We start from the raw sequence: 72,089 nt of genomic DNA on the forward strand, positions 1-72,089 counted from the left end.
AGAAAATATGACTTGAATATGACAATAAATATCTATAGGTACAGAATATATTTTTTATATAGAATTTAATATGTAAAATAATTTTCTCTCTTCCACATGAGAAGCTATACAAAGTACTGGGAGGGGAGGAATAAAGTAATTTCTAGAGATTAGGGCACCTAAAATGAGGGGAAACCATTATCTCATTCCCCAATTTGGCATGTGTTTTGGTTGGCAACAGAAAAGAGAGAGAGAGATGTTAACTTATATGGAAACAGGATCTTTGCAAATGTGATTGAGCCAAGGATCTTGACAGTATCCTTGGGCTAAAATCAAGATATCAGTGGGGCCAGGCTCCCCTTTGAGGCTCTAGGGATGTTCTATTCCTTGCTTCTTCCAGCTGCTGGTGGCTGTTGGCTTTCTTGGTTTGTGGTCATATCACTTCAGTCTCTGCCTCTGTGGTAACATTGCTGTCTCCTCTTTCATCTGTCAAATAAATTTTCCTTTACCTTCCTCTTATAAGGACACATATTATTTCTTTGAGTGCCCACCTGAGAATCCTGGATATAATCTCTCTGTCTCAATATCCTTAACCATATCTGCAAAAATCTTGTTTTTATATAAGATAATATTTAAGGTTCCATAGATTATGACCTGATGTATTGGGGGGACAGCTTTAGCCTACTGCACCCCATATTTCATTCTACCCTTAATCCTTCCACGGTTCAACCCTACACCCTATTTATCCACACACACAGACACACATGTGCACACTTACACACACACACACACACACACACACACACACCTCTCTGTCTTTTCTTTCCTCTTTTTCTTTCTCAATAGATCTTCATGACCCAAATCTTTAGCTCGGAAAGCTCAGCTCTATGTTTGCATTTCACCTGTAGTGGCAATGCTGGTGGTGAAGTAGCTTTTTATAGATCTTTTCTATGCAGCAAAGAAAAGGAAGAAAATCAAAAGACAAAGTTAACTTTCCATATTGAATGGGTTGAATACTTTTTTTGTGTGTTTTTTTTTTGTTTTTTGCTTTGTGAAGAAATAATATGATATAGTCAAGATGTTGTTACTAAAAATGGTTATAGAAATATTATGTCAGGAAGAAGGCTGATGATAGCTGGTCTCCAAAGGTAAAACTTGATTGAAACTTTTTGGCTAGAATTTTGTAAGCCAAAGATATAAATGCTTCCCAGGGGTCTAAGAGATGCTGACTCTTCTTTCCCTCACACCCATCTGTCCGGGAGACATACTCGTTTTCAGTCAATAAAGAAATAAGGATCTCTTTCTGAAACTTTTACCTAGAAGTTCAGAAATTAAATGTATACTGTTTATCTGAGGCTCAATCTCTATACATTTCATGTGGCTCTTTAGCTATGATTAAAAAACTTTCCATTGCCCAGTGAATGTCCTTCAGTACAGAATTGACATATCCATTCACAGGAGCATCACTTCCCCAAATCATTGTGCTTTAGAAGTACAAAAAAAGATAAAGAAAAATATTCAGCTACAAAGAAATAAATAAACATTTATTTTAGAAAAAAATAAAGCTAAAAGAGATCTGAGATTTTATACTAAATTTGTTCAGTTTACAGATAAGGAAACGGAGATCCAAAAAAGCCAACAAGATATATCAGTCAGCTATTGCTGCTGCATAACAAACAACTACAGAATCATAGCAGCTTATAATAAGCATCTATTTAGTAAATGCATCTCTGGACATTTACTGATTTGGGTTTAGCTGATCTAGGTTTTTGTGGCTAGAGAAGTCTATTTCACATTTTAGTTTCTTGGATTTGCTCTAAATGACTCTCATTTTCCTTCAGCCAGAGGGCCAACTAGAGTGTATTGTACTTATGGTAATGGTGGAGGAAAAAAGAAGCAAATAGATGTATAGAAGTCATTTTAAGGCCTACAGTTGAAAGTAAAACAGTATTATTTCCACTTACATGTCACTGGCCAAAGTAAGTCACACAACTAAAGTCAAGGAGCAGGGAAATACTCTTTGCCCACAACGAGGCCCTTCCAAAGGTATAGATTGAGGATGAGATAAAGAATAAGGCCAATGAATTAATCATTCATACACCATTTGCCTAAGGTCAAAAAGCTACATAATGGCTCAATTAGAACACTAGATCCTAATCTCTCCACACCGACTCCCCCCTCCAATCCAAGACTTTCCTCATTAATCCAGCAAAACAGTCACTGAAGTATACAATAGATATATTTAAAATATCTCTCTGGAAGATTTCATTGGTTTTGTGAAATCCCTTTTTGGTGGCTCAAGAGAAGCCTCTTCATCTTTTCCCCTTGAACACCTTAAGAATATCCTCTACTTGGTGTTGTTCATTACAACAACCAGCACTTTGGGGAGAGTCCCAGGTTCCCCAGAACTGTGAACCCTCCAGTTTCCAAAGTGACATTGTATTCCCTGAAGCCTGCCTTCATAGTCCTCAGCTATAGTATACTGCTCACAAAAATTAGGGGATATTTTAAAATGAATATGAAGTAATAAAATATCCTTTAATTTTTGTGAGCAGTATACAATGCCACATAAATCTGTAGATTCACAATTTCTCATGAAAATTGGTTCCTAAGTTTTTCTTGTTATCCCATCTTTCCAGATAGTTCAGACATAACTATATAGATCCAGGCCAAGGACCTATATTCTAAAGGCCATTTTTTACTCTTTCTTAGGTGATAAAGCAAATTTCTCTTCCTTTAACCAAGGCTGTTTATATAAACCAGTTTACAGATATAAATTTATCAGACATATTTAAATCACAGTTAAGACCTAAACTAAAATTGTCTCCATATATTTTTTTTTGAAGAATGAACTTTCAGATTAGCATAAAAAATATTGTTTCCCAAAATGGAATGCAGCAAAAGTGTGAGTCAGTCATTTTCATTAGGAAAAGGAAATTAATGATGCCAATTTTAGTGACTTGATTTGTATTTCTCTTATTTTTTTCTCCTTAGAAATTATTACTTGACATTTTAAAATACTTTCCAAAATGCAGTTTATAGGAAATCTCTCAGTTTCATGGGGCATAGCTAAGTTGAATTGGAGCATGGCAAACCCATTTAATTTTGCTGAGGATGCATTTAGAACCTGAATCTTTCTACTAAATGCATGTGCATGTTCCCAAAGGTCATTTTTTCCCTGCTGAGATAAACTCTCAACATGACCCTGAAGATGTAGATGTCATTTCAGCTTTCTTTTTCTGTTGAGAGATCTGTACCTTGCTTCCCTTTGGCTAGAAAAACAAATGCTTTTCTTCTTAGGTACTATTTTGCCATAAAGGATCTGGCTTAGCCCTCCTTAAATATCTTAAAACACAAGGCACTTCTGAGACTCATCTGTCCCAGTGCTGTACTTTTATGCTGAACTCTCCTGAAAAATCACTATCTTCTCTATGTATTCACTACCCAAAGAGATAAAAAGAAAAACTATTGTTACTTTTAAAATATAAAATTATATTAATTATGATTTTATAAACTATACATGCCTCCCAGATATTCTGATTCACCCTTATAGAAAAAAGCTGCCCTCTCCCAATCATTTTTATAAGCATTGCCTTAGATCCTATCAGTGAAGCAGTTACCGTGTACGCTTCACCTATATCTAATTGGGCCTTACCATTTTAGTAGAATGATCTGATTTCCATATGCCAAAATCTCATTTCTTTTCTTGGAGATATTCTCTGGCCACTGAAGCCTGTCTTTTCCATGGAAAAGACAGGCCAAGAAATGAATTCCCTTTCTCTCCCCCAGTAGTCCTCAACCAATGTAAGATGGGAATTGGTGTGCAAAAACCCAAGTCCCTTGCCCTTCTAGTAGCACAGTTCTGATCCATGTACTCTATACTGGCTCCCCAACTTCCCAGTGTGATTGAGCTATAGTCTCTCACTGTGGAAAGTAGTTTAGCACTGTACTTTTTATTCATTCCGTTTCTTCCCAGACATGCTTCACCACTCACCTGCCAGAACTTCTTGAATTTTCTCACAAATAATTTTCACTAAAATTTGTGTCTCAGGGTTTGCTTCTGGTGAAATTAAACCAATCAGATACAATCAAGACAGACATCACATCCTGATAACAGCATCAAGTAGCATACTTTAGACACTGGGAATACAAACTTGTAGGATATGGTTCTTATTCTTATGTTCTTTTTTTTTTTTTTAGAAAATTAAATTTAACAGGGTGACATTGATCAATAAGAGTACATAGATTTCAGGTAAACATTTCCATAGCATTTAAACTGTTGATGATGTTGTATACCCATCACCCAAAGTCAAATCATTTTCCGTCAGGTTATACTTGTCCCTCTTTACACCCTTCCTCCCACCCACCCCCTGGCAACCACTTCACTTTTATCTATGTCCATGAGTTTCAGTTTTATATCCCACCTATGTATGAAATCATACAATTATTAGCTTTCTCTAATTTACTTATTTCACTCAGTATAGTGTGTTCAAGGTCCATCCATGTTGTCGTAAATGGCACTATGTCATCATTTCTTATGGCTGAGTAGTATTCCATTATATATATGTACCACATCTTCTTTATCCATTCATCCATCGAAGGACATTTAGGTTTTTTCTGTAGCTTGATTATTATGAATAAAGCTACAATGAACATGGGAGTGCAGATATCTCTTTGAGATACTGATTTCCTTTTTTTTAGATATATACCCAGAGTAGGATCAGCAGGATATTTTTAATTTTTGAAGGAAACATGGGCTATGCAACATCTTCTGGACACTATGCAAACTACTAGCTTGATGTAGTTCACAGTTTCAATATTAGATCTACAGACATAACATGATGTCTTCGTGAAAGCTGTGTATTCAGCAGTTGTTATAATAAAAAGCAAATTCCAAGTGAAAAATCAATGTAGAGCAGGAAATGAGGATCGTGGTTTAAGGAATTGATTTTGAGGTTTGAGAAATTGTACAATGTCCAGCAGGTACACACATCCCATTGGGAAGTAATTAAGTAATTGTGGTTATTGAAGAATGAAATTTCATAATATATGTTTTTATTTATATGTATTTTTTCAAATGGCTGCTAAGTTGTTAGGATACAAATATTTAATAAATTATTTGGATCTAACCTCTTAGTAAATGGAATTGTTAGGTGTTTTGGCAAAGGATACCAAGAAAAAATTAGAGACATGAAGTGCTGTGAACTTAGGAAATTTTGGAACCTGTGGTTTATTATATTTTAGCTATTAAATAGCTAATTGAAAGTAGAAATTAATTAAAAATATTTGGCATATGCAACTTTGACTGTATCAGTCTACTGCTTAAAAATATCTCAGTGTCACCTGACCTGTGGTGGTGCAGTAGATAGAGCATTGACCTGGAATACTGAGGTCACTGGTTTGAAACCCCAGGCTTGCCAAGTCAAGGCACATGCTTCCCACTTCTCTCCTGATTTCTCTCTTTTTCTCTCTTCTCTAAAATTTGATAAATAAAATCTTAAAAAAAATTGTGTCTTCGCATGCTTGCCAAATAACCACCAAATTTTTCAGACTAAAATTGCGGACCTTCCAAGATCCATCCACTCCTAACATACCTTTTAGGTTTAATCTTGTACCATCATCATCAGGCTAAACCAAAATATTCACTATTCCTGGAGCTACCACTTGCCCTCTCTACAACTGCTTTGCCCAAAATGCGTTCTCTTTTGTTCATAGTGTCCTACCAATTCTTCATGAATCTTCAAAATCCAAAGTAATTCTGTCTCTTCCATTGAAGAACTTTGTCTTTCCCTTCTGTCAGATGTGATTTCACATGCTTTGGAAATCTGTAGACTTATATAACTCTCAGGAGCATTTATCTCATATTTTCTCTTGTTTTCTTTTCTCCCCTAATACATACAAAGTTTCCACATGGTAAAGACCATTTCTTATATGTGTTTCCATTCATTTCAATGTTACTACCTTGAGTAGACCTGTGGAATGGATGGATGAAATGAAGAATGGATGCATGGGTCGATGAATGGTTAAATAATAAAATGATGATGGATGGGTAGAAAAATGAGTGCATGACTAGAGGATGGATGAATAACAGATAGAGAGATGAAAAGTACATGAATGTGTGAATAAATGTTACAGCAGTTAAAAAGATTTTTTCCTAATGGTTTAGTCCTTTATACTCATAAATTACCCAGGGGTTCCATTCAATTAATAATCCTTTTACCATTCCATTCCTTTTTAGAACTCTAATGTCTCTTCTCATCATATTATAAATTATAACAAAATTTCTAATTTCTAAATCACTAATAAGATTTATTTTCCCAGTAAAATTTATATATCAGCTTCCTTATCAAATCATTTTGTCTGTCCAAAAGTTAAGCATACTGATTATGACATATAATTTTATTATATATAATATTTTTATATTATATATCACTTAAAGGCAGTGTGCTTATAGAGAATAAGTATTCCTCCCATAAAAGATGGAAGTCAGCTAATTTTATACAAATATGGTTCAAGACACTGTAATGGAGCTGACTGTGACTATCAAGCACAAAATTTGACAATGATCTTTGGAATGGGAACCACTATTTATTGAGTGTCACTATGTGTCATTTAATTTTCACAACTACTTTGTGAGTCAGAGATTATTATTCCTATTTTATAAATGATAAGATAGAAATACATAGACTTTGTGAATCTTGCCCCAGGTTGCATGTATCATATATGAGGAAAACAGTATTGACAGTTGCACTGTTTTTACCAATTTAACATGGCTCAGACCCATGCTTTTTGTTCCTTGCCATATTGGGATGCATACATGGATACCCAGCAATGGTATCTATACCATTGGTCAAAAACAACCAGCTACTAATGTTCCCACCATGCTAGGTGTTTGATTGGGGACCACTGAGGTGGCCTGAGCTCAAAAGTTAAGGTGGATCTTGAGGGCACTTAACAACTGGAGGTTCTCAGCTAAATGTACTTGTGGCTGAACAATATTTTGTCTGGAAGGAAGATCTGAAAGTGCATCTCAACATTGCCATGATTCCTCTGATGGAATGTCTCCTAAAAGAATAGCATGGATGAAAGATGGAAAAAGGGAAATAGGTGAGTTTACAGGAGACCTGGTTTCTGACCTTCACTCAACATTTGTTTTCTATGACAGTCTCAACTTCTTCGGGTCTCAGTTTTCTCAGCTAAGAAGGTGTGTGTGTGGGGGGGGGGGGTTCTATTGAAATCGGAGAATATTTTACTCTAGATAGCAATAATTCTTGTTTAGAAATTCCATGGAACTACAGTGGTATTAAGAGCATGGATTCTGGGCCAGATTATCTGAGTTTGAAATCTGAGTTTGCTTTAGCACTGACTAATTATGTAATCTTGGGTGAATTGTAAAATCTCTCTAGATTTTGGTTTCTTTATCTTTAAAATGAGATGACTACTAGTACCTACCCAATATTGTTGAAAATTGAAAGAGAAGAACGCATTTAGAATAGTGCCTGCTACATAGTGAATACTCAGCAAATGCTAGTTAAAACTTCCAACGCCTACCTACAAATGTTCCCACATACTGATACTCCTGAGAGGACTTGGAGCTGAGAGTGAGAATTTAAGGGGCCAGTGGGTCCAGGTTGGGCCCAGCAGCAGTTATGTCTAAGGAAAAAGATTAGTTATGCTTTTTGTATATCCTCATTTCTGAGAAAAGAGTGAAAAGCATTTTTCTTCAGAATACAGTTTGTGAGGCTTCTGGGTTGCCTAGTAACAGGAGCCTCACCTCATTCTTTTTTCCGATCTGATTGTTTTCACCTGAACAATTTTTTAATTGAAGTTTTTTTTTAATTGGTAATTGAGTTCTGTTCCTCTGACCATTTGAAGTCACTGAATCTCAAACAAAATGCTTCAAAAGTCCATTAACATTATCATCTGCTACAGCTTGCTCAGAGTTATTAACTTCCCATTCTTTTATTTTTAGGGTATTTGACAACCAGGCTTTCTTTCCTATAGTCATAATGAGATGTTATCCTTAAGTCAACCTCACAGCTGAGGAGGGGGTAGGGGGTATCTGGCTAATCTCTTCTCAAAGGCAGAGTTTCCACATTTTCAGCCATTTGATTAAGCAAAGAGAATGTGCTTTAGAAATTGATTCCAATGCTACAAAACCCAAAGAGCAAGATTATTGTCAATCATAATCATCAAGAGGAACATTTACAAATGAAGTAAGAGGGTGAAATGTTTTTGAATGACTGGAGTGCGGTCTTTCTAATTACAACAGAAGAGTTTGGCTGTTCATTTTGAAAGGTGGCATCCTCACTGTTGGCGAAGGGATGCAGAAGTGGAATTAGGACAGGGAATAGGGAGTGCAAATGGGAAATGGAATGGAATGCGTCAAGCTTTGCTCTGAGTCTATGTGTTGGCTCTTTGCTATGAGATTAGAAACAGGGACATGTTAATTGTTGTTAAGAGTCACCCTGAAGCCTGCAGTGTTTTCAGCAAAATGGTGCATAATTTGCTTCATGTTTCTATGAGGATGTTTTATCTTGTTTATTGAAAGAGGAGGCACACTGGGAACCAGTGTGTCATCTCTACACTACATCATAAATTACTTTGATATTGAAGAAATGTGACTATAGACATGAGACAGGAACTGAGTATCCTGTTTATTTCCTTAGAGGCAGAACACAAAACAAACAAACAAAACCCCCCAAACCAAAATACACAGGACACCATTCCCAAGGAAGAAATAGAAACCACAGCTGTTGGACTCTCCATGTTTCTTTTTTCTACTAGCTTTTCAGCTTTCTAATTACTTATCCCTACTTTCTATTTATTTGTGTTTCAACACTTTTTTCCTCTTTCCTACTGGTCTATTTCACCTCCCAGGACAACTCCAAGGCATGATTGTCTCTCTAGTTCTATCACTTGTCCCCTGAGAAGTGTGTGGTCTAGTAGTTAAACATCCAGTTACAGGAACACACTATTAGCTGTGTAAATTCAGGCCAGTTACTTCTCTTCCCTATACCTAATTTCCTCATCTGTAAAAGGGATGTAAAAAGTCCTATATCATACGGTGGTTGTAAGTACTCCATGAGGAAAAATGTATAGAATCAACACTGGCTCTTTCTATTATTATATCCTCTATCCCCACCCCTTCACATGGATCTTGTATTACTTATTATCTAGCAATTTAAAGAAAAAAAAGAGAAAACTGACTAAGAGAAACAGAAAGGTAAATGCAGTAATACCTTTCTGGCAGAGAGAAAAGGGAACACTTAGCAATTGTTGAGATATAAGAAGGCCCTCTCTAGAATTTTTGTGTAAGAGTCTAGAACAATCATCTGAGTATATATAATTCACATAGAAAATAAGGATATAGGCATAGTCATTTTTAATTTTTCTGACACCCATAATAAAGGACCCCATTTAGCACACCTAGTCTTAGGAAGGAATTTGAACTTAAAAATTGATCTCATATTTTTTACTTCTGTAACACACAAGCAGAATTTAAAGTATACTAGTATGGCCATGGGGAAAAATAAGAAAAGACGAGAGAGAAAGCAGTAAGAAAAAGCAAATCAGTTCATTTCCCTGATGCATCTAAGAGACACTTTCCTAGGCTGACAATCTGTTGGCCAGTATGAAATCAGTTCCATCCAAATCATGTGGGCTCCATGGCACTTCAATCTCAGGCTTCTGATTGACATGGAGCAGAGGAAATGCATAACTGAATAGCTAGAATGATGGTGCCATGCTCTGGGAAGCTTGACATTATGCCAGCCAGCCAAGGCCACAAAGGTACATGCATGGGTAATTACTTGGTTGGCATTATTAATCCTGTTAGTAATAAATTACATGTTGACAACTTTTAATAGTGGAAGATTTAAAACATACAAAATAGACAGATGAATATCATGAATCCTTACGTACCCTTCACTTATCTTCAACAATAATCAACTCAGGACCGAGCCTATTTCATTTTGCCCCTACTTATTTTTCTATTTTCCATATGATTTTGAAGCAAATCCTGGCTGTCATATCGTTTCATCCATAAGCAATTTAGTAAGTTTCTCTGAAACAGAGGTTTGCAAACTCTGGCCCATGGAGCAACCTCCTGTTTTATAAATAAAGTTTATGGCAGTGCAGTCATGCCCATTTTAAACCTACTTTCTATTCTCCACTTTCCACAGAGACCCTATGGTCTGCAAAGCCTAAAACATTTACTATTTGGCCTTTTAAGAAAAAGTTTGCTGACCCCTGCTCTAAAGAATAAGGACTTTCCAAAATGTAACTACAGATAGCATTATCACATCTCCAAAATTAGCAATAATTTTCTACACAGTAACTTAAAATTGTTTAAGACTTTAGGACTTCATACCTCTTAAAATGCCTTCTTATTTTTTTTTATCTCACTTGGATCTTAATGTCATTAAGGAAAACCTTAATGTCATTTAAATCCTTTTTGCAGTAGAAAGAAAAAATAAGTATAGAAAGTTTACAAGTGATTTCATCAAAGGTATACAACTAATAAGCAATTTAAATAAAAATCTTCTACTGTACTGTGGCAGGGTAAGGGAAAGCTTGAATTCTATAGTATGTGAATGATAAATTCCCTGTGTATTTCTCAGTTGTTCCATTTTAGGAGTAGTTGACTTGAAGAACCTGCTATAGGATATATATTTCAGACATGACTTGGAGTTAATTTAAGGTGAGCCTCGCTCCAGTAGTAAAAATAAGAGTTTTTATATTGAGTGAGAATTCCCAAGGAACCACTCTGAGTTTGAAGTGCTATAGTGGCTGGAGAAAAATCTACTTACTGGTAATCCGGTTTCCTGGCATCTTCCTTAGAAAAGAACATGGTGTATTATTTTACAGACTGAAGAAAAAGGGTGAAATGTGAAGTGTGGAGATTCACTTCAGTTACACGAGTATCTAGAATCTATGGGTCATCCCAGCTTTTTTTTGCCCCATAAAGCTGTCTGTAAACAAAATAAAAGCCAGAGTTTCTTATGAAAAACCTGATAGCATTTTTATTAGTCTGCCCATGAGATAATACTCCACCTTTGGGGAGAAAATCCATGAGAGCACATCTAAGTGGGAAATAGTCACAGAAAATCTAATCGTACTTCAAAAACTATGAGAAAATTTATTTCTATGTATGCATGACCTGACAATTTATACAATCAAAGGAAAGCTTGCTTATGTTTATAAACTGACTTTCTTCAAAAAAAATTTTTTAATGTTATTTTTAGTTAGACAATTATCTCCTGGAGAGTGGGCCCATTGCTGGTTAATTTCTTTTATTTCTAAGACCTAGAACTGGGTCTGGCAGGGCGTGGCACTTAATGTAAATGGTGTCAAATTATTATTACATAATGTCAACATTATCAGTTTAGGTATGAACACAGTCATGTTTCTAGGAATTAAAAAGGAAGCTTTCACCAGATAATAACTTTACAGTGGAGAATCTTGGCAGACACTACCTTAATCAAGTGATCAAGGTAACATCACTACTGATAAAGCATGTGGATATTACACAGCCTGAATTGGGTAAATAATGGCCCCCAATATCCAAGTCCTGATCCCTAGAACCTGTGACTATGTTATATAGCAAAATTTATGTGACAAAGGGATTTCATAGACACAACTGAGATGGGGAGATTACCTTGGATTATTTGCGTGGGCCTAGTATAATCCAAGAGTACATATGAGAGGAAGGCAGAGAGAGATTTTACTCTGGAAGAGGAGAAGGCAATGTGATGACAGAAGCAGATATTGGAGTGATGCAGTCACCAGCCAAGGGATGGTGAAAGCCTCCAGGAGCTGGAAGAAGCAAGGAACAATTTTCCCTGGAGCCTCCAGAAGGAACAAGTCCTGCCAGCACTTTGATTTTAGCCCTGCAAGACTCATGGCAGACTTCTGGCCTTCAGAATTATAAGAGAATAAATTTCTGTTGTTGTGAGCCACTAAATTCAGGTAATTTATAATAGCAATAGGTAATACATTCCCCCTGATATGTGATGAGAAGAGCACCTCACCTCTATAGTTTTCTCCTCAAAATCCATATTCCCAGTCTCATAATGAAAAGATATCAGACAAACCCAAATGGAGGGATATTCTATAAAATACCTGACTAGTTGTTGGGCAAATAAGTTTGTGGAATTTGTGTTGTTTGGTTTTTCTCACTTTTATTAGAAATGGCACAGCCCATGTGAGGCAGCTGATTGCCTTCATGCTTGGGAAGGGGCTTGGTTATGCTAATGTGTGCTGGGGAAAGGCTTTCATGCAGGAAAATTTTAAAAGGAGGAGGAGACCACGTTGTTCCAGGAGAGAGGGGTCACACGGTTGGAGGGGAGGAGGCAGCCAAAATGGAAGCATACAGAGAGGACCAAGTGAGGCTGGTCAGGCCTTTGATTCTAGGGAAAAACTGGAGAAAGTCAGTGGCTTTGGGAGCCCTGAAGGGAAAGGGAAGTGTTTTCCCACTGTGTGTATTTCTTGCCCACTGGGTGCAAGCTAGGATTAAAGATGATGGTCCACCAGTTCTTGGCTCTGTTGTTTCATTACCATCTGTCTGAATCAAATGCAAACCTGCACTTGCCAGGTGGCTGTGATGGTGGCCACAGCTCTTCAAGAGTATCAAGATCGTGGAAAACAAGAAAGTTGGAAAAACTGTCACACAGAAGAGGAGACTAATGAATCATATTGATTAATGCACTGTGGCATCTTGGACTGGATCCTGTAACAGGTAATGACAGTAGTAAAAAGACTGGTGAGATCTGAATAATGTGTGTAGTTTAGATTATAGTATTTTACCCATGCTAACTTCTTGGTTTTGTAAATATCAACAATAGGGGAACTGGGTGAAGGGTATATGGGAACTCTTTGTATAATTATTGCTAAATAAAATGTTTAAAAAGGTGTCAATCCCAGCACCATGTTGTCTTATCAGATCTTTTATCAGAGGTGTAAATAATACAGGGATGTTTCAGGGAGTCTAGGCCCTCACTGATCATATTCTTCCAAGAGAGAGGAAGAATGATTTGGAAAAGGAGATGACTGAAGTGCCACTCTCTATTGTCTTAGGTGCATCTTGGTGGTACTAATACCTAACTGTCCAAGAGCATAAGCAAGAGGAAAAGGCCTCTGTATTTTTATGGGTTGAGACTCCATGGCATAGAACAGTTCAGTGGTAAATAATGTTCTTTGAATTGATTTGACTTGCCCAAGCTCACTGAGCAAATGCAGAAATGGAATATAAGTTGTTTAATTTCCAGGTATATGGTGGCTGGGCAAGAAAATTCAGCTCATTTATAATACTTTAAAAATACATATATTTTATTTCAGCCTCTATAACTTTCCTAGAGTTGACCACACTTTTCTGTCCTTCACATCCTGTCTAACTACTCAAGGTTCAACTCTGGTTTCTAACACTCTTATAGTATTTCCTTTTGGTTTTATTTGTCTTTTTGGTGGTTTTCTCTTCTTCCTCTCCCCATCATTCTACTTACCAGGTATTATCTATTGCTACATAACAAATTACTATAAAAGAGTAGATTAAAACAAAAATACATTTATTAACTCACTGTCTCTCTGGGTCAGGAATTTGGGTATGGCTTGACTGGTGGCTCTAGCTTGGTGTCTCTTGAGATTGTAGTCAGGATGTCAACTGGAACTGCAGGCATCTAAAGGCTTTACTGAAGATGGAGGCTCCACTTCCAAAATGACTGACTAGCTGTGGACAAGAGGCCTCAGTTCTTGACCATGTGGACCTTTCCATAAGGTCACTTGAGTATCCTCACAACATGGTAGTTGACCTCCTTCAGAGCAAGTGATCTATGAGAGAGTGCATGGAGGAGCTGCAATGTCCTTTGTCACCTAACCTTGGAAGTTACACATTATCACTGTGGTCTCATTCTGTTTTTTAGGAGCCAGTCACTAAACATAGCTTACATCCAAAGGAAGGGAAATTAATCCACTTCTTGAAGGAAAGAATATGAAGAGCTGGTAAATATATAAAAAAGCACCATATCACGTGTCTTCTTGGTCTTGGTCTGACTGAGAGTTTGGTCTTTCACTCTAGACCAGTGTTTGTCAACCATCGGTCTGCAGAACAGTCCACCAGAAATTTTGTGTCAGCCCGCAAAAAAAAGTTAACCATTCTGACGTTGTGTGAAGATTATAGACCCAATGATCTTAGTTGAATTTGGTTATGCTCAGGGTGACTTCTGCCTTAGCAGTACTGGAAATATTTTTCCTATTTTCACTGGTTCCCAAGTGTGAAAAGGTTGAAAACCACTCCCTAGCCAGGCATCCCCAAACTACGGCCCATGGCCATGGCCGCATGCGGCCCCCTGAGGCCATTTATCCAGCCCCATGCCGCACTTCTGCACTTCCGGAAGGGGCACCTCTTTCATTGGTGGTCAGTGAAAGGAGCACTGTATGTGGTGGCCTGAGGGACAGTGAACTGGCCCCCTGTGTAAAAAGCTTGGGGTCCCCTGACCTAGACTGTTTCTGGGCATCTACATTTACTCTTACAGCTTTGTGAGGATCAAAATGAAACTTGACTTCTTCTTTCAGTAGAAACGCCCTATGTCTTTCCTAAATTTCCAAGCCCCATGAAAAGTCACAGAGTGTTAAGAAAAGAGAAGGGAACTTGAAATGATCCCAGCGTTACAGGATCTGGATATAGTCATCTGTCTCCTTTGTTCCTGCTACAGCACTAAAATGTGACATCGCTGATCCTTCCCAAGCACGGGCGTTGCATTGTTTTCAGCAGCTTCTCCACAGTACTGTCACAAATAGAATACTAAAGTTATGCTCAGTACTCACTGACTTTCACCACATGACCTCCTCAAAGGTTAACATCACCTGATCCTCGGTGAGCTTTTCCCTATTGCATTCGGAGTTCCAGTTCTCAGGAGTCTTCTTATTTATTACTTCTCTGCTCTCCAACTTCAGCTCTTATTTCCATTGACATTTTTACTTTCCCTTGTTTCTATAGTGAACTCAGTACACCTCAAACCAGATGCAGCATTTCTCTCCACAGTGGCTTCCCTCTTGCCCTTGATCTTTATTCTCTGAGTCACGAGCCTAAAAAATAGAATTCACCATCTAGGGTTTCTCCATTGCTTATATTCCCTACCTTTGTAATAAGATTTTGGCCCCTGTATAGTGGCAAAAACAGTTTACCTGCCATGCAGTCTGGGACAATTTCCAGCTATTATCAAGGATATAAAAAAGCCCTGCTTCAGTGGCTCTTCAATCAGCTTCACATTCATCCAGTTGCTGGTTCCATTCTGCACGTGAAATTCCTGCTCTTTTCCTTAACCTGTTCCCAGTTCCTGTCCTGGTTTCTTAACATTTTCTGTCAGATATCCCTAATACATAAAGCAGCACATCTCAGACTTGAATGTGCTGGTGAATCTCTGGGGATATTATTAAAATGCAGATTATAATTTAAGAGGTCTGGGATGGGATCTGAGATTCTGTGTTTCCAACAAGCTCTCCGGTGATACTCATGCTGTTGGCTCAAGGACCACACTTGGGTATAAAGGGCCATAGCCGCAACTTCCTGAATGTACTTCCTTGCTCCCCCTTTCCCCCTGCAGAAGGAAAATCACAAGCACTATTATGTTGTTATGATCTCTGAATCACACACTGCCTGCATCACTGTACAAAAGTGCTAGAATCCCCTGGTGAACTCATAAAAAATACTGATTCTTGGGTTTCATCCCTGGGGATTCTGATTCAGTAGGTCTGGGGTAAGGCCTCCAAACTTATATTTTTAAGAAGCATCCCAGGCAATCTTGATGATTTTTCAAGAGTTAGGGTCATATAGGCTAAAGTGCAACTGAAAACTTAATGTAGTCTTCTCCAGCAGATTCAATCTCACTTATGTCTCATTTATTGCTCCCCTCCAAACCTTGTTCCAGGCAGACTGTCTCTCAAGTAGACCCAGAGCATCCCCTTCTCTGTACTCTGGTTCCACCTACAATTCTACCCACTCTATAATAATTTAACATGCCTTTGTATGCTATTGTCACTACCAAGAATACCAACTATTGAAAGCCACAGCTAAGGAACTTCATCTCCACTCTTTTTGGTCCTGTTGAGTCCACCTATCCTCCCAAGTTCTACCAAGTCACTGCCTCCTCATACTCAAATCCCACAGAAAATCCACTTTTCTGGAAGAATAGAAAATGTGACTTGCTAAACTGAAATAGAATAAGAAGTAACATCCTTGCTCTAACACATACAAAAGGACGCTGAGTCACACTTTAATTCTATTCAGAAACCAGAGCCCCTGAGGACAGGGACTTTGTATTGTATTTGTTCTATGTCCTTTTCATAAGTCAAAGACATTTCATGCTCACCATTAAGTAAAAAACTAAGCAAATGTCAAAATATGTTTGGCGATCTCCTGGAAGCTGACGCATAATAGTAGAGAAAGAAAGAGTCATTATGGCCAATTAGTTGCAATGACATCAAAATTCTCTAATTAGTGTTGAAACATCTTTGCTCCCAGAAAAAACGAAGTTGAACCTCAATGTATCTTCACTCCTAAAATACCATTAGAACAAGTCTCCAGGGCTATATGGAGCACATAAGGCTAACACCAGCCCTGACAAATTAACATCTATCAGTATCAACTTAACTTACACGGGAAGAAACACTAATGGCCTAGTTGAGGCTGACTCAACAAAGAGGGATATCTAAAGAAATAATGGGAAACAACATCCAGAAGTTCTCTTTGTGAGCTGAAAATATATCTCTGGATCAAATCGGGATGGCCTTTCTGGACTTGTAGCCATCCCCTGCCCCAAACCATATTCCTTCTTTTATGACTGTGTACTAGGAGCATTCTGTTTTCTCTGTTCAAAAGGTTCTGCCAAACAACACTTAACCTTTAAATCAAATGCCATCTTCTCTGGAGAAAAGGTAGTTGTTTCGTCCTAGGGAGGGGATGAGATTTAAGTTGTGACTTTTTAAAAAAGAAACCAGAGTTTATTTCTATTTGAATAATACTCAAGGAAGTTTCAGAAGATTAAAAGGGCCTGACCAGGTGGTGGCAGAGTGGATAGAGTGTCGGACTGGGATGCGGAGGATTCAGGTTCGAGACTCCGAGGTCACCAGCTTGAGCACGGGCTCATCTGGTTTGAGCAAAGCTCACCAGCTTGGACCCAAGGTCGCTGGCTTAAGCAAGGGGTTACTCGGTTGCTGAAGGCCCATGGTCAAGGCACATATGAGAAAGCAATCAATGAACAACTAAGGTGTCGCAACGAAAAACTGACGATTGATGCTTCTCGTCTCTATCCGTTCCTGTCTGTCTGTCTCTATCTATCCCTCTCTCTGACTCTCTCTCTGTCTCTGTAAAAAAAAAAAAAAAGAAGGTTAAAAGGCCCAAAGATATGGGATTTAATATAATAGTATAGCCAAATGCTTGCTGTTGCTGCCTCTGTTTCAAAATTCTCAGAATCACTCTGGTCAGCTAGATGCCTTGCTAATTCTTCTAGTCCAAGAGGGGCAAACTCTTCTGTGTTTTCACATGATTCATACAAAGTTATCCCTCCAGTAACAATGACATCAACAATGATGCCAGAAGCAATCATTGTCATTGAGAGAGAGAAAGGTGAATTATCAGGAAAGAAAGCCACCACAGCAATTTTGAGAAACAAAAATATTACTCCAGTATAGAACAAAAAGATTGCTTGTAGAATCTACAAGGAGTGAAAAGACTTTCTTGTGTTATTTTTTGATACCAAGTCCTGTCTGACTATGAGCTAAGCAGTTGAAATCGTGACGGGTCTTATAATAACAGGTTTCTTCGTGTTATTTTTCTCAAGCTCTTGCACAGTGCCTGGAAACTGGTGGATGCTTGATAAGTGTCTTTCCAGTAAAGGGAGGAGTTTCTGGTTCACCTGTTTAAGTAGGACTTTTTGCTATTGATCTGAAGTCAATTGCTCTTCTGACCTTATTGGGCTTTTCTATAGTAAAATCACAATAAAAATAAAGTAAAAATTAAAAATCTCTCTCAATCACAACAATAATATATTGCTCACAAAAGTTAGGAAATATTTTTTCACTTCTTATTCATTTTGAAATATCCCCTAATTTTTATGAGCAGTATAGTTATAGTTAGAGCAGCTAATACTAATTGAGCACTTACTATGTGCCAAATATTATGAAGTCTTAACATGGATAATTTTGTTTAACTTTACAAATTACCTTCACTTTAAAGATAAAGAGCTTGAAAACACCAAGTAATCTGCCAAGGTAATAAAGGAGGGAGTCAGGATTTAAGCAGCGAGTCCATACACTGTGTTAAGATATACTAATCAACACCGCCCTGCTCCTGGTTATTGCCTCATTCACTGGTGTTGCTGATCTCTGCTGAGAAGCTCTTCCCCCTCCAGGCATGCTGCATCAAACTCTCTTCTGCTGGCTGAGAGGAGCATTGGCCCTTTGGGTTTATAGGAGCATGGCGACATTCTCAGTATTGTAACCTGCTACTGAAAATTTCCATGACAACACAGTTGGAGATTTTCTTGTAGAGATCTGACATGGTGATGAGTGCAAGCTTCTTTGTTCCTATGGACCCTGGAAAAACAAACCTTCAATGGCAATACCTGCTAGTAACTGACTTCCTGTGATGTTCCCGCGATGGAGCTGGCTCCACAGAAGTCTTGAAGCTGTACCCCCGTAATGTATTATAAATTGTTAGCTAAAGATCTAAGCTCCAATCTAGTAGTATGTCCTCAATAAAGGTTTTCCTGACACCCTGTCCCCTCTACGTTCTTTCCACACCTTAATTCCTCAGTATTCTGTCTGCAATTCCTTTACAGTTCATTTTTGACTCAGGGTTTAAGAGGAAATTTACTGTAAAACGTGGCAAGCATTCGGTTAAAAAATGCAAATAATTGCATCAAAATGACAATTCATGTCATGTTTAAATCCAGCGAGAAAAGAAAGACTCATTCTTCTGGAAAAGATCTTTGAGAGTTAAGAATGCAGCTGGCTCCTGATTTAATTTCTCCTGGTAGAAGGGAAAGAATGGCCTGGCAAACCCACAAGAAAGAGCATGTGTATGCTCTGCTTCTGGTTTTCCCAGAAGTCAGTTGCTGAAGGTTTAAAGCATGAATCCCATGCCTAGTTTTCCTTAGGAGTATCCCCACTCTTACAGGCAGTGGGAAAGCTGAATGGGACAGCTCACACGCAGACAACCTGTGCATCCGTGTGCATTTAATTCAGAGATAGACTTCATTATAAGGCAAACCTTACTTATCATGTCATTCTAATGTATAGGGAAAATGAGAAAATAGGATACGAGTTCAATCTGAATTCATGGGCATATGAATTCATGAGTTCAATCTGAATTCTGGAAATCAGAAAGATTTCCAGTGGCTTTTCAGAGTGCTAGCACCACTTATTAAATACCTACCATCAGTGCTGCGTCTTAAACGAAAAGCCAAATGTATCTGTTAAATCCCAGTGAACGTTAGAACCAGAGCCTGCTGGTGGGGAGCAGGCGACTGGGCAGTGATTGAAGTGTCCAGCAGGGGGCTGGCATTCTCTGTCTATAAGTAACCCTGGTTCCTCTTCAGAGTCTCAGCTCAGCTAGGCTGTCGTTTGCTAGTGAAGCCAGTGACGTGCGAAGCATCCTGCCTATAGGATTTGAGGCTTTCTCAGTGCAATTTTTTTTCTATCCACTTTAAACCTTCAGGTTCTAAGTATCAGGAAAGACAGGAAATGCCATGTGAAAATAGAAGACCAAAAGTTCTTAGTTAACTGCAGTGAGGGAAACTCAGACTGGGATGGAGGTAGAAAGAGTTGATACAGAATTATTCTAATTCTAAGCCTTTTTTTATGGACTGAATTTAGAAATGTAATGCATTGGTCATGTGAAGACCAGAGCAGAACCAGCATTTAAATGGTGACAGACAGTTCTGAATGCCATAGTCTATGTGTACTCAGAGTATTTTTATTAAAGAAGATAAAGAACCTAGCAGAGATTTTACTCTCATCTTCACCCTAACTGCAAAATCAGAAGTTAAAGAATAGCATCTAAGGGCACCTTTTAGGTGGAAAAGAATCTAGAAGATGGCGCTAAATGATTGCTTGCCTCAGAATGTGTTCTGCAACTTCTCCAATGAGAGTGGGGCGATCCCCATGGACAAGGACTGGTTCAGCCGGGGAATCCTCTATGTTATCCCTGCAATTTATGGGCTCATCATTCTGATAGGCCTCGTTGGCAACATCACCCTGATCAAGATCTTTTGTACCGTGAAGTCCATGCGGAATGTGCCAAACCTGTTCATCTCCAGTCTGGCTTTGGGAGACCTGCTCCTTCTGGTAACGTGTGCTCCCGTGGATGCCAGCCGGTACCTGGCTGACAGATGGCTGTTCGGCAGAATTGGTTGCAAACTGATCCCCTTTATACAGCTTACTTCAGTGGGGGTGTCTGTCTTCACACTCACGGCTCTTTCTGCAGACAGGTAAGTACCCAAGGAAAGCGACATTCTGTCTGAGGGTGCTAGATGCCTCGGTAAATGAGCTACCACTTTGGGACAGACGGAGCTGTTTGAACAAAGGGAAGTTTTTCTCAAACTCAGATTCCCTTTCAGGCTCGTTTTTGTTCTGGGGATGACTTCTTGAGTTTCACATATTGGTTTACGAAAGAAAAGTGGCAGGGAAAAGAGGGGGCCAGTGAGAAAACAATCTCAGCATAAGGTGGAGGTGTATTTTCTGGACACAAATGAATTTAGCACAGCATTTTTCTAACTGCTCCCTCCCTGCAAAATTAGTTGACCAGTGAAAAAAAAATTACAACTTATAGAGCTTGAAACCCCAAGCAAATGTTTCTTAGAAGCAATTCAAAATCTTCAGAGAACAGAAAAGCCCCATTGAATTTCTAATTCAAAATATTCTTTCAGACGTGACCGGCAGGAGGAAATAAGTGGCATTTCCTTGAAATTCATTTTTCTCAGTTGAACTTCTCTCACAGCTGATTTTGTATTTGGCTCTCTGTAACTGAATAGTTTGTGCGCTGGTTTTCCTAAAAATTTCTTAAGTAAAATCAAGCATTATTGGACTTATTTTTCTGGAGAAAGCTCCATTCAAGTTAGATTTTCAATTTTAGTATCTTTGGTGATGTACTTCCATATACAGTGTCTTTGGAGCTTTGTGTGGGGGGCAGGGCAGTCAGTACAATGTTTGAATCTGGTAAATATACATATTTTTGAACTGCATTTTTTGTGTGACTCTATTGCTTAACAAGTGCTACTTATTCATTCTTAAAAATTTATATTCATTCTTTAATACCTGCTTGCATTAACCACTCAGGAAATACCTCCATGTTGTTCACACAAGTTACTGGGCATATCTTATGTACTTCTGAGCTCTAGAAGCTGGACACAGTAATGAATAGACTCCAGACACATCATAGACCAGATGGTTCAATTAAGAAAAATTGGTCTAGTGAACCAAAGACTATACATTTTTATTTTAAAATTAACTGTATGTTATGGTGTTAAAGATATATACAGATTTGAAAGTATACCAGGAGAAGTATAGAAGCAGCTTTGAAAATTTATACTCTAGAGAAAATGGCCCTCATTTTAATATATGTGGTGCTGGATTCTCATTTTGTAGAGGAACAAACAGTCCCCAGGTGATCTGGCTTTGATGAGTAATGCACAAATAAGATAGTGTTATCAGTATTTGTAGACATGTGTTTATACTTAGCTGCCTGAAGTACTCTGCTCAGCACACAGACATTTTCAAAGACTGAAAACAGCCCAGAAATGAGATTTGCGCATTGCAAATCTGTGGGGACAAGGTCTCTCCACCCCCCACTCCTCACCTCCAGTCTTCTGTGACCCTGAACATTTGTCTACAAGTTACTAATGACTACAGGCAGTTTTGGGTGTTAATTCAGGACCGGCAAACTTTGGACCTTTCAGAATGTCTAGGGCTCATTACCAATGGTCAAGACACCTTAGGATGAGGGAAATTTTCTTGCTGGGAAGATGAGATTTTTGTTTCTGGGTTGTGAATGCAGTGGTACAGATGGTGTTTACTATCTTCTTGGTGGGGTGGGTTGGGGAGGACACAAAGGAGGGTGAGGGCATGGGATGTAAAAGTGTAGCTGCACAGAACTCCAAATTCGCCATCAGCAAATAGATGCTTTCAAAAACTGGGTTGCACACTTTGTCAACTCTAGTGTATTCTCAGTGAGTTCATAGTTATTGTGTGTCATTCCCTAGCCCAGAAATTACTATGAGTTCCCATATAATTAACTTTTTGTGTTTTTCTAAGGTTTAAAAAGGCTGATGGATCACCTGACTTACATACAGGTAGTGCATTCAACCAATTTCAACAAGAATAGGGATTGAGCTATGTAAATAATGTAAGACTGACTTATCTATTTATCTCCTTTTTAAAAGCTGTTGTAGCCTTTTGCTAACCTCACGGGGTTGGCAGGTCAAAATGTATATATCCACACATACAGAATATCTATTTTTTTTCTTCAGTAAGGTATAATCTATATACAGTAAACTGAACAAGTGCACAGTTCAATATATGTTTACATGTGTCTATATAACAACATAACTACCACCCAGATGGAGATATGGAACAGTTCCAGCACGCTAGGAGCTTCTTTTATGCTCCTCTCCAGGTAATACCCACCTCCATAAAAAGATAGTCAGTATTCTGAGTTCAACTACTATAGATTATTTTTGCCAGTTCTTTAATCTCATATAAATGGACTCATACTTCTTATGCTTACAATTATGTTTGTGACAATCATCTATCTTGGTGCACATAGCAGTGATGTGTTCTGCTTAATCATCAGGTAGTATTTCATTGTGTGAATATACTCAATTTACTTATCTAGTCTAATGCTGATGGAGATTGGGTGGTTTCCAATTTGGGGTTGCTATAACTTTCTCTGGATATTGTTATTCATGCCTTTTGAGATACATATGTGTTTATTTCTCTTGGGTATATGCCTGGGAGTAGAACTGCTGAATCATAAGGGGCATATATTTAGTAAATATTGTCAACGAGTTTTCCAAAATGGTAGTCTATAGTGAATAGATTGGTAAAAGGGTGAATCGGAAAACCCTCCGAACACTATGATCATCACAGTCATTGGGGAGCTTTATAAATATACAGATTCTTAACCCCCACCCTAAATGTACTGAATCAGGGCTTGTGATGTGTGAACAGACACAGCAATAACCATCCATCCTTGCTCCCTACTGCACATTGACCATCATTGCCAGTACTCATCCCAGCTCCTTTGTGCAGTCTTTCCCTGCCCTAGGTGAACTTGAGTCTTTGTTAATATGAAAAGAATAACATCTTTTTTAAAAAGGTTTATACTTCTGCCACTCTGTCAAAGGGAGACTTCAAGGCAGTCCCAGAAACCAGAATTCTGGCCTTTTCCCGGCCAACCAATGTGATGTATGGCTTAGAATGGGCATCAATAACCTTGCGCTTTAGGCTTTTTTTCTGCCTAAGAGGGAGTCAGACTGAGTTACTTAACTCCCTGACCTTAGGTGAATTATCTATAAAATAATAAGGTTGAGCCAGATTATTTCAAAGGTCCCTCTAAGTTTTAAAATTATATCTTTTTTTTAATTTGTCATTTTGCCTATCATTTGGAATCTGGCTCAAGCCTCCTCCTTAAAGGCCTAAGTACCATTTTAGCTCAAATTTCCTAACCCTCTTCTAAACATGAGATTTATTATCTGAGACATGAGTTATCTTGTGATGTCTTTCACCATGCTTTTTTGAAATGTTTCATTCATTTTTCTTTTTTCGCCTATAACAAACTCATTGCTTTAACTTGTCAAGCAGATTATTAAGAATGTCGAGGACAGATATTTCTTATATATTCTTAAATATTCCACAGTGCCTCACATGGTTCCTTGTACTAAATGGGTGGTCAATAAATATTTATTAATTAAAATTATAGTTAGTTAATTTTTCCTTCTCATTCTTATTATTCTTCCCCATTTTTTGGAATTTATCTGAAAGCATACTCTTTAAAATGCATCATACAGTCACATGCTTATTATTTGTTCCTCTCTATTAAGCTCTAATTATTTAGGTTACTAAGAGAAAAGTTATTCTATTTGAGTCAGTAAATAAATATGGGGGATAAATAGATAGGTAGGTAGATGGAAAGATAAATAGATAGATGGGAATATGGATGGGTAGATGGATGGATGAATGAGTGGATGGGCAGATGGTGGACAGATGGTTGAATAGATAGGTGAATTGTTGGATGGATGGATATATATTTCACATAATGGTCTTTCCTACTAAATGCTCATCTCTGTACTTGGTGTCTCAGTATTGTGTAAGTAAAATTTCAGACCTGAATTGGATCCTCAGTAGGAAAAGGGTAAGTGCAGTTTGTGTTTTCTTTTCTAGTAAGTGTAAAGTTTAAAGCTGGATTTAATCTTGACAGCATATAATGCCCAAGTTATGTTGTGCCTGCTTCAGTATCATTATGCAGTGTTATTTGCTGTTAGAAAGGAGCTTGGAGAATGAGTTCTAAGTACAGATAAATGTAGCAGTTCCATTGTAACATGGTCCTTGTTTGATCCCACAGAAGACTGTTCGTAAGTTCCCTCTCCCTTGTGATTTGGAAAGCATAAAGGAACAGGAAAGTATTACATTTATGCAGACTTCTTGAAGTACAGGTTATTTTAATTAATTGCCAAGAATTTTTGAGATGGTATTGTTTTCAGCCCTTCCTGATACCTAGAGCTACATGGTCCAACATGCTAGCCACTAATCATATGTAGTTATTTAAATTTAACTTAAATAAAACTAAAAATTCAGTTCTCATTCACACAAACCACATGTCAAGTGCTCAGTAGCCATATGTTACTCTACTGGACAGTGAAGACAAAGTACATTTCCATCACTGCAGAAAGTTCTATTGGACAGTGCAGAAGAGAGTTTGTTCTTTGCCTTGGGCTCCAAATTTCTTTCTCAAGATCCATGTTAGCTGCTCTCACTCATTGAGGGTTATCAGGAATTCTTCAGATAAGCAAATATCAAATACCTCTCAACTGCTCAGGCTCTAAGTCTTTAAAATACCTTTTATTGGAAGACAGTCAAACATGAAGAGAGAAGAAACCAGACAGCCCAACACAATCAGCAGCCACAGGCTTGGGGAATTTAGGCATTCTATTGCTGAACTTTTGGGACCTTCTGAAGAATACACTTGGAGTTTATTTGCCAGGTCTGCATTATGAACTTCTGTCTGACCACTCCATTCTCTTTGGCCAGGTCCTCTTCCACCCACCAGCCTGTCTTTATATCTTCCTACCCTAACACTTGCCAGAACAAACACTGCTCTAACCAAACTCAGTTTTTCACTGTCTTGCATATGTGCCACCTGACTTCTCCTCTTTCTGATTTCATTTCCTCCTCTCTGATGGTTAGGCTCTATTCCCTCCATCTATCCAAATCCTAGCAATCCTTCAAGGCTCGTTTCAAATCCCTTCTCTTTTGTGAAACATTTCCTGATCTTTTCTTTCACTGATTTTTCCCCCTTCCTAAGATGTTTCTGCCTGTTCATTAAATATCAAATCTATCCTACCTTGTGTTACTAGGTCTTTTTTATAGATGTGTTTTCTACTTTCTTAATCACATGGGGGGGGGGCTCCATAGGGTCTCTGTCTTTTATGGCACCCAGGTCCACCCTACATTTATTAAGAAGACAATAAGTACAGCTTTGTTGATATTTGAGCAGTAACAGAATGATAAAGTCCAATGGTTACAGATAAAATTCAGACCCTTATAAATGGTGTTCTGAGACTCAATTTCCAGTTGGAGGAGAGGTTCCACACCCCTCCAACAAGTAATTCTCTGAACACCAGCTGGTTATCTGAGTATTCAACTCAATTCTGACACAATCTGGCCAGAGGTAGCATCAGACCCCACTAGTTGAAGGATCAGTCTTACAAGGCTACAACACCCACTCCCCAGCCCAACTTCAGACACCAATCACAAAGCCAGGCTTTTACCTATACCATCTATAGATCGCAAGTTCCAATGACTCCTCATTAGACTTCAGACACCAGTCACAAGTTTAGGTTGCTACCTATACTTCTAACCAACTGTCTACAAATCAAAGGTTCCCATAATCCCCTCTCCTCAGGTTCCATTAATTTGCTAGAATGGCTTACAAAACTCAGAGAAACATTTTCCTTACTAGATTACCAATTTTTCTATAAGAGAACCCAAGAACAGCTAGATGGAAGAGATCCATAGGGCAACGTATGGGTAGAGGGCACAGGGCTATAGGCTCTCCAGTGCACCACTCAGCCCACCTCTCTTAATGTTTACCAACCCCGAAGCTGTCCTTTGAGTTTTTATAGAGGCTTCATTATGTAGTCATGGTTGATTAAATCATTGACCATTAGCAATTGAGTCAACCTCCAGCCCTGGTCCTCTTCCTAGAGGTTGGGGAGCAAGGGAGGGTGAGACTGAAAGTTTCAACCCTCCAATCATATGATTGGGTTGCCTGGTGATCCGCCCCCATCCTTCAGTGCTTTCCAAAATTCACTTTATTAATATAACAAAAAACACCTTCATCATTCTCAACACTTAGGAAATTCCAAGAATTTTAGAGTTGTGAGCAAGGAAATATAGACAAAGACAAAATATATATGAGAAATATATTTTGCTCATCTGAATGACCAAATACATATTTCTTATAAATCATAATATCACACCTTGTTTGATACAGAGACCACCAGAGGTAATGGAATTTTGCCTTGTCACAATGAATTCAGAATAGTCAGACTACAACCCTGCTTTCTTCATTCCAAGTCACAGTTAGCTTTAAGAGAACTGGAAACTTTTTTTCATAAATTTTCTTCATAAATCATCAGAACACCGAGTCTGACTCTATGTACCTTCTCTGGGCAGTGAGAGCTACTTATCCCAGGCCCTATGGTTTTGAGGGAAGATACTGACTCCATGGTGGTTCCCTTCTAGGGATCACCCAGTAATTTCAAAGTCTTGTCTACCATTCTAGAAGCCCAGCTTCACTAGTTCCAAGGAGACTGGTCCTTTCCCACAAGAGAAGGCAATTTAATTTCTTGTCCCTCTGTTGGAGAGTTTACATGAGCCATCAGTTCATAATTTCTCTATAGTATGATTTTTCTGAAGCATATGCTGCCTCTGTGGGAGGAAACTCAACTCTTGTCTCCCCACAGTGATGGATCTGTCACAGCTGCTGGCAGACTCTGGAAGTGCTCAGAGGGCAGGTGCAATGGAAGTGGGGTTTCCCAGGAAGCCTTTTTTAATTGGAGCCTTTTCAATTTTGCTGTGGAGAGAAGGGCAGCAAAGAACTTTGACCTTGTTTTTGCACATTATCTTCTAAAGTGTTAGACTTTTATGTGATTAATTAAGCATCATTTCTGGCAACTTATTATGTATGGAAGAAGAAGAAAAAAGCACAGACTTGATCATGAAACATAGACCATAGCCTGAAAGGGCCTGGTGAAATTGTTTGAACTGTGCTGTTAATAACATTCTTTGAAAATAGCCTAAATTTGCAATTTTTGCACTTGTAATTCCTCCTGGTGTGTGAGGTTTGCATAAATTCTCTCTCAAAGCACATGTTTTTTAAAACTTTAATTTATTGTGTTTACATAGATTCTAATGTCACCCCGAATGCATCCCTCCCCCCCATATTCTCCTCAACATCTCCCTTGCTCCCCTCCCAACAGCTCCCTCCCCCCTTCCGTTCAAGTTTATTTCATTCTATCATTTCCTTTCCCTCTGTCCTCTTTTCCTCTGTTCCCTTTGATCCCTCCTCTGTATCAATTCCGTTCCTCAGTTCACATTGTTCCTTGAATTCCTCAAATGAGTGAGGTCATATGATATTTTTTTCTCTGCCTGGCTTATTTCACTTAACATAATAATTTCCAGGTCCATCCATGTTGTTGCAAAGGTAATATTTCCTTCTTTTACATGGCCCCATAGTATTCCGTGTATATATGTACCACAGCTTTTTAATCCATTCGTCCACTGATGAGCACTTGGGCTGTTTCCAGATCTTCGCTATTGTGAACAATGCTGCCATAAACATGGGGGTGTATTTCTCCTTTTGAATCAGTGCTATGGTGTTCTTGGGATATATTCCTAAAAGTGGGATGGCTGGGTCAAAAGGCAGTTCCATTTTTAATTTTTTGAGGAATTCAAAGCACATGTTTTGCAGAATAAAATAAAAAAAATTTTCCATTCCTCTTTTTCTAACACCCGAGATATTTTTTTATTGCACTCACCTTTGAAATTCTGATATCTGATATTTGATGCTACTTCAAAATAATCTGAATTTTTTCAAAACCCCCAAGAAGGTGCTGGTTCATTTTATATATTAAACGTCACCTTCTGTAGGTTTTCAATGGCTACTCATTCGAAAAGGATGACCAACATTATTCAACCTTCCAATATTTTTTTCCAGGTTGATTGAAGTATAATTTATATTCAGTAATTTTTAGGTGTACATGTCTGTGAATTTTGACAAACTTATGCAGTCATAAAGCCACTACCACCACAATCAAGATACAGAACATTTTCACTATCCTCCAAATTCTTTCCCATCCTTTGTTGTCTGTCCCCTTTCTCCATCCCAGCTCCTAATCTTTTCTAGAATATCATATAAATAACATACAATATGTGGTTATTTGAGTTTGGCTTCTTTCAACTCATGTTGTTGCCTGTATAAGTAGTTCATTCTCTTTTATTGGTGAAGTATTGCAATGCATGACTACACTGCAGTTTGTTTATATATTGTTCAGTTAATTGACATTAGGATTAGTTTCAGTTTTAGGTGATCACAAATAAAGCTATCATAAACATTCACATACAGTTTTTGTATGGATGTGTATTTTTATTTCTCTTAGGTAAATTTCATCCAGTATTAATTTCTTGAGAACTATATTGTTCATTTGTTTTTTCGCTTGTTCACTGTCTGTTTTTCACCACTAGAATGCAAGCTTCACAAATAGAAGGCTATCTCATTCATTAGGATATTCTCTGGCACTAGAACAGTTTCTAAACTGTAGTAGGCCCATGGTAAGTTTTCAGTAAATACATGAATTTTATACCGTGTTGGCTCTCAGTTTTGAGTTTGGCAAAGAACGAATTCAGAACCAAGAACTCCAGCGCAAGAAGTTTATTTAGCATGCCAAGTGAATGTATACGCAAGGAGAAGAATTAAGTGGCTGCTCAGACAGCTGCCTTGCCATTTTAGAGAAAAAGTCACAAAGGCAGAAAAAGTGAGCCAGCTGGACTGCATGGACTCAGGGAACAAGTTATAAAGGCAAAATAAAAGCCCTTGGAAACAGGTGCAGAGAGTTAGCGTGAAATGAGCTGTTGCTGCCCATTGTTCCCCTGATTGCAAGTGTCATGGGGACCCTTAGAGCTTAGGAAAAAGAAAGCAAAGATACACAACTGAAGAAAGGAGGTGCAGTCATGTGCTAGAGAGAGGGTACACTGGGTCCTTTGTCTTAAAGGGTTGGTTTGTTTGTTTTTTAGCAGTGAAGGAGAGAGACAGACAGACAGACAGGAAGGGAAAGAGATGAGAAGCATCAACTTCTAGTGTGGCATCTTAGTTGTTCATTGATGCTTTCTTATATGTGCCTTGACCAGGATCTACAGCTGAATCTGACTCCTTGCTCAAGCCAGAGACCTTGGGCTCAAGTCAGCAACCATGGGGTCATGTCTTTGATCTAGCCCTCAAGCCAGTGACCTCAGGATATCGAACCTGGGTGCTCAGCGTCCCAGGTCAATGCTCTGTCCACTGCACCACCAACTGGTCAGGCTGTCTTAAGGACATTTAATCTGCTTTCTAAACACAAGAATTTTAAGGGAGGATCTCAATAGAATATTCATCAGCTTTCCAGATGTGTCCTTTAATATGATAATTTATCAAAATGAGCATATAGGGTCAGGGTCGTGGTCCCTACTGATTGGTTGGTACTACAGTAGGGGGCTAAATTGGTTATTACATCTGGTCCCGATGCCAGCCATGGCATTGCTTCATCTGGTTTTGCTGCTTTTCTGGACCTGGAGCTGAAGTGCAACTGAGGCCTAGATGTTATCTCTAGTTTGACCAAAACTTTGTCTCTGTGGTCAAAGGACCCGAGGCTTTGTTCTTAAGATTATTTCATTCTGATCAGAACCTCATTGTCACCTGGCTGTGGTGGCGCAGTGGATAGAGTGTCAACCTGGAACAGTGAGGTCACTAGTTTGAAATCTTGAGCTTGTCTCCTCAAAGTACATACAACAAGCATGTAATAAACAATTAAAGTGAAACAACTATGAGTTGATACTTCTCATTCCCTCCACCTTTCTCTCTGTAAAATCAATAAATAAAAACTTAAAAAAAGAACCTCATTGTCCTAAGGACTTAATGATTAGGGGAGTGGACGTGCAAAGGAGAAGGAGGCAGGTGAGTCAGTGGGCTGGATGAGGCCAGTCTGAATCAGCTGTCTCAGTTTCCCCATTCCACCAACCAAGGAATTTTTCTAGCTTCTTACTATCCTGCCTTAAATGGATGGATACATAAGGAAGGAGTAAAGGAATGAATGAATTATGATGGGTTCTACTGAGCAAACCTGAAATATTGCGTTGTGGTCTGTAAATTGTGTTTATTTTCTTTCATGGTTAACAGTGACTGCAGCAGAACAGTTGTTTCAACCCTTGATGACAAGACCTTATCCAGGTTTCATGGGGACTAGTGAGAGGGCACTCTTAAAGAAAAACAAACAAAATTATAAATACAAAGTTAGGTAGAGAAGTGAATGTTTTAAAATATTTAGAAAACATACATTAGATTTACAAATCACAATAAGTTACAAATCTAAATAAGTTGATAATTTCCACAAACATTACAAAATCCAGAAAAATAACACGATATTTGTTAACTGCCTGATGTTGTCTTTCATATTTTCTTAAACATTTTAGCTTCATCTTCATTTGCCTCTTTTTCCCCATTATTAAAAAATTTATTTTTTAATTTATTGTGTTGACATGATTTCAAGTATCACACTCAATATGTACCCTCTTCACACCACATCGTGCCCCATGCCCCATGCAAAGTCTCTTTTCATCCCCAGTTCCTCCCCTTTGCTCCCCTACCACCTCCTATGGCTATTGCTACCCTGTTGACTTTATATATGTGTTATGTATATATGGCTTTTAGTTAATCCCTTCACCTTTTTTGATCCCATCCCCTCTTCCCCCTTCCCTCTGACAGCTGACCATCTGTTCCCTGCGACCCTGCCTCTGTTTTTATTTTGTTCCTCAGTTTATTGTGTTCATTAGATTCCACATATAAGTGAGATCATCTGATATTTGTCTTTCTCAACCTGGCTTATTTCACTTAGTATAAACCTCCAGGATCATCCATGCTGTTGCAAAATAAGATTTCCTTCTTTTTTTTTCTTTTTTTTTTTGTATTTTTCTGAAGTTGGAAACAGGGAGGCAGTCAGACAGACTCCCGCATGCGCCCGACCGGGATCCACCCGGCACACCCACCAGGGGGCGATGCTCTGCCCATCTGGGGCATTGCTCTGTTGCAACCAGAGCCATTCTAGTACCTGAGGCAGAGGCCACAGAGCCATCCTCAGCGCCTGGGGCCAACTTTGCTCCAATGGAGCCTTGGCTGCGGGAGGGGAAGAGAGAGACAGAGAGGAAGGAGAGGGGAGGGGTGGAGAAGCAGATGGGCGCTTCTCTTGTGTGCCCTGGCCGGGAATTGAACCTGGGACTCCTGCATGCCAGGCTGACGCTCTACCACTGAGCCAACCAGCCAGGGCCTGATTTCCTTCTTTTTTATGACTGCATAGTATTCCATTGTGTAAATGTACCACAACTTTTTTATCCACTTATCCACTGATGGACTGTTTTTTCATTTGCCTCCTTTTAAAATGACAATGGTTTGGAAATATCCTTTTCTATAAAGAAATTAAAAAGATAAGTCAGTGTTTAGCATGGTTGATTAAAATTATCTTATTATTAATGAGAGGTTAGAAAAGTTTCTTTCAGTTTCATAACTCATTAGTAATGTCATATAAATGTTTAGGATTATTATCGAATGTTTATGATTATTTGAGAAAGTCACTCTCCAGTTTCTTTGCAATATGAGCTGTAAAATTTTACAGCATTTCAAGTTTTCTTGTGCCTTGAGTAATCGTAAATACTGTTAATTTATGATGGGCATTAACTTATTTGCCATGGATGTCTTCTCATTATGAGTTTTAAGTTATCTTCATCAATTTTGGTATTTTGGGGGGGGTATATGTAACATAAATGACTTCACACAAACATATCTGCTGTTTGTAATTTGGCTACAGGTTCCTACCCTGTAACGCATGACATAGTAAAAATCACTTTTGCTGATATATTTGGATTTAAATCTACCATTTTTATTTGGTTTTTATTGTTCCCACCTGTTTCATACACCTTTTATCCTCCCTTCTTTTCAATTAATTAAACATCTTCATTATTTTATTCCCCACACCCCACATCTTCTTTATCCAACCCCCCATTGAGGGACACTCAGTTGTTTCCATGTCTTGGCCACTGTGAACAATGCTGCAATGAACATGGGGCTGCATGTGTCTTTACGTACCAGTGTTTTCAAGTTTTTCGGGTAGATACCCAGTAGGGGGATTGCTGGGTCATATGGTAGCTTTATTCTTAATTTTTTTGAGAAACCACCTAAAATGTCCTTATGAGTATAAAATTCTAGGCTGGCATTCTTATATTTCACACTTTGAAGTATTGTCCTCCAACTTCCACTGTGAAGTCAGGTGTCAGTTTTATTGTTGCTCCTTTAAATGTATTGATTTTTTTCTCTTTGATTAAATTTTTTTTCTCTTTATATTTGGTTTTCAGCAGCATCACTACAATGTATTTAGGTATGTTTTTGTTGTTGTTTTGTATTTTCCTGTTTGAGAATCATACCTTTTCTTGAACCTGTGGCTTGAAGATTTTAGCCAATTTTGGAAAGTTCTCAACCATTACAACTTCAAATATTGCTTCTGTCTTATTCTCTTTTTCCTTTCCTTATTCTGTATTTCCCTTCCTTATATGGCTGCATATAAATAGAATAGCTACAGGTTAACTTTCAGCTTTTCAAGTTTTTTCCCCTGTGGTTGTTTTTGTTTTATCTTTTACTGAAAACTGTTTTAAGCACAATTTCATTTCACCATTTCACCATGTCCCATAAATTTCCTACTCCCTTTTCTGTATTTTTCATTCTTTTTTTCTCACTGTATCCAGTCTGACCATTTTCAGCTCTGTAATCCTCTATTTCAGCTGTGTCTAGTCTGTTTCTGAAACTTCCTTTTAATTATTAACTTCAGTTATAATATACTGCAATTCTAGAATTTTCATTTGGTTTCATCTTGTCATCTAATTTTTTAAATTGATTCCAATATATTGTAAAAATCCCTCTTTGGTAGCCTTAATACGTGTAAGCTCTCTAAGCCTGTTTTGAGTATAATTTTTTCTCTTGTATTTTGGCCATTTAATTTTGTCTTCTGGTATAAGAAGCAATTTTTGTTTGAGTACTTAATTTTGTATATGAAGAACTGTAAATAACTTGAGGATCTGGATACTTATATCTTCCAGAAATAACTAGCTTTTACTTATTTCAGGCAATTTGGAGGATACTGTATATCTGACCCAAACAGGGATGGAGCAGTCCAGAGGCTGAGTTTGTGTAGTTGTGAAAATGGATCTATTTCTGGCTCTCCCCTGCTACTAAGATACACCCTTTTGTACAAGTCAACTGTTTTGTTTTGTTTTTCTTTTACCTGGACTCTTCTTCTTGGTGGGCCCTGAACTCCATTCATTGTTCCCTTTTATCCTGAAACTGCTAGAAGCTCTGCTCAGCTCTCAGTTTCTGTGCTGCTGCCTGAAATTGGGGAAATGCCTTCAGGGGAAGATGCTGCTGAATAACTGCTTCACCCCTGCATTTCCCTTCTCTCCAGGATTTCGGCCCATCGAATTCTTCCTGCTGGGTATTTCTCTGATGTTTTCAAAGAGGTTTTTCTAGTTTTTCATTTCAGGAGAGTTGGTCAGCAATAAGCTTCTTTGCTATTATCAGAAGTGGAGCTTGACCAGGCGGTGGTGCAGTGGATAGAGCATCAGACTGGGATGTAAAGGACCCAGGTTCGAGACCCCAAGGTTGCCAGCTTGAGCGCGGGCTCATCTGGTTTGAGCAAGGCTCACCAGCTTGAGCCCAAGGTCGCTGGCTTGAGCAAGGGGTTACTCGATCTGCTGTAGCCCCCGGTCAAGGCACATATGAGAAAGCAATCAATGAACAACTAAGGTGTTGCAACAAAGAATTGATGTTTCTCATCTCTCTCCCTTCCTGTCTGTCTGTCCCTTTTCTGTCTCTGTCAGACACACAAAAAAAGAAGTGGAAAATCCAATACCACCTCTGTTACAGACCTGATCTGCTGCCCCCAAAGCTAGCCACCCCGGCTCCTTTAAAGAGGTATACGAAACTACCTGGTCAAACCAAAGGGATCAACACTCAGAGCCTCAAATTATCTCAGCTTTTGAGGTTCAGAGAAGTGAGCTCTGGCTAACCTCAAAGTGAGTAAGTCAGGAATCCCAGCTGTGGCCTGCAACAGTGGACACTGCCAAGTGTTGTAGGTCCATCGAAGCTCTGGGATCTTTCAATGAGGCCAGGACTCTTAGCCCCAATGAGCCAGAGCCAACATTGAGTTATGCAGTGATTGATAACCACTGAAATTTCATGAGAAGGAAAGAGATAAAAGTGTCCTGGAGGTACCTTTCTTTAAACGTCACTTCTTTATTACCCTTTTTTTCCCTTTTGTATTGTTTTGTCAGTTGGTCTGAACCAATTGACCAGTGGTAATAGCTAAATGTTACATACGAAAGAAATAGGGGAGAAATGTGAAATGTAACCCATAAAGAAATTTATTTTCCAGGTGAGAAGAATTTACTGTGACAATAATATGTCCATGTGACTCACTTATTTATTTATGCTGTCCACATTTAAGTAGAGTAACTATAGGCAACTCTAAGCTTTTCAAGGTTTCTTTTTTTCTTTAGTGTGGTTTGTACTGTCAAGGAATTTCATACCAGGGTTAGGCCTCTGTTATGAGAAATACTTTAAACACAATTTAAGAACAACGTAAAATTATGTAAAAACAAAATTACAGTTCATATGGGAAATGCTTATTTTTAAAATAAATAGTGATAAAAATAGATTTTTAAGATTTTATTATCTTTTTTTCTCTTTCCACTTTAAATGATTGAAAACATCACAAGAGAGCAGGACAATCAAAATTTGGTATCTTTGATATTTTCAAACAACAGCTCAGATAAGGGCCTAATATCCAAAATTTACAAAGAACTCATAAAACTCAACAACAAACAAACAAACAATCCAATAAAAAAATGGGAAGAGGAGATGAATAGACACTTCTCCCAGGAAGAAATACAAATGGCCAACAGATATATGAAAAGATGCTCAGCTTCATTAGTTATTAGAGAAATGCAAATCAAAACTGCAATGAGATACCACCTCACACCTGTTAGATTAGCTATTATCAACAAGACGGGTAATAGCAAATGTTGGAGAGGCTGTGGAGAAAAAGGAACCCTCATACACTGTTGGTGAGAATGTAAAGTAGTACAACCATTATGGAGGAAAGTATGGTGGTTCCTCAAAAAACTGAAAATAGAACTACCTTATGACCCAGCAATCCCTCTACTGGGTATATACCCCAAAACCTCAGAATCATTGATACGTAAAGACACATGTAGCCCCATGTTCATTGCAGCACTGTTCACAGTGGCCAAGACATGGAAACAACCAAAAAGCCCTTCAATAGAAGACCGGATAAAGAAGATGTGGCACATATACACTATGGAATACTACTCAGCCATAAGAAATGATGACATCAGATCATTTACAGCAAAATGGTGGGATCTTGATAACATTATACGAAGTGAAATAAGTAAATCAGAAAAAAACAAGAACTACATGATTCCATACATTGGTGGAACATAAAAACGAGACTAAGAGGCACGGACAAGAGAGTGGTGGTTACCAGGGGTGGGGGGAGGGAGGACGCAGGAGGGAGGGAGGGAGAGAGTTAGGGGGAGGGGGAGGGGCACAGAGAAAACTAGATAGAGGGTGACGGAGGACAATCTGACTCTGGGTGAGGGGTATGCAACATAATTTAATGACAAGATAACCTAGACATGTTTTCTTTGAATATATGTATCCTGAATTATTAATGTCATCCCATTAACATTAATAAAAATTTATATAAAAAAAATTTGGTATCTTTTCTTTCCTAGATTGTCAACAGAGATGAAATTGAGGATTCAAAAGATGTGTTAAGTGTAGTAAATATTTAATTTTAAGCATTCTTTACTCATTCTTTTAAGACCTGAGAATCTGAAGTGCTAGAGTCAAATAGAACTGAGGTAGGGATCTAAGTTGTAGTCTTTTGTTTTGTTTTATTTTTTACAGAGACAGAGAGAAAGTCAGAGAGAGAGATAGACAGGGACAGACAGATAAGAATGAAGAGATGAGAAGCATCAATCATTAGTTTTTCGTTGCATGTTGCAACACCTTAGTTGTTCATTGATTGCTTTTTCATATGTTCCTTGACCGAGGACCTTCAGCAAACCAAGCAACCCCTTGCTCGAGCCAGCGACCTTGGGTCCAAGCTGGTGAGCTTTTGCTCAAACCAGATGAGCCCGTGCTCAAGCTGGCGACCTCGGGGTCTCGAACCTGGGTCCTCTGCACCCTAGTCCGATGCTCTATCCACTGCGCCACCACCTGGTCAGGCTAAGTTCTAATCTTGATTGTCAGCTAAAGAGCTGTGGGGTCTCTCTATGATCACCACTTTTCTGTTCTTTAAGTTAAAGAAGTGAGACTTAATGACTTCTATATTTTCTATCCCATAGTTATATATAAAACAAGTTTGTAATTAAACATGTACTCATATATCTGTATCATGCTACCAGCCATTCATATACGGACTTAGCATCATTTATTTTAGGAGTACTACACAGAGGGGGATATACATATGTAAGCATCATTTTATTGTTCTTTAAGGGTTTTACCTGGATATATCTAGCTTCCTTCACCAGATTTTAAATTCCTTTCCTTTTTAACTTTTAAATTGTATTTAGAAAATTAACCTTAACAGGGTAACATTGATCAATAAGAATATGTAGGTTTCAGGTGAACATTTCTATAACTGTTGATTATGTTGTATACCCATCACCTAAAGTCAAATAATTTTCTGTCACTTTATATTTGTCCTTCTTTACACACTTCCCTTCCCCCCTCCCTCTCCCCATTCCCCACCTCTCTTTCCCACTCCCGCATGTTCCCTTCCCCCTGGTAACCAGATTTTAAATTCTTAATGGTGAGAAACTTTTATATCCACAGTGCCAAGCAAAGCCTGAGATACTAAATTAGTCCTTAAGTGTGCTGATAAATTGACTAAGAATCTTGAGCAATGAGTGTTTAATACTGAAATCCAATGGCAGATGTCAGTAGCTTAGTGTCCTGATGATCACAAATTAATAAACTTAACAGGTGGTGCTGTGTGAAATGGAAGATAGGTTTTCCTCCATTTAAAAATGAACCAATAGCTCTGGTGTGGACAAGCAGCAAATAACAGAAATATTAGCCATGTTCACACATTCACTGCATATAGGTAAGAGGCTGGCAAACTTTCTCTTTAAAAGGACATATAGTAAATACTTTTGCTTTTGTAGTCTAAAAAGTCTCTGTTGCAGCCACTTCTCTCTACCATTATAGGGTGAAAGCAGGCATAGACTTTATATAATCAAATAGGGTGACTGTGTTTCAATAAAACCTTATTTATGGGCACTGCAATGTGAATTTTATATAGTTTCTACATGTCTAAAATATTCTTCTTTTGATTGTTCCTTCAACCATTCAAAATGTAAAAACCATTCTGAGCTCATGGGCCATATGAAAGCAAACAGAAGGCCAGGTTTGGCCAGTAAGCCTTAGTTTGCTGTCCCTGATAGAGAGATGGCCATTTAACAGTGAGAGTTTCCTATTTTTATGGAGTGAGGCCTAGGGGAATCCATGAGCCCTGTCCAATAAGCCTAAAGTGACTTCCTAGGGGAAATGCTCAATATGAATCACACAGCTGTATGATGCTTTGAGATATAAGGCACTGTCATCTGCACATTAGCTTTTGGATTATCCAAAAATTGAGAATCAAGTCAACATCTTTAAGCAATGTGTCTTTTCCAGAATTCCCTGGGTCCTCTGTGATACTAACAGTTATTTTAATGGAGTAAATAAGAAAGTTTCAAATCAAGGCTTAGCCAGATTCCAGCTCCCATGGGCGCTGGACGTGGAGGCAGAGCCCTCTTGTTGCTCATTGGGGGAGTAAGAATGTAAACAGACACTGCTCTTCTCATTACCTCCTCCCCGTGTTTCACCATGATGCGGAATGTTGCCATAAAGTCTTTTCATCATAGGCTCATGTCAGCAACTTATCTCAAAATTGTTAAAAAGAAGAATTGTGCTCAGGAGAATAATTTTTTCAGGACCCCAAGAGGTCTTCTGGGTTTGAAATGGTTAGAGAAAGAGGAAGTGTTTAAGCTATAGGAGATCTCTTGGGAAAAGACTAATAAAGACGTTGATGTCCAAAGTGATTTAGGGTAAGGAGGCACGAGAGGAATATTTGGCTAGGAAGATGGCAGGGGGAGGAATGGGTTATTTTGAGCATCTTGAGCACTTTTCTTATCTGAAAATAAGACATTACAGGCCAAATTGGGTACAGAGTTCTAGATTCTTAGTTTTAATTACAGTATATATTTGTTCAATAAATGAAATGAGCATAAAATGAGAAAGCCATAGACCCTACTCTTAAGAAACTCAGAGTCCTGTGGCCCAGGATGCATGAACCTTTTAAATTTACAGGATGGAATGAAAGAAAATGTCAGAGAGTCCAGGGCTTATGCTCTTGGCCTCTTTTGTACCTAAGTATAGTGGGTGCTTAAGAAATGCTTTGGTTGTTACAAGTGCTAGTTTGGGAAGAATGGGCATGCTTTGGTTCATTTAGGCATGATGTGTTGTCTGGAGCTAATCCTAGAAAGAACCTATAAATGCACGGACCTTGCCCTCTAGTGACCACGGGGGGGCTCTATGGATCTGAATGGAAATGGTGCCCAGAGAGGCCAGCTGGCATCTACAGAGCGCCACCTGCTGGCAAGAGGGTCATGGGCATCTGTGTTGAGACCGAAATGCTTAGGCTACAGATCCTTAAACCACGTCAACACAATAAATTAAAATTTTAAATAAGTAATAAAAATGATGCAGAATTGTACATTTTCAATTCTGTTCAAAAAGCAAAGGAAAATTGGAAGGATATAGATCAAAACATCCTTTGTAAGACTTATGGATAACTTTCTTTTTTTTTAGAATTTCCTAAATATTAACAATGAGCTGTTAGTACTTTTATTGAGCTACAAAATATTTTAAAATAAATATTATTTAGCTTAAATTAATCCCATATTACACTTCAGTTTTTTTAAACTAAGAAACCTACTATAAAACAAACATAGATCTAGTAAGTCTGAGCATAGTTTCCTTATTTTATGTCAGTTGTCTACCATCTCTATGCATTTATTCTGACTTTTTCAATTACAGTTTACATTCAATATTATTTTGTATCAGTTCTAGGTGTACAGGATGGTAGTTAGACAATCATATACTTTACAAAATATTCTCCCTGATATTTTCAGTACCACCTGGAACCATAGATAGTTATTACAATATTATTGACTGTATTCCCTATGCTGTACTTTATGTCCTCACGACTATTTTGTAACTATTGATACTTGTCTGTACTTCTTAATCCGTTCACCTTTCCCACGCAGCCCCAACCCCCTTCCCTCTGGCAACCATCAGTCTGTTTTCTATATCTGTGAACCTGTTTCTGTTTTGTTTGTTTGCTTATATTGTTGTTTAGACTCCACATAGCACTTTTATAAAATTTTTTAACTGAAAAAAAAAAGTTGTTCACAACAGCTAACTGCCTTTTGACTACCTTCCTTGGTGATGTCTTTGCTAACTCAAACCAAACTTTTTCAACTGATTCTTTTTTTTTTTTTTTTGTAATTTTCTGAAGCTGGAAACGGGGAGAGACAGTCAGACAGACTCCCGCATGCGCCCGACCGGGATCCACCCGGCACGCCCACCAGGGGCTATGCTCTGCCCACCAGGAGGCGATGCTCTGCCCCTCCGGGGCGTCGCTCTGCTGCGACCAGAGCCACTCTAGCGCCTGGGGCAGAGGCCAAGGAGCCATCCCCAGTGCCCAGGCCATCTTTGCTCCAATGGAGCCTTGGCTGCGGGAGGGGAAGAGAGAGACAGAGAGGAAGGGGGGGTGGAGAAGCAAATGGGCGCTTCTCCTATGTTCCCTGGCCGGGAATCGAACCCGGGTCTCCCACACGCCAGGCCGACGCTCTACCGCTGAGCCAACCGGCCAGGGCCTCAACTGATTCTTAAGATACCTTCAGAGTTGCATGGTGACAAATTTACAAACCCTTTCTTCTTTCCTTCTTTCCTTCTTTTCTTCCCTCCCTCCCTCCCTCCCTCTCTCCTTCCTTCCTTTTTTCCTTCCTTCCTTCCTTCCTTCCTTCCTTCCTTCCTTCCTTCCTTCCTTCCTTCCTTCTTTCCTTCCTTCTTTCCTTCCTTCCTTCCTTTCTTCCTTCCTGTCTCTCTATCTCTTTCTTTCTTAATTTTTTTAAGTTTCTGGGTAAAATATACATAACATAAAATTTATCGTTTTAATTATTTCTAAGTTTACAGTCCAGTGGCATTAAGTACATTTGTATTGTTCTGCAATCATCACCAACATTCATCTCCAAAATACTTTTCATCTTTCTAATTTAAAACTTGTACCCATTAAACAATAACTTTCCTTTTTCCTTCTTTCCTTTTATTCGTTCTTTCCTTTCATTTACTAATTTTTGAAAGTGACATTTAGTAGTGTACTATTCATAATGAGGACAAATTCAAAAGCATTCAATTTGAAGAGATATCTGAGGTTGAGCCTTGATTCCTTTGTCAAACTGTATGACTTTGGGCAAATCACTCTACTAGCTTTAGTTTTCTGATCTGTAAAATGGGAATAAGGGGAATAAGGGTATTTACCTTTAATATATCATGGAACTGTTGTAACTTTTGTAATGACGAAGTGAAATGTGTCACATTCTTTATGAAATGTTAGAGTTCCTAACCAAAGAATGAGGGTGCCATTAGCATGATTGTTACTTGTGTTCAATAAGTAAATCAGAAAAAACTAAGAACTATATGAACCCATACATAGATGGGACATAAAAATGATACTCAGAGACATGAACAAGAGTGTGATGGTAACAGAGGGTGGGGTGGAGGGGTGGGGAGGGGCGAGGAAGGAGAGAGAGGGGGTTGAGGGAGGGGAGGGGCACAAAGAAAACCAGATAGAAGGTGACAGAAGACAATTTGACTTTGAGTGAGGGGTATGCAGCATAATCAAATGTCAAAATAATCTGAAGATGTTTTCTCGGAACATATGTACCCTGATTTATCAATGTTACTGCATTAAAATTAAAAAAAAAAATAAAAAAAAAGTTAAAAAAAAAAAAGGGACCTGAGAGGGTATTGTTAAAATCTTGACCACTGGACAGTCATTTCTTTTCAGGAAACGCAATAACAACATTTTATTTAAATAGTGTTTTCTAGTTTTTCAAAGTGCCTTTGAAACACCTCCTTTAGCTCCTCTTCATAGCAAGTAAAGTTGATATCATTATCTCTGATTCACAGATTAAGAAAATGGAGGCATTAAAGTCTTGTGGTTGAAAATTTGGACACAGGAGTCAGTTCACCTCTGTTCAAACCCTAGCTCTGCCACTTAGTAGCTGTGTGATGTTGGGCAAGTTATACAACCTCTTTGTGCCTCAGTTTCTTCTTCTGTAAGAAAAAGATAACAGTAGTACTTATTTCCTAGAATTGTTATAAGGGATTCAAAAAGATAATTATTAAAGAGTTGAAAGCTGTCCTAGGCCCTTAGTGAGTGCTGTATAAGTTTTTGTTAAATAAAAAATAAAAAGAAGTAAAGACAAGCATACTTATGCAAAAATAGCTAATTATGGAAATAGGAATAGAATGCAGGGCTCCCAGGACCCATCCAATCAGTGATACCTTCCCAACACTGCCAACATTAACCTCCCAGGCTAGAGGAGTTGAGTCATGATTTCACCAACGTATAAAGGCTCTCAGAAAAGGTTATTTAAATATAGAGATATTAAATTTTTATAATTAGAGATAGTGATTCAGATGCCATATGGTATTTTTGAGCTTTAATAATTCTTATTTTGAACAAAAGAATGCATTTTATTAAGGTGATTTAGAAATTCTATTTTTATCCCTAGTTATTTGAAATACATTTAAAAACTGAAATTATCTCTGGTATTTCATTTTCTTTAGATATGTGATAAACTGACAGGACTGGGAGAAGAATTTATATAGTGGGTGCTGTTGGTGGCTCACCCATATTCCTTGCACACCAGAGGTCACTGATGGACCTGGACTTCCTATGCTTTTCTGATCCAAGGTGATTTCTGGCCAAGGGAAGTTTTGGGCCAAAGCCGAAGTGCTTCAGAATTAACACTGCAGGTGAATTCTCAATAAGAAACAACGGGAGTTGGTAGGAAAGCACCCTAGCCTCCTCAGTTTTGGTGGCACAGTTCTGGAATGTGCTTACCACAGTCTCTTATCGGGTGGGGGGTCCCCAGCAGGCCTGTATTCAAGTTACCCAGAGTGGTTCATTTTACTGGCTTCTATTTCCTTGTTGTACTTTCTAGGATCCCCTCCCCTCCAAAATTATTTGCACCCAAAACCTGTCTCAAGGTCTGTTTGGAGATGAGTGACAATTTATGAAGACAGTGTGTGACTCAGAGGCCATTGCTTCCAGCCCAGAGCATGAGTGATTTTCCCCGTTCTCTGTGTATCTTCTCTGCTACACGGTAGAGTAAATGCAGGCCATGTCTAACTACAATTTGGAAATAGGATTTATAAACATTCTTCAAACATTTTGGCTCATAAATTGCTAAAAAAATGTCTAACAAGTTATAAATATATGTTCTTCCCTCCATAACATTTTTGAGGAATGGCCTAGGAACAACTTGTGCCAGGATGTTTGCACACCTACTGAAATTTAACTGGGTGGCTGTTTTCCTTTGTCATTTTAAACATACCCACTGGCAGCTGTAATATTTCATCCTGATTATACCCCGCCTGATGGCTCTGTTACAGGATTAGCACTGAGCTCTGGAATTAGATCATCCTTCTAAAACCCATTTGGGGCCCAAGGTTCAATAGTTGTCCAACTTCTTCTGCCAAAGCACCATCAGACGTCCAACAAATGCTTACATCTCTCTTTTCATTTTATTCTTCAGCTTCTATATCCCTCATATTCCAGAACCAGTACCTGTATTTCTGAGGTCTCCTCCATGTCAGTGGCTCTTTCTTTAGCTTCATTCCAGGCTCTGGTTTTTAGCCCTTGCAAGAAGTCATTTTTCACCTTGGTTTCAAGATCTCACTCAGATGGCCTCTTTAGGCCCTGAGGTTTCTGACTATATGAAAGAGCCCAGACCTCACTCTAGGCCTGAGGTCACTTTGGAACTTCAGGTTGCATATACGGGGATGAAAGACGCAGGGGATTTGGCATAACAGACTCAAGGAAGAACAAGAATTCTGTGTTTGCCTAGAAACACAGTGTTCTCGCCATAGCTGAAGCAGATGGAAAACAGACATTCTGATTATTTATTTGGCTTTCTTCTTTAATCCCAATACCAGTGAAGGGGAGTACAATTTGCCACCCCAAAATGTGCCTCTTTGGCACATTGTAATTAGATATAGGACTTTACATATAGGAAGATGATCACATTGACTTCAATCCATACTAAAGAACAAATGACTGATATTTACTGCCCTTCCCAAAGCAAAGCTTGCTCTCAGGGAGACAGTGAGTGCCTATAAGGAGAGAACACAATGAAAGAAATTTCAATTCACAAAAAGGTGACTTTAAGACTTTACTCAGGAATGATCCTGCATAGATCCCCATGATCTGTATCTTGATCTCTCTGAAGAAAATGAGAAAAAGAAAAATATAATTACACTTTAAAACATGGATCAGGATCCTCCGCCTTGACCTGAGTTTAAAGCTCACTTTCCCCAGAGGCAGGATGGTCTCTGCGACAGGCTTTTAGAAGGTCCCTTGAAACCTTAGCTAAATTTTCTGGATAGTGTCTTTTGAGACAATGAACTCCAAAGTAAGATTCACACCTTCCAGGGGAGGTATAACTTGATCTACTAGGTAAGGAAGGAAAGCAGCAAAACCACTGATATTAATTCTTATTAAGAAATAAGGATGGTCCCTGGCTGGTTGGCTCAGTGGTAGAGCGTTGGCCTGGCATGTGGATGTCCCAGGTTCGATTCCCGGTCAGGGCACACAGAAGAAGTGCCCATCTGCTTATCCACCCCTTCCTCTTTTGCTTCTCTATCTCTCTCTCCCTCCTGCAGCCATTGCTTGATTGGAGTGAGTTGGCCCGGGGCACTGAGGATGGCTCCATGGCCTCCACCTCAGGTGCTAAGAAGAGCTCGGTTGCTGAGCAACAGAGCACCACTCCAGATGGGCAGAGCATTGCCCCCTAGTGGGCTTGCCAAGTGGATCCCAATCAGGGCACATGTGGGAATCTGTCTCTGCCTTCTCTCCTCTCACTGAAAAAAAGAAAAAAGAAAAAAAAATAAGGATGAGTTAGACATTAGTAATACAGAGGGTCCTTAGGTTATGACACAGTTCCATTCCTACGACAGTAATGTAACCCGAATTTTGGTATAAGTCAAAACACACCCTAGCCTAAGTCACTTACCTATCCTAACAGAGTTGTAATATCATAAATTTAGAACATGAAAACACAACTAACCACAGAAAAATGAAAAGAACATAAAAATACTGTACCATACACTGTGCTGCGTATTATTCCTCCACAGGCAACCAAACTAGTTTGCCCACATAGTCTATAAGTACGAGGCTAATGGCATAAGCCAAAACACCCATGTCTCAATTGTTTGAAGTTTTTATGGGAGTGAGCATCGTAAACTCAAAACGTCATATGTTCAGACTATCATAATGCAAGGGCCCCCTGTATATAGTATCCAAACTGAGGATCACCCTCTTGTGAGTGCATGTCTGAGGATGCATTATCCTGTGTAAGTCAGGCAGCAGGAGTGGGGTCCCACCACCTAGAAAACTCAGCAATGGCACCTCATGCTGCCCTGACCTCTCAGCTTATGGCAAGGCATTGCAGACTGATGTGTTTGTGCATGATCTAGTTTTAAACTATCCTCCCCAAATGAACAAGTGACTTGAAAAGATTCTTGCCAAAACAGAGTAAAACAAACTCCCAGATTGTAGATGTTACTAAAATTACAAGCTGAAGAGAATGATTTGAACATAACAGAGAAGACATTTCCCTCACTCCTTTTATAGGCACTAATCAGATATGACACATTCAACCATATTATAATTTTAATCATAATAAAGTTTTTTTTATGACAGAAGGGTTTGCTATTAATAAAGTAGAATAAAATATATAGCACATTATTTTAAAATTGTTATTTTACTGTTATTTCATCTTTTACAAATTCTATATTATAGTATTTGTTTTCTCTCTAACCTGTTTATGAACTTCAGTGCAGTACCCACCCACATTCAACAATTAATATTTCTTAAATATTCATCTGTTATTTTCCTAGTGTGTGTACATACACACACACACACACACACACACACACATGTTTGTTTTGCTGAAGTCTGAAAAGTGGAGCAAACACCCTGACATTTCACTGCTAAGTACTTATTTCAGTGTTTATTTCCTAAGAACAAGGACACTCTTCTACATAATCCCAATGCCATTATCATACCTAATAAAATTAACAATAATTTCTTAATCTCATCTAATATGTAACCTTAATTGTCCTAAAAAATGTCTTTTGTAGCTTTTTTAAAATGCAGGATCAAATCAAGAGACCTCTTGTACATTCAAAAGTACTGCATGGACCAGGAACCAAGAACCCTTTGTATGACTTAGGGCCACATCATCTAAGCTTCTTTTATTTCTGCTTCATTCTTTTTCTTTCTCTCTATCTTCCCACTCTCCTTATGCATCTTGCACACAATTAAAATTTGCTGCCCTGATCCCTTCCTTGACATCAAAACCTTTTATTTCTAATGCCTATCACTGACTGGCTACATCCTCTCTCTTTCTCAGTTTAAATGCTTAAGAGAGCCTGACCTGTGGTGGTGCAGTGAATCAAGGGTCGACCTGGAATGCTGAGGTCGCTGGTTCAGAACCCTGTACTTGCCTGGTCAAGGCACATATGAGAGTTGTTTCTTCTTCTTCTTCTTCTTCTTCTTCTTCTTCTTCTTCTTCTTCTTCTTCTTCTTCTTCTTCTTCTTCTAATTCTTCTTCTTCTTCTTCTTCTTCTCCTCCTCCTCCTCCTCCTTCCTCCTCCTCCTCCTCCTCTTCTTCTTCTTCTTTCTTCTTCTTCTTTCTCCTTCTCCTCCTTCTCCTCCTTCTCCCCCTCCTCCTTCTCCTCCCCCTCCTCCTCCTCCTCCTTCTTCTTCTTCTCTCTCTCTCAAATGAATAATAAAAATAATTTAAATGCTTAAGACAAAAAGACACTTTTTAGTTCCTGACCAGGCAGTTCACCAGCCAGTTTAGATTAAAAATGTACTGCAGTCTAATCAGCCATTACTCTAAAACAGGAATTACCCAGTGGAGTCTCTCTGCATTGGGAGCTCCAGGTAGAGCAGTCTAAACTGAAAGAACAAATACACTGATATGTTCCATGCTCTATAGAACCATTGGACTTCCAGGAAGATTTGGTATGTTTCATACACATTTGGGAAACATCTAGTCTGTTTACTTGCCTGTAAGCAAAATTTACCCAAAGCTTTCTTCTGAAAGAGCTGTGATCCTGAAAAGAGCTGTTCCTAAATTAAATATTGACTCCACCACCTCTGAAACAGCTTCACTTTGTCACCCGTAGAACAGGAATTATAGCACCTATCTGTTGGAGCTGTCTGGACCATACATGAGATGATGTAGATGCTATTCTTTGCTTGGCACAAGACAAGAGTTTAGTAAATGGATTTCTTTAACTTATTTGAAACTTTATGAATATCCCATAACATAAAATTATTTACAATGCATTTAAACTTATTTTTAATTGCACAAGTAATACATATATGACTAAGTCTGAATATTTAAAAGCATATCATAGACATTATATTATTTCACTGGAAACTATTTTAGGTGTGTTTTTTTTTTTCAAACTAAAGTACTGTTAGTGCTTTTAGCATTCTGTCCAAAAAATCTTTGCCTGTGGAGTATGTTTTTAAAATATTTTATTTTTTAAAAAAAGATTTTATTTTTTAAAAACAACCATAATACCATTATCACACCCAATACATTAAAAATAATTCCTTGATATCACCAGTATGAAATCTACATTTGGTTTTCCTCAATAGTCTCAAAAACACTTTTTATAACTGTTTGGCTTTAATCAAAATTCAAGCCTGGCGGGTTGGCTCAGTGGTAGAGCATCAGCCTGGTGTGCGGAAGTCCCAGCTTTGATTCCCCGCCAGGGCACACAGGAGAAGCGCCCATCTGCTTCTCCACCCCTCCCCCTCTCCTTCCTCTCTGTCTCTCTCTTCCCCTCCCGCAGCCAAGGCTCCATTGGAGCAAAGTTGGCCCGGGCGCTGGGGATGGCTCCTTGGCCTCTGCCCCGGGCGCTAGAGTGGCTCTGGTTGCGACAGAGCGACGCCCCGGATGGGCAGAGCATCGCCCCCTGGTGGGCATGCCGGGTGGATCTCGGTTGGGTGCATGCTGGAGTCTGTCTGACTGCCTCCCCGTTTCCAGCTTCAGAAAGGAAAAAAAAAATTCAAAAGGATTATATACATTGCACTTGATTGATATGTCTTACACATCTCAGCTTGTTTATAACCATTCTCTCTGACTTTTTATGCCATGTATTTGTTGAAAAATGGGGTCATTATTCCTATTGAATTTTCCAGTTCAGGACTTGTACCTTCATGGCATCATTTAGCAGGTTCTTCTATCCCCACTTTTCCTGAAAACTGGTACATTAGATCTAGAGATTTAACTAGGTTTAGATTAAAATTATTCTTCTGAAAAAAAAACAACTATAGAAATAGTTTTATACTATCTTTTGTCTTTTAAAAGATGTGAATTTAAAATGGCAGCTCAGTAGTTCTCATGGCATTTTTGCACTTAGGAATACAAGATTACCAAGACAGAAGGAGTTAAGCCATTCTCTTTGGTTTCTGACTCATGTATGAGTAAATCACCTTCACTTGGAGAGTTAGTAGTACTTATGACTGCTATCTTCCAGAGAATGCAGATAGAATAGAAGTCATAATTACCACTTTACCTCTAATAAATTTATTAAGGATATCTTCGGTTATATATGTACATATATGGCTAAAGACATTTACATACCTTTAATTAAAGATATCAATTCTTTGTTTATATTCTAAACTAAGAACAAAAATGTTTGAAATGAGTAATGACTAGAGAAAATACTAGAAGAAAATAGAAATTCTTTTGAAATTTTTATGATTTTATATAATTGTATAAAATGAACTAATAAGAATTATGGGTGGAAAACAAACCCAGGTACACAGAAGCAGGACTACATTGTTGTTCTGGAGTGCTGGCGATGTCCAATAAATACTAGCACTCTCTTCCCTACCTGAACTGGGGAGCTAATAGATAAAGGAATCAGAGAGACAGCAATAAAAATAATTGATTCTGTCTGATAAAGCTATTGGAGAATGTGACTCAGGGGTACAACAATAATGAACTTGCAGAAATTCTGATTTCCTATATTAGATGTGCCATTCTTCTAGTCAGGGACAGTAAAACATTCATAGGCCTCTCTGAGCCCAATGCACATGTCAGATTCTTTTTTTCATCTCACCACTTAATATATAAATTATCCTTCACACTTCCTGGGAGAAAAGAGGAAAGTAAGTGAGGAGTCGAGGGGCAGCAAACAGTGGTAACTCAATGGAGGTTTAATCAACATAGAAACAAGAAGAAATAAGTAAGTGTTCCTTCATCACTGAAGTCCATGATATAAGAGTATCATAGGTAGAATCCAGTTTCAACACAGTATTTTCAGCAGTGAACGTTCTCACACTTCATCAGTCACAATTCATATCAACTTTCACATTATAAGAGCTCATGTTCAACTGAACAAATGTGTGTGGAGTGTGTGAAAATCACAATGCTTACAGATGCCAAAATAGAAAAAGACATATTCTTTTCCAACCAGACTTCATCTTCTAGTGAGTTCTCAAGCACACACAAAATAAGTGTGCAGCCCACAGTGCTAGTCATTGTATGGGAAGTAGTGGCAGACATGGAAATGTTCATCTCAGACTTCTCTTGAAGAAATGACTCACTGTCCAGGGACTGTGATTAGCTGACAGCTTGCAGCTTCAGGATCCACTTTAGCTTTCAAGCTATGGTCACGCTCTTCTTGGACAGTTCCTGGTAGTAACCGAGGTCACACTTTTTTTTGGTGGCCCCAGCCAATGGCTAAGCAAGATGGTGATACAAGGGCCTAACCATTTCAGCCCAAGTCAGGACTCTTCTATTGAGCTTTCAAGCTTCCCATTGAGCTGGTGTAGGGTGACCAGCAGTTTGCTGGGACTCAGAGATTTCCCAGGATATAGGATTTTCAGTGTTAAAACTGGAAAATTTTCAGGCAAGCTAAGATGACTGGTCACCTTAACACTTTGTCAGGTCTGCATCAGGGTCTGGCAGCTCGCTCTGCCCAATCTTGCTTCCTTCCCTTTTTCCTTTCACAGTTATTACTCTCCAATAAATAAAGTCTTTGTCCTCCTGAATTCATCTCAGTGTCTGCTTCCCAGGACACTTGATCCAAGACAAGGGCACATGGAGCACAGGAACCAGGCAGGATCCAAACACTACAAGGGAAGATGAGGCTGAAAGAAAGTAAGAAGGCTGAGGAAAGATGAATTTGATAATTACAGGGATGCTCCTGTGTATAACTTTCCAGGGGACTATTCATTTTATAGCCTTTGAAAAAGAGGAAAGGCATATATGTAAATACTCAAAGACTTAAAGTTCCCTACACTGCATTTGAATACTCAAAATGAAGGCTTTGCCAAAGAAGAAAAAAAAGTCAACCTTCTTGTCCCTGTGTCCTTCTTTAAACATGCTTTATTATTAATTCCTATGATTTAAGGAGAAAAATAAAAAGAGCTTTATCTTTCCTTAGTATTATTCTTAAAATCAAGAGAGAATGTGGGCAAACTGTTACTGCAGGAGAAAAGGAAAGGCAACCCTCAGGGCTGGATGTGAATAAGGTGAGTGAGGTACTTGGGGGCAACATTTAAGTAGCCACTCACTGTCAGGGTTGTGTACAGAGTTGGCACTTGCACGAACATGAGAGTGAGCACCTCTTTAAATATTGCACCCCCGGGCCTCATTTACCTCACCCTAGTCCTGGCCCTGGCACCCATAATAATATTAGGCAATCTATGCAGAACATTTTTTCTTTCCTGCCCCAGGTACAAAGCCATCGTCCGGCCGATGGATATTCAGGCCTCTCATGCCCTGATGAAGATCTGCCTCAAAGCTGCATTGATCTGGGTCATCTCCATGCTCCTGGCCATCCCAGAAGCTGTGTTTTCTGACCTACATCCCTTCCATGAAGACACCTCCAACCAGACCTTCATCAGTTGTGCCCCATACCCACCACAGTCTAATGAACTGCACCCCAAAATCCACTCCATGGCTTCCTTCCTGATCTTCTACATCATCCCACTGTCAATCATTTCTGTCTACTACTACTTCATTGCCAAAAATCTCATCCAGAGTGCTTACAATCTGCCTGTGGAAGGGAATATACACGTCAAGAAGCAGGTGAGTGCTTAGGATTGATTCATTTTCTCCTTAGGGGTTTGACCCTTGCATTTCATTTGGACTCCACTGAAAAGTGCAGTATTTAGGTGGTCGTGTCCCCTGATTCTACAATTAAAGGAGGCAGATGACCTACATCCAGATGGTAAATATAACCGCTTAGCCACAGAAGCCCAGGAATTCAGTTGTCCTTTATAATCTTGTTCTCGTATTAAAGACCTAAGTAGGGAAGTGTTGAGATCCTGAATGATTTAGAATATGGGTGTGTTTTTTTTGTTTTGTTTTGTTTTGTTTTTGAGAAATATCTGAAAAAGTGTTGTTTTGTTGTTGCTATTGTTTAAAAAAATAAGATGTTGAGGCTTGGAGGGATGTGACTTGTTTAAATTCCTATCACATTGTTTAGATAAGAAGAGAATTTCCACATGGGGGAAAAGCACAGCAGGCAGGAAAATGAGGCTGATTGAAGAAATAGAAGTAGTTTGATTAAGATAGGTTCACACTGATTTAGGCTCAAATCCAGGTTTTATGACTTACCTTCTCTGAGCCTCATCCCCTTACCCACGATAGGGTAATACCCCTAGATTGTAAGGCTGTTGGAGGATTGCTAAAGACAGCACATGCATACCCTAGACGGCCCCAAATGCAGGTTGCCCTCCATATGTATTAGACTCCCATCCCAAAATGCCCTCCTGAGAAAAAAGAGGGCACTTACTAGAATTTCAGTGTGTAACTCATCAAGTATGTAATAAACTTTGCTTAAAGATCTGTCCTTAGTAGCATGGTCTAACTGTATTCTATTTCATGGATTTCTGCTTTCTGGGTTTTCCATCTCTGTGTTACTGACCCCCCTCCTTTTCTGTCTGCTTCTGTTGCTTTTCTCTCCTTTATCTGATTCTCTCTTGTCTCTTTCCCATTGCACTCTTTTTCCATGGCTTTATGAGCTTGCTCTTTCCTTCATTCTTTTTTCCTATGTTTCTCTGTCTGAATCTTTGTCTCTCTGCAATCCTCCCACACTATCCCTTGGTCCCTCTGTCTTTTCTATGTGTGACTCTCTCCTCAGATTGAATCTCGAAAGCGCCTTGCCAAGACAGTGCTGGTGTTTGTGGGCCTCTTTGCCTTCTGCTGGCTCCCCAACCATGTCATCTACCTATACCGGTCCTACCACTACTCCACGGTGGACACTTCCATGCTCCACTTTGTCACCAGTATCTGCGCCCGCCTCCTGGCTTTCACCAACTCCTGTGTCAACCCTTTTGCCCTCTACCTGCTGAGCAAGAGTTTCAGGAAGCAATTCAACACCCAGCTCCTCTGTTGCCGTCCTGGCCTGTTGGCCCGGTCTCATAGCACTGGCAGAAGTACCACCTGCATGACCTCCTTCAAGAGTACCAACCCCTCTGCAGCCACCTTCAGCCTAATCAATGGAAATATCTGTCATGAGGGGTATGTCTAGCCTGACTCTTGACCCTGTCCCCCTAGAAACCCTTGGTTTTGCTTTACAGCTGGTAAGAAACCCTCACATCTATTGTCTCTGTGCCCTTTAAGGATCCTTTGTAAGACTCAGGACTGGCATAGGCATGTTGGGGAGAGGCCTGAGTGGATCACTGTCATATTTGAAAGGGCCATTAAGGCTTATCTTTCCTATTTCAATTTGTGAATACTTCTTCTGATATAGAGTGAACTTTACTTTTTTAAGAAAGAGGACTAAATAGAAAGTTATTATTTTAAACTTCAAGCCCTGATACATAGATGTGGTCAATTAAGTCATAAAACTATATGAAGAACCAAATGTATATAGCAAAGAAATTATACATTGAATGTTCACTTTGTGAAAGATTTCACCTTGTCGTTTCTTTAAGCAAGAGCTAATGCTTTCAAAACATTCAGGAATATTTATAATCACAAAGCAAGAAACTTTTTTTGACACTGATAATATGAAAAGTCAACCTTATGAAAGAGTTCCATATATGAAGGACAGTCCCCAAATTGATAACACTGGGAACCAGTTTAAGACAAATCCAAGTGTTGGACATTACTAAAGATGTAGGAGAAACACTTGAGATGTCATTTGAAGGCAAAAACACAACCAAACACATAGACACATATGTAAAAATTCATGTATGGTTGTGGAGTAATATCTCACATTCTGAATTCTAATTCAATGGAAGTTCTTTATGCTGTTTCCCAGCTGTAGTCAGTTCTACCACAGAAGACAAATAAATCCTTTTGGGGGAAAAAAATGATCATGCTATCAATTCATCAAACATTATAAGTGCATAAAGTTTGTGCTTATTTTAGGCATACAGGACTTTTAGTCCAATGTACTTACTTAGATTTGACTGTCCTTATCGGTTGGTTATATTGAAGCAGTAGTTTCATAGAAGAAAAAAAAAAAGACTATATTTGAGTAAAAATAGAAACATGTTTTCATTTAACAAGTGCTTCAACCTAAAGTCTGTTGGAGGAAATGAATATAACTTCAGTAATATGTATTTCTATCTGAATGTATACAACAAAGTTACGGGGGGAGGGAGGGGGCTTAGCTTTAAAAACTAATTAAAAAGAACTACAGATATATTGTTTCTACTTAAGAAGAGTATTTACAAAACAGCCCATGTGCAGAAAAATGCTAGACTTCAATCTTTTTTTCTGAGTAAAAGGATTTAACTATCTTACTTTAGAAATCTGAATCAAGGTTGTTTTTTTACTTGAGGACAGGCCAATTTGACAGGCTGCAAACATGCTAACCCACTTTCAGATACAGCGGTACCTTGAGATACAAATTTAATTCGTTTTGTAACCGAGCTCATAAGTCAGTCAACGAGTATACCAAACTGCCGATACTGGACCCGTGTGCCAACGCGCCAACTAGTGGCAGCTTCCCGAATCACGACTCATATCTCGGAATTTCGCTTGGATCACGAACAAAAATATGGACCTAGTCGCAGCTTGTATCTTAAAAATAATCGTATGTTGGTCTGTTCATATCTCAAGGTACTACTGTAAATGCAAATTCTGCAAATGAGACCTAATATACATTCCTTACATCCTAAGACTATTTTAGTTCTGATCTTCTCTATCCAGGTGAGATAGAGCAATAAGCTCTCTTTTCCACATGACACATATTAAAAGATTTTTGTCTCTTGATACAAAGAAGGACTCACTGTCTGCAGAGCTTTTGAAGTTTGGATCTAGACAGTTGTAAAGATTTGTGTTTACAGTTGTATTAGCTAGAGTGAAACCACTCCACTTCTGTTTGCTTCATGCACTTATATACTGGACACACTTGCATTCCAGGTACTTCACAATTACATTGGACAACTTCAAAAGCAAGACAGGTAATGTAGTTGAAAAAAATCAAGATTTTTAGATTGACTTTCCAATTCTGTCTAGCTAAATGAACTTGGCTATCAATATCTCTTCTCTAGAATAATTTTTTTTTCATCTTTAGAATTGTGACTTTATTCCTAGTTAGTTGCTAGAGTGTATAGCATTCTGGATACTAGCATAACTTATTCAAGCTTCTCTGATATACTTACTTCCAAAGATATTTTGGGAGTAGGACTCATCTTAATGTCTCCTTCAGTTACCATCATGGCATGGATTATGTTTGGCCTTTTCCCCGGCTTTGGGCCAAACAGTGAGGAAATCGAAGTCTAGGTTTAGCTGTGTGTCCTTAGGCAAATTCTATAACCTCTATGATACTCTTAAATGAAAGAGTTGAAGGAGGCTTTTGCCAGCCAGTGTGAATCAACTGATGGATTAGCTCAAAGCTAATTGGGGTGAACTTAACTTCTCTAAAGAAGTCAAATTTTTATTTCACCTCAAGAACCTAAAACCACAGTGAGAGCAACCCACACTCTCATGTGGTATCACCTTTCTTTTAGGGTATAGTGTGGCAGAGGCTTGGAACTAAGATATTTCACGCCTGGCTTCCAAAGATAATCACATTTAGTGCTTATGTCTTTGGCAAGGAAAAAAATCAATTTTTGCTGTGGAAAACCATCTGTGTTTATTCAATTGACAGACACTACCTTTCAATCTATCTTAAATTGAGCCTCCCTGAGGCAGGCAGCTCAACAGTGATAGATTAAGCAATAAACAAAGCAGTCTTCCCACCAATGGCTGCTGCTGGCAGGGAAGGTACAGTGGGCTGGTCAGAGTGATACTCCACAGCAAGATGATCCTCCGAGGTTGGAGAAGACAAGGCCCTTCCCTGTTGTTGATTTGATGAGTCTCATAAATGGAGATGGTTAAACCGTGTTGTTCTGGCTGTGCTCACTGCCCCACTGAACCTGGCCTTCTGCCTCATTAACAAGTCCTGGATTTTCTGCTTTGCCCTATAAACAATTTGGTTTCATTTTGAAGGATGAAAAACTCTTAGATCAACAATTTAGAAGCTGTTCACATGAACCAAGTTCAGCTTGTTATGAAAATGTACAATGAACAAAAACAAATGAACTTGGTCATAAGATGTGGGCTCAATTAAATTATAAAATCTTCATTTGTGCCAAAAATAGCATTCAGTTATTGGTTTCAAAGTCTATTCATGCACCAAATGGCTTCCATAATAGAGATTAGCTTTGTTTGGGGACTACCTGTTGAACGACATCCTCAATCTGTGGGTTAAAAAGTGGCTAAATCACTTCCCGCAGAAGCCAGGCAGGAAAAATTGCCCTGAGGACCTGACTCTATGAGAGTGGAATGAATAGTACGGACTTGTGTTGTGATGAGTTGGAAGGAATACATTGGGGTCCTTCATATCCACACCAAGACATAGCCATTGTTAAAGAGTATCTTAGGATTAACCCTGGGTTCCTAGAAAGAATGGAACACATTTTGCACAGTTGTCTAATTTTGGGCCGAATTTTCATGAAATAGATTAACAGCTGACAATAATGGAATTATTCACTCTCCTGGGACCAGGCTTTTTGTAAGCTAGTCACTAAAACCAAGTCCTAACAAGCTCTTCTTCATTCTGTATCTGGATGGTCATTCCTCTCAGACCTCACCTGGATATATTCCTCTGGATATGTTCCAGCTGAAAAGATCTACAGCAATCAACAAATATACCACACTGAAAACAAACTTTTCTCTTTTGAAACTCCATGTTAACATGCATCAGTGAAATTTATATAAATTTTTGAAAAGTTTGAGAGCCCCTGGGTTAAAATATTACATGCCTACAATTAATTCAAAAAAATACTTTGTGTCTACCTAGCATTCATAGTCTATAAAGCACTTTTATAGTCATTGCCTCATTTAATCCAAGCCTTCCTTGCTGATCAAAGAGCTGCTTTACATCATTGATCATGGAAATTTGCAAATGACATTACTACTGACCATCTACTATTAGATTAGAAGGCCCATGAAACTATAAGTCTGAAACATGTGAAACTGCAGATATTGGACCATATTTGACCTACAGAAAGGTAATTTCATCTGGTTCAACTTAATCTGATCGCATTCATTCTCACAGCTCATTCTGTGATATTGAAAAACAGAACTGATCATTGCTTTCCCAGTTACAGGATAGTTTTTCATCCCCAGAGCAAGTCTGTTTAACTTGGCACAAGGAATGAACGGTATCATTGTTGGTTGCCCTAGGAGAGGCATATTAGCGGGATCAGCATTCTGCGTCACAATGAAGTGGAAGGCTAAGATAAGAAGGGTGGGATCCTTGGGAGCAAAACACAAGCCACAAAACACATTGCATTTATCACAAACCTGAATGGAGTTATGTGCCTCTAGAAGTGCTGGAAAAAAGGAACTCAAGTGACCAAACACCAATGACATCCCAAATGCAATGCTAAGCACATTGCTATTCATCCTCACAAGCACCTTGAAGAGTATTCAGATGATGAAGCTGAGGGTCAGGAAGTTTCTTTATGATCCCAAGGATAAATGGCACAGTAGAATGGTAGAGCATTAATGTACACTTGGATCTCTCTTAAGTCCATTCTGCTATTCAGCATTGCTTCCCAAATCCAGCCCATGTGAGAAATTAAGTTCACAGTGCCTAATAGTCCTGTTCCCTACCCTGGAGTTTGTCCTAAGACTTGAACTAGTGATAAAGTTGAAGAATATACACAAAGGGTATCAAAGATATTTCTAAGCACCTAAGTTAAGAACTCACTGCCTACAGAGGCTGAAATAAGGCACAAAGTAGGTGGCAAGGGAATATTTTAGCTTAGTTGCCTCCAGAGACACAATTTAGATGCAACCAGAAGCGCTGGGATAATTTTTCTCCTGATTGGGACTAACCAAGGTGAAAAAAACCCTGTGCAGGGAGAGGACCCAAGTGAAAATAGTCAATCCAAGTATCCCTCTTTGAACCAAGGTTAGAAAAAAGGGGTCTAGAAGAGGTAGAAACATCCACTCCTCTATGTGCCCCCCCACCAAGAGTAAAATATGAGAGTAGATGGTTTCCCAGAGCCTGGAGAACCAGGCTACCTGAGTAGCCTCTAACAGAACAATATCTCTGGACTAAGGGACCAAGTCATGAGCTCAGGTTTGAGTGCCTAGCCCAAAGTGCCCCATTATAAACCCAGATGCCAACATCTCTCTGCCCTCTCTATACTCACATTCTAGAAGATAAGATTACTTTCTTTTTCCCCCCAATTTAAAATTTGTTCCCATAACCATATAATGACATGGAAGGACTCACATAATATTATGGTCTTTTGAAAGAATCATTTTAATGGACAGTAAACTTTACCCATTCAACACCTCATTAATTCTCAGACAAGCTTGAAATTTTTGGTATAACTTGGGATTTCAGTGTTTAAAATACATTATATAATTGGAACCTGTTGTGAATCAAATTTTTTCATTGCTTTGCTTCGGTTTTAGCTGTTGATATTGCTATATTAATATTGATAATATATAATATTAAGAAAGTAAAACTGATCTTCTTTAAATTTTTTCCTGTAGTCTGACTTAACTGATTCAAACATGACCTTTCTTGTATCCAAGTCTGCAAGGTGTGGGTAATAAAATTTATTGAAACGATCATTCATTGAGTTTTAAAAGTACATGGCACAAATGTGTTTAATGTCATGTTCTGTTTCGTTTTAAATATTAGACCCATATTTTGTAAATTATCATTGTACTTGTTAGTATTAACTGTAAATATTTATTGCATTAAAAATGTGCTCTGGGCTAAATAACTCAGAACAAGTTGCAGGTGTGGTACTTAGTATAAATAATGTCATATCTTGGCTTTGCCTAGACTCCTTAGACTATTGAATAATTTATAAGAAATTCACAATATTGATATAAATGATTCAGATCCTTTTGAATATGCAAACTTAAGTATGTGACCATCTAAAATTCTATCTATGATGTGCTCATTGATTGTATTCTTATTTTTCAAGAGATGTTGACTGAAGGTTGTGATACAATAGATAAAGCATCAGACTGGAATGCAGAGGACCCAGGTTCAAAACCCCGAGGTTGCCAGCTTGAGTGCAGGCTCACCAGCTTGAGTGCAGGGTCACTAGCTTGAGTGTGGTATCATAGACATGACCCCATGTTCACTGGTTTGAAGTCCAAGGTCACTGGCTTGAGCAAGGGGGTCACTTGCTCTGCTGTAGAGCCACCCCCTGGTCAAGGCACATATTAGAAAGCAATCAATGAACAACTAAGGTGCCACACGAAGAACTGATGCTTCTCATCTTTCTCCTTTCCTGTCTGTCTGTCCCTATCTGTCCCTCTCTCTGACTCTCTCTGTCAAGAAAAAAAGAAATGTTCCCAATACTTCTATCATATTGTACATGGTCTGCATAACATTAGTCAAATCCAGTGTATAAGCTGAATATTCAAGTCATAGAAAATAAGAAATATTTTATTTCTTAATGTAATAAATCATAGATTATGGAATGGAAAAATGCATATATTCAGTGTTCAATAAAGATATATCTGTTGCATGAATGGAGTCTATGGTCATACACCCTACAGTTCCTTGGTTCTGGAACCATCTACATCAGGATCACCCAGGTTGCCTGTTGCAAGTAAGGAATTTCTCAATTCTTCATTGACTTGGAAGGAGGTTTGGGGGTGTGGTCTATAAATTTGCATTTAAAACAAGCACCCCAGGTGATTCCTCAGAATACTAGAGTTTTGTTTAATTAAACTTTTAAAATATGTATTTAACTTTTGAATAAGTAAGTCATTCTCATGGTTTAAAATTGAAAGCATAGGAAAGTATCCAGTGACAAGTTATCATTTTTCCTTTTAGGCATATATTAATATTCACCTTACTTGTCATTCCAAATCGAACTGTCAAACAATTTTCATTTGCAGTACACAGAGTCACTCATCAACAGTAAAAATGAATTCCTATGCCAACACTGATTTTCCAAATGGACATGTATTCCAGTCTACCATGCTGTAAGCTGGTGAGCATCTTGAGAAGGTTAATAAGGTGCAAGCTTGTGAGCAGAGGTCAGTGTGTCTATAAAGGCAGCTGTCCAATTTGCATACCCAAACTATGAGAAAGCACTCTAACTAGCAACACCAGCTAATGCTGACATAATTCACCATTATTAAAAAGTTGTGCCTCCTTCAGACAAGAGTGAAAGTAACCACAGCTCCTTGACCTGTAACCACAGAGAGGTTAGCCTTCTGAGAGCTCTTTAGTGTACATCAATTATTGTGGGTGGTCAAATTTCTTATGAGCTGTCTTAGTCTGTTCAGGCTACTATAATAAAAATACCATTGACTTGGTAACATAAACAGGAAGATTCAGTGTCCTGTAAGAACCCTCTTCTGATTCAGAGACGATGCCTTCTCACTGTATCACAGTGAAAAGGGCAAGGGAGCTTTCTGGGGCTGCTTTTTAAAAGGACATTAATCTCATTTATGAAGACCCCCACCCTCATGACCTAATCACCTCCCAAAAGCCCCACCTCCTAACACTATCACCTTGGGAGCTAAGATTCCAACATATAAATGGAAGAACCATAAACATTTAGTCCAGAGCATAAAGGTTCATTTTAATTAGGTAATTTTCTAGTAAAAAATATGCAGAGACAAAAGTAAATTTTTGCACGCACAGTCCCCAAAATGGCTTATTTAAAACAAAACTACTCCCACACTATCCCCGCTTTGTATTTCTTAATTCACTTCTCTTCTCCCTACTCTAAAACTTATCTCAGGCAGTAAGCAGAAGGACTGGTTATCAACTACTGAATTGGAATACACAGCCAGAGCAATAAGAATACCAATATAAATGAGGAGTGTAAATAAAGAAAAAAGAGAATATTTGGTGACCACATGATCACCCGCACATGAAATGTCAGATCACCTGAAACAATAGGCGCTCACAAAATCATGGATTTCCATACCTGCCTTGTAGAAAACCAATCTATTAGAACTGGTTACATAGGATGTTAAGTCTGGTTGATGAAGAGAATGAATAGATCAGCTAACTTTTTCTCTGGTAGCCCACCACCTGTTCTAAGCCTCTTCCTTTAAACTACAGCCTTATCTCTCATAACTTTGGGACAAGGAAGCATTTTCTGCAAAGTTTACAGTGGAAAAACTGCTCAACAGTTTGAAGGGATATAACATTTACCAGGAAGCTTTTAATGAAGGAAACAGGAGCCAAAATGAGGACCCCCTTGTAGGAGGACTGGGAAGACCAGCGTTCCAGAATGTAAGCAATCTTAAAAGACCAGCCTATGGTTTGTCCAAGACCTACAAAGTCCCAGGCAGGCCTGGGAGGCTCAGCATCCCTTCAGTTATCCTTCAGAGCTCTCAGGAACAAAGAGCCTTGGACTAAGGAGGGTGTCCTCAGGTCAGTAGTAGGAATATGAGCCCCTGATAAACTTCAAAGGGAGGATCCAGAATGAGGAATGGGGGAAGGACCTAGGCAGAAGAATGGGGTCCTATAGAACCCTGCCCTGGCTGTCCACTCTTGCAGGTTTAGAACAGCTATGGATGAATCTGTCTCACACTGACTTCCAACTTGGTGGTCCCAGGAAGTTGAAGATCTTGATTTGATGTGGGAAGCCTCAGGTCAGCTGAGGGTGACTTCCTAAGATTAGGCCTGACATTAAAGTGCTCAGGTGTCAAGGTGAGGATGGTGAATGAGGACTGAGGAACCACTCGCTCCAGAACATAGCAAGACCCACAAATCCCACACATACCCTCCCCCACTGGCAACTCTGGGAGGTCCGGGAGAGGATTGTCAGGTCGAGGAGCACCCTTATTTCCACTGGGAGAAAAGGGAGAGGGCGTTGGTCTAGTTGGGACAACCCCAGTTCTGGGAAAGTGGAGACCCATGAGCTAATGGGTGTTGAGGTGAAGACTCTGACTGATGTGAGGGGACTCTCACCAGCTGAGGTAGCACAGAGCCTCACATACTCTTACCCCTGGAATGCCCAGGGCAGATCCCTCAGCTCAGGAGCCCTTTATTTTTGCTTGGACAGTCACAGGGACAGCTGGCCTTGCTGTAAAGGGTGCCCTAGTTTGCAGAGGAAGGAGTTTTGGCCTTAACTGGTGTGCAGGTGAGAACCCTGAGTACTAAAAAAAGGACCTTTCCCCAAACAGGGTGCCTGAGGCAGGGATAGCCATCCTAGGGACTCTGGGAGGTGAGAAGCCTGGTGTGAGGCTGATTGACCCAGATTAATACCAGAAGGAGTCCCAGACTTGATCCATGTCAGTAGAATCCCAAACAGTCCTTTCTTTGCTGTCAGCCTTCAGAGGATGCTATAGCCCTTAGAGACCCCTACAGCCTTGAGCACTCACCTTAACTTTCTCCTTGGGGAATTCAGAATGTGGAAGTTGGAATTCCAGGACTGGCCACGTGACTAGGTGGAGGCTCTGAATGTGGACTAAAGAGATTGCTCTACCCACCCAGTGCCACACTCTCTCAGCCCTGTGTGGACAGAGCTGTGGCCTGACTGGTACCCAGAAGGTCTCAGGGAAGGGAAGGCCTTGGTGTAAGGGGGTGGTCCGAATGCTGCCAAGAGAGGAGACCTGGGTCCTAACTGGAGTCCAGGTGAAGAACCTGAGTGCTAACCAAGAGACCTACCCCTAAAAGGAGGCCATCCAGAGCCCAGCCTCTGTTATAAAGCTCAGGAACCCCAAGCAGAAGTAGCCAGATGTGGTAGAACAAACTCCTCCTCTAGGGATGCAGGAAGGTAAGGGTCTTGTTCAAAGCCTGGAGGACTCGGGTCAGTAAGGGAGTACCCACAGGCCCAGGACAGAGAGAGTCCCCTCTGTACTGTCAGCCCTGGATGGCTCCTGGCAGGGTGGTGAGTGATGTGTCCCTTCTCTTTCTCTTAGGGGATCCCAGGGAATTAATGACCAAGTTCTAGGTGTCAATTCAGCACAGCAGATGGGAAGGGCCCAGGCCCTGTTAACAGTTGATCTGATAGTGTTGACTATAAACCGAGAGGCTCCCATCCCAATAGAAAGAATCTTCACTACTAGTCCCTGCTGTCACTCCAGGCAGCTCCAAGCAGGGCTGGCAAGCTGCAACTTAAGGCCCACTAATAACCTCCTCTACAGGGTGCTCAGGGCACAGGCTGATCCTGTGCAATCCTAGAGCACTGCCTTGGTGAAGGAGCTCACACCCTCATCTGCTCCAGGTGCCTGCATCATGTACCCTTCTGCCACACTCCTGTCTACTGTCCCTAACCAGAGTCATCATGTGTTACAGCAAAAAGAGTAAGCTACACAACCGTGAAAAATGCCACTAGGTTCAAGGTGAGGACCAGGGTCTTGGGGGTTTCCAGGCCACTGCAGCAGGGGAAGAAGTGTCCTGTCCTTGTCCTCTCCTTCTTTTGGGCATATTCCCTAGAGCAAACATGGTGTCAGGTCACACCGCATTCTCCAGGGACCTCAGAGAGTACCACCTCCTGCTTTCTGTGTCTCATGCATGAGATCTTGAGAAGTTGCTAAGAGCAAAAGGAGGAAAGGACAAGTTCCTCCCAGGCTGGTGTGAATATTTTTTATGTCAGTACAATAGAATCAAGTTCCTGTGAGTAAGCTTTTTGGGGCTGGATGAAGCAGATACACTATGAAATTCATTTCCTTTTCCAATGAGATACTCCTCTTATCACTCTTTAAATCAACCCAATATGCACCCAAAAAAAAAGTGGCAAAGAGAAGTGGGTTTGATCAGCATACCCTAATACTCAAGAATAGGCAAACGGAAAATGAGAAATAAGATCAGAAGAAAACAAGGGAGAAAGAGTTTGTTTCAGAGATCTGAAAAGAACTTGTAGAACGACAAAGCTGTGAGCGTAAACTTTGAAGAGTGGGCAGCTCTGTGAGCTGGGGGTGAAGGCAGGGAGAGAAGGTCCTCTAGGGCAGAAGGAGTCTCTCTTTCCATGATTTCTCACCGGCCCTTTGATTCCATTTTCCATGCACTTATTGGGGAGACAGTGGGCTCCAGGCAGGTTGGCTTTGTGCATGGGCAATAGACAGGTGAACAAGACATTGTTCCCCTCTTGTGTGGGCCAACAGGTTAGAAATAAAGTATCTTGGTAACCTTTGGCACTTAGATTCTCCAAGGAATAAGAACTCTTAATCACAAGACTAGCAGGGAAAAACATTTAGGAGTTTGACAGAATCAGGCTGGTCTTTCTTTTCTTGGTTAAGGTTAATGTTGTTTCTTTTATAATAAACAGAGTCAGAAATTTCAAGACATCAATGCACTGAGATTATCCAGATGGATTTTTATATTATCTCTCCTTTTTTTTACTATGAAATCTATATTGCATACATAAAAGCATATCAAATATGCATGTAGAGCTTGAAGAATAATTATGTGAACACCTATGTACCCACACATAGATTAAGAAACAGAGCACTCTGCCAATGCCTCAATAACCCTCAGTGATCCTTCTGCAGTGATATACCCCTTCCTGCCTGCTGTGGACTGAATGATTGTGTCCCCCTCAAAATTCATATGTTGAAGCCCTAGCATCATGGTATTTGGATGTGTGGTCTTTGAGGAGGTCATGAGGGTGAAGCCCCCATAATAGGATTAGTGTCACTGTAAGAAGAGGAAGACAGCCTGACCAGGCAGTGGCGCAGTGAATAGAGCATCAGACTGGGATGGGACGGAGAGGACCCAGGTTCAAAACCCCGAGGTTGCCACTTTGAGTGCAGGCTCATCTGGTTTGCGAAGAGTTCACCAGCTTGAGTCAAAGGTCACTGGCTTGAGCAAGGGGTTACTTGGTCTGCTATAGCCCCCCCGTCAAGGCACATATGAGAAAGCAATCAATGAACAACTAAGGAGCCACAGCAAAGAATTGATGCTTCTCATCTTTCTTCCTTCCTGTTTGTCCCTATCTGTCCATCTCTTTGTCTCTGTCACAAAAAAAGAAAAAAAAAAGGAGGAAGACAGCTGGCCTTCTCTCTCTCTCTCTCTCTATCTTGTGAGGACATAATAAGAAGACTGACATCAGCAAGCCAGGAAGAGAGTGGGATCTGTAAGTACCTTTATCTTGGGCCTCCAAGACTCTAAAACTACCAAAAATAAATGCTTGCTGTTTAAGTCACCCAGCCTATGGTAATTTGTTATAACAATTCAAACTAAGAGACTACCCTAGAAGTAACCACTATCTTGAATTTTGTGTTACTTGTTTTCTTAGTTTTCTTTTTTCCAACTTTAAATGTATTCCTAAGCCTTTGTCCAGTTTTGCCTGCATTTAAACTTTATATAAATAAAACTACATTGTAGTGTAATCATCTATGACTTGCTTTCTCTTTTATTATGTTTGTGATACTCACCCTTGTGGTTCTAGTTTGTTCATTCTCATTACTGTGTAGCAATGAGAATTCCAATGTATAAATATACCACAATGGATTTATACAATTTACTTGGGTTAATATTTAAGTTGTTTAACGCTGTTATAAAAATTTTTGTACATATCTCCTATTTTACCTGTGAAAGAGGTTTTCTAAATTTTATATCTAGCAGTAAAATTACTGGATCATAAGGCATGCACATGTTCAAATTTACTAGGTGATGTTTAACGCTTTCCCAAGCAGTGATACTAATCTTCACACAGTGAAAGAGAGTACATTGATTTTTATCTTTCACCAACATTTGATATTTTTTACTTTTTAATTTTTGTCCAGTCTATTTGATGTGTAGTGATGTCTCATTGGGGTTTTAGTTTGCATTTCCCTGTTTACTAATGAGGTTGATAGCCTTTTCATATATTACGTTGTTCTCAACAGGAGGGTCCATCTGAAAACTTGGCTTGTCCTGTTACTGGAAACCAAAGTCCAAAGGCAATATATATGTATTAGCATTATTACTTTGAGACTGATTACTTTTCTGTTGTAACACTTGTCATGTAGTCAATTAGCAACCTTCGGACTCAAATTATTTATTCCTCTGGGGAAGCTGAGACAAAGAAACAAAAAGAATCATATGTACTCTAGTACTTAAGAGAAGATGGTATCTGCTCGTCCTTGCTCATCTCACTTAGCAGTAATGAAAATCATGGCATTGACTTGTCACCGGGGCCCCAATGGGATCCCTAATGTCTTTTTGTTCTCTTCTCTAAACAATATTAATCACCATTCAGATTCTTTCCACTGTGACTTAGGCCCTCTGTTTGTGAGGTTTCTTCTTTCTCCAGCCCATGTCCAAGTATGACTGAATTGCAATGCCCAGTACTTCACAACCGAAGCTGATTTTGCACCCTGGGGTACATTTGGCAATGTTTTCATTGTCACAATTCAGGGTGGAGGGTGCTACTGGGATCTAGTGTTTACAGGCCAGGGGTGCTACTAAATAATTCTTTACAATAAAGAATTTTCTAGCCTCAAGTATACATAAGGCTGAGACTGAGACTGCTGGAAACTGATAAACCCTGAGGGTTTTGCCCATGAGAGGGTGAATGCCTCAGGGAGTGTAGGTGGCAGAAAATATAGGCTACAGTATCAACCAAATGCAATTCTATTGCTTCATGACAGGAAGGTCTAATTGTTAAGGCCCTCTCTAATGTCAAAATTACATCTCTACAGCAACCTGACACCATCTCTCAGCTGAGAGAAACCTTTTACAGAAACATTTAAGTAGTATATGTTTTATTCATTGCAGTGCATCTAAACTGTCTTTGAGGGCATACGCACAGTGTGACATAGTTTAGTATAAGGGAAAATGTCCTAATTTTCAGTTAGATTTGTTTCCCACAAAAGTATAAAAATCATTAATTATATATTGAGTGTTAAAACAAATGAGGGAAATTCTGGACAATTTAAACTTTCACAAGATGGAATTTGACCAAGAGTGTCCCAGGACAGCCATTATAAATTTAACTGAAATCTGATTATTAGAGTTGCTGAATCAACATACACTGCCAGCAATTTCAGAGGCTTCCATTCAGAAGATCACTATTCATCAGAAAAAAAAAATTCAATAGCAGTTGAAAAATAAAGAGATTTTCCTCAAGATGATTCAATCACATTTTAAAGTTGATGTTTATCTTATGGCACAAAATATATGAAATTTCAATGATTCTGTACCAAATAATACTGTACTAGCCGATTTCGTGGAGTCATTAATGGGAAGAGATGAAGCCTGACCAGGAGATAGTGCAGTGGATAGAGTGTTGTACTGAGACGCAGAGGACCCAGGTTTGAAACACCAAGGTCGTCGGCTTGAACACAGGCTCAAGTGCAGGCTCATCTGGCTTGAGCATGGGGTCACTGGCTTGAGCGTGGGATCATAGACATGACCCAAAGGTCGCTGGCTTGAAGCCCAAGGTCGCTGGCTTGAAGCCCAAGGTCACTGGCTTGAGCCCAAGGTCATTGGGGTTAGTTGGTCTGCTGTAGCCCCCGGTCAAGGCACATATGAGAAAGCAATCAATGAACAACTAAGGTGCCCCAACTATGAGTTTGATGCTTCTTATCTCTTTCCCTTCCTGTCTGTCTGTCTGTCTGTCTTTCTTTCTCTCTTGCTAAACAAGAGAAAGAGAAAGGGAGATGAAATAATTTTTAGGGGAAAAAACTTGAATTAGGGTTCAACAGAGAGGTAGAAACATGATACTGTAGAGTGAGGGATTTATTATAATTTATTGTGAGATGGTGGAACAGTTCATGTAAGACTGTTTTCTCTGCATCTGGAGTTGAGCCAAAGGTTATGTAGTTTAGCCAGACAGGCAATTGCCCGTGAGCTGGGTATAGATGAAAGCAGACACACTAGAACCTGTATCTGTTTCATACTCCAGCCTCAATGCCATGGGTAACCTTCAGGAGAAGCTGGCTTTGCCATGACACTGCACTGGTACTTGTCCCAGAGAGTTTTAAGAAGGAAATTTCTGAGGAACTAAATGAGCTTTATGTCCAAGTACTGCCCCCTGCTGACAAGGCGAGACAGCTGATCAAGGACAACTTGTCTAGCACTCTAACAACCGAATTGTAAATATAGCTGCTAAACATAGCTGCTGCTTAACTTCAAAACTTTTAAATCTTATGCAACTTTCTTTTGTGGCCAACCCTAACCTGGAAGCATATGGGGAAGGAATTATGGGAAACACAATTCAGAGGCACCCTGCTTTCCAAAAGAAGAACAAATAATCAATGGATCAGAACTTCCAATGGGAAATTAGTGGAAATCAGTGGGAGAAGTTGGCAGTAGCCTTGGGAATGTAGATGTTAGAGACTAGAATTCCAAAGGGTGATAAATAAAAATTAAAAAAATAAAAATAAAATGAGTCTTTCCCAGGGAATTTTCTATCCAAGAGAATGTGAACTGTGAAATAAACCATGGGCATCATGTTTAAGCTGGTGGCTAAAACTATGATTATAACTGGGCAACAGTGATGGCTGGAAGCTAATTCTTTAGACTATGAGTGATTCCACCTTATAAATATGGAACTGTAAAAACTTATTTGAAAGACCAAGTAAACTGGAGATTGGAAGTTTAACAAATCAAAGGAAAAGGACATATAATATATTTGTTCTATAGAATCAAAGAAGACGTTTGGCAAATTCAACATCTGTTCATAATTTTAAATGAAATATTAATATAATAAGAATTGATCGATTTATTTCCTTATAATAATAGTATCTACCCAAAAAGTCAGTATTATGATTTATGAGAAAATGCTAGAAGCATTCTCATTAAAACAAGGACAAAATAAGGACAGTTTTATTACTGTTAATATTATTGAATTTTTAGCCAAAATAATTAAACAAGAGAAATAAATCAAAAGGCATACAAATTGGAAAAGAGGAAGCAAATTATCATCACTCATAGATAAAATATTTTTTCCCTAGAAAACCTAACAGAATAAACTAAAAACTTACAAATGACAGAGAATTTTAGTACTTTTCTGCTTATAAAATGAATATACAGAAAACATTATCTTTTATACAATAAAAAACAACAAATTAAAAGATATACTGAGGCCTGACCTGTGGTGGCGCAGTGGATAAAGCGTCGACCTGGAAATGCTGATGCTGAGGTCGCCGGTTCGAAACCCTGGGCTTGCCTGGTCAAGGCACATATGGGAGTTGATGCTTCTAGCTCCTCCCCCGTCTCTCTCCTCTCTTCCTCTCTCTCTCTCTCTCTCTCTCTCTCTCTCTCTCTCCCCTCTCTAAAATGAATTAATAAAATTTAAAAAAAAAAAAAAAAAGATATACTGAAGACCATACTTGAGGTCTTTTTAAATTCTTTAATTTAATTTTATTTATTTTAAGTGAATTTATTGGGATGATGCTGGTTAACATAATTATACAGGTTTCAGGTGCCCAATTCTCCAGCACATCTCTGTGCACTGTATTGTGTGTTCATCGCCCTCCAAGTCAAGTCTTTGTCCATCACCATTTATCCCCCGCTACCCTCCTCCATTTCACTCCTCATCCTGGCAAGCACCACACTGTTGTCCATGTCCATGAGTTGGGGTGGTTTTTTGGTCTTATTTTGCTTAATTCCTCTACTCCTCTCACATAGCTATCCCAATAGCTGTCAACCTGCTCTCTATATATTACTCTGTCTTTATTTTGCTTGTTACTTCATCTTGCTCATTAGATTTCACATATAAGTGAAATCATATGGTACTTGTCTTTCTCTAACTGGCTTATTTCACTGAGCATAATGCTCTATAGCAGTGTTTCCCAACCTTTTTTGTGCCATGCCCTACCTTAACCTTTCTAAAATTTTTATGTCCCTCCCTATGTAACATACATAATTTTTAACATTAAAAAATTGATTTGTTCACTTAATAAACATAAATGATAGGTTCTAGGAAGAAATCACTATGAAATTGTTAACAAAACACAGTAAATAAAATTTCAAAACATATAATGAAAAACAAAAATTTAAATTCCAAATAATTTTAATACAGATTTTTCTATATTAATTTATTATTTTAATTTAGTGTGATCCTTGCGCTTGATGCTTGCTGCACAGAAATTTTATATTAGGTTCCAATTTGGTTAGCTTTAGTCTCAAGTCTCCACGTTGTCTTATATCCAGCCGATTTCTTTTTTTTACCAGTAAATCATTTACAGCACTAAATCCACATTCAGCTAAAAATGAAGATGGAAACGGTAGCAATAGTTTTCTTGCACATTTGGTTGAATTTGGGTATTTGATTTCTGTTTCCTCACAAAGCCATGCCATCACTCCTTTGATATTAAATAAAGCTTTAACTGACTCATCATTTTGCAATTCTGCGAGTTCTTCTTGATACTGCATATTTGATATATCAGACAAATCCACTAACATTGGCTGCATCATCCATGTTGGGAAATCAATTTGTTTTAAATCAGAAAATCTTTCTTTTAAATCAGCCGATAGAATATTCAAATGATTGACAATAACAAGTAAAGCGGTATCAGTTACTTCACATTTTTGGAGCCAATGAAAGTGTTTAAAGTTTTTGTTGTTAATATGTTTCTGACATAACTCAATATTGGTAATGAAACCAAATATCTTTGCTTTTGCATCGACAAGAGTTTTATTTGTTCCTTGAAGTTGCTTATTTAATATATTTAGTTTTTCAAAGATATCGGCTAAATAACTCACAAATGCTTTACCATCTATTGTTAACAGATACTTCATTTCAGGTTTGTCGCTTAAAAAATCACTAAGAGTATCAAACAGTTCCATAAATCTTTTCAAACAGTTTCCTTTAGATAGCCATCTTACTTCAGTATGAAGTAAAAGTCTCACATGGTCTTCATTTTGTTCTTCACAAAATAGCTTGAAAAGACACTCACATTTGGCACTAGCTTTAATAGCATTAACACACTTTATTACTGTATGTAATACTTCATTCAGAACAGGCGAGATGTTTTTAGCTACCAAGTTTCCCTATGAATAACACAATGCACAAGAATCATTTCTGGATTTGCATCTTTCATCAATTTTAAGCAGCCATTTTTCTTGCCCATCATATTGGGAGCACCATGTGTAGCACAAGATGTTATATTTTTTCATTGGTATATCATTGACATCTAAGTAGTTTTTTAGCTTATTATATATATCTTTGGAGGTAGTGGTGCTTTCTAATCTTTTACAGAACAACATTTCTTCAGCAAAATGTCCTTTATCAATATATCTTACGTAAGTTATCAATACTGCCTCACTGTCTCTCAAAGTTGATTCATCCATTTACAAGGAGAATTTTCTTGTTTTCAGCTTTTCAATAAGTTGTTTTTCAATATCCTCACTCATTTCGTCTATTCTTCTGCTAACAGTATTGTGACTGAGTGGCATAGCTTTTACAGCTTTGTCATCTTTTTCAAGAACAGTTTTAAGAAATGCTGATATTGCCGGTTTTATTAAATTCTCTCCTATAGAGTGATTTTCTCCAGTTTTAGTGATGAATAAAGAAATTTGATAACTAGCCTCAAGAACACGATTATTAGTTGAAGTATGAGCAGTAAATAGAGACTTTAATGTTGTTCTTTTTTCAAAAATTTTCTTTAAAGTTTTTATTTATTTATTTATTTATTTTTTTAATTTATTTATTTTTCTGAAGCTGGAAATGGGGAGAGACAGACAGACTCCCGTATGCGCCCGACCGGGATCTACCTGGCACGCCCACCAGGGGCGACGCTCTGCCCAACAGGGGGCGATGCTCTGCCCCTCCGGGGCATTGCTCTGCCACGACCAGAGCCACTCTAGCGCCTGGGGCAGCGGCCAAGGAGCCATCCCCAGCGCCCGGGCCATCTTTGCTCCAATGGAGCCTTGGCTGCGGGAGGGGAAGAGAGAGACAGAGAGGAAGGAGGGGGGGTGGAGAAGCAAATGGGCGCGTCTCCTATGTGCCCTGGCTGGGAATCGAACCGGGTCCCCCGCACGCCAGGCCGACACTCTACCGCTGAGCCAACCGGCCAGGGTCTCTTTAAAGTTTTAAAGTAACTCAAATCTGAATTAATATGAGCACTATGTTTCGCCTTCAAATGTGCCTCAAGACGACCTCATTTCATTGATTCGTTGGTCAAGCATTGCTGGCATAAAAGACAAAAAGGAATCCACTCATCGTGAACAGCGGGTATGAACCCAAATTTTAAATATTCCTCCGAATATTGACGAGTTTTTTTCTTGCTTGCACCACTCATTTTACTATGGGCTATAAGAAATAAAAATAAGATCAATTAAAAACTAATATTAAAATATGTGTTAAAATATATTCAATGTGACATAGAGTAAACGTATACTAAAAATTCATATTTATTTAAATGTATATAACACATTTACTACACTACCACCGCAAATCAAAAGGTATCTATATTTTTTCCACTTGACAAAATTTTCTGGATGGAAAGTTATGCTTCTAAAATTAAAATTGTCGTGCATGCACTATTATAGCCCCAATAATATTTATAAAATATTAGTGCTTTCTAGCCCCGATGCAAGAAGTACTTAATAAAGAGTTTAATATTGATAAAAATAAAATCAAATACTTACCAATTATATCTATACAATATATATATGTATATTTATTAAATCAACAAGCTTTTACAACAGTTTTGACTGACACTTATTTCAAATTAACACCAACTGAATGATGTGAAACACT

The 72,089-nt window shown here is 38.9% G+C and overlaps 1 protein-coding gene across 1 annotated transcript; it reads left to right on the plus strand.

Annotated features, from left to right (window-relative positions):
* The first annotated feature begins 19,721 nt into the window (after positions 1-19,721).
* GRPR (gastrin releasing peptide receptor) lies at positions 19,722-58,992 on the plus strand. The gene is made up of 3 exons (XM_066357077.1): positions 19,722-20,465; positions 50,736-51,090; positions 52,148-58,992. Exons 1-3 carry the CDS (start codon positions 20,071-20,073, stop codon positions 52,535-52,537), a joined length of 1,140 nt encoding a protein of 379 aa, XP_066213174.1. The 5' UTR covers positions 19,722-20,070; the 3' UTR covers positions 52,538-58,992.
* Positions 58,993-72,089: the final 13,097 nt, after the last annotated feature.

This window comes from Saccopteryx leptura, chromosome X, assembly GCF_036850995.1.
Source record: "Saccopteryx leptura isolate mSacLep1 chromosome X, mSacLep1_pri_phased_curated, whole genome shotgun sequence".
Taxonomy (NCBI): domain Eukaryota; kingdom Metazoa; phylum Chordata; class Mammalia; order Chiroptera; family Emballonuridae; genus Saccopteryx; species Saccopteryx leptura.

Excerpts from the sequence above, each read along its gene's own strand:
- GRPR (XM_066357077.1), top strand. The coding sequence starts at position 20,071 with ATGGCGCTAAATGATTGCTTGCCTCAGAATGTGTTCTGCAACTTCTCC. Across the intron at positions 20,466-50,735 it reads ACGGCTCTTTCTGCAGACAG|GTACAAAGCCATCGTCCGGC; the intron begins GTAAGTACCCAA and ends TTCCTGCCCCAG. Across the intron at positions 51,091-52,147 it reads ATATACACGTCAAGAAGCAG|ATTGAATCTCGAAAGCGCCT; the intron begins GTGAGTGCTTAG and ends CTCTCTCCTCAG.